This window comes from Hordeum vulgare, chromosome 2H (assembly GCF_904849725.1).
Source record: "Hordeum vulgare subsp. vulgare chromosome 2H, MorexV3_pseudomolecules_assembly, whole genome shotgun sequence".
Lineage (NCBI taxonomy): Eukaryota > Viridiplantae > Streptophyta > Magnoliopsida > Poales > Poaceae > Hordeum > Hordeum vulgare.
The window spans coordinates 18,441,285-18,513,373 of NC_058519.1; the positions used below are offsets into that span (position 1 = coordinate 18,441,285).

General features: G+C 42.5%; 1 protein-coding gene and 1 long non-coding RNA gene across 3 annotated transcripts; both read left to right on the forward strand.

Moving 5' to 3' along the window:
• The first annotated feature begins 14,464 nt into the window (after positions 1–14,464).
• On the forward strand, positions 14,465–17,847 carry LOC123424518. Of its 2 annotated transcripts, XR_006621695.1 has the most exons (5): positions 14,465–14,755; positions 14,827–14,900; positions 14,978–16,916; positions 17,066–17,114; positions 17,582–17,847. It is a non-coding gene; the product is annotated as an uncharacterized LOC123424518 (long non-coding RNA). The 2 variants fall into 2 exon arrangements; XR_006621694.1 differs by having other exon boundaries at positions 14,978–17,114.
• A 5,782-nt stretch (positions 17,848–23,629) lies between these two features.
• On the forward strand, positions 23,630–25,141 carry LOC123424519 (ribulose bisphosphate carboxylase small subunit, chloroplastic 2). The gene is made up of 2 exons (XM_045108147.1): positions 23,630–23,848; positions 24,559–25,141. The coding sequence occupies exons 1-2, from the start codon at positions 23,702–23,704 to the stop codon at positions 24,937–24,939; spliced, it is 528 nt and encodes a 175-aa protein (XP_044964082.1). The 5' UTR covers positions 23,630–23,701; the 3' UTR covers positions 24,940–25,141.
• Positions 25,142–72,089: the final 46,948 nt, after the last annotated feature.

The window sequence follows — 72,089 nt, forward strand, 5'->3', positions numbered from 1 at the left end:
ATTTAGCTCCAAAATACCATAATAAGCTCAAAATGGCATAAGAACCTTGGTTAGCTCATGAATATTATATACTTAGCTTGTTTTCCTCTAAAATGACATAATTGGAATATTTAGCTCAAAAAAGACATAATTAGGTAATTTAGCTCCAACAAGAGGAGAAGAGGAGAAGAAATAGGCAAAATGAAAAGAAAGAAGAAGAAGAGATGATGAAGAAGAGAAGGAGGAGGAGGAGGAGAAGGAGGAGGAGGAGGAGAAGGCCGAGGACCTTCTATCCTTCTCCTCCTCCTCCTCCTCCTCCTCCTCCTCCTCCTTCTCCTCCTCCTCCTCCTTCTTCTTGATTTCTTCTTCTTCTCCTCCTCCTCCTCTTTCTTCTCCTCTTTCATATTATCCTTGCTTTAATTAACCCAACAATGACATAATTAGCCCATTTAGCTCCAAAATACCATAATAAGCTCAAAATGGCATAAGAACCTTGGTTAGCTCATGAATATTATATACTTAGCTTGTTTTCCTCTAAAATGACATAATTGGAATATTTAGCTCAAAAAAGACATAATTAGGTAATTTAGCTCCAACAAGAGGAGAAGAGGAGAAGAAATAGGCAAAATGAAAAGAAAGAAGAAGAAGAGATGAAGAAGAAGAGAAGGAGGAGGAGGAGGAGGAGGAGGAGAAGGCCCAGGACCTTCTATCCTTCTCCTCCTCGTCCTCCTCCTCCTCCTTCTCCTCCTCCGCCTCCTTCTTCTTGATTTCTTCTTCTTCTCCTCCTCCTCCTCTTTCTTCTCCTCTTTCATATTATCCTTGCTTTAATTAACCGAACAATGACATAATTAGCCCATTTAGCTCCAAAATACCATAATAAGCTCAAAATGGCATAAGAACCTTGGTTAGCTCATGAATATTATATACTTAGCTTGTTTTCCTCTAAAATGACATAATTGGAATATTTAGCTCAAAAAGAAGGAGAAGGAAGAATAAGAAGAAGAAGAGAAGAAGAATAGAAGGAGAAGGAGAAGAATAAGGAGGAGGAGGAGAAGAAGAAGAAGGAGGAGGAGAAGAAGAGAAGGAGGAGAAGGAGAAGGAGCCCTCCTTCTTCTCCTTCTTCTTCTCCCCTTCTTCTCCTCCTTCTTCTCCTTCTTCTTCTCTTCTTTTTTCTTCTTCTCCTTCTCCTTCTCCTTCCCCTTCCCCTCCTCCTCCTCCTCCTTGTTTTTCTTCTCCTTGTTCTCTTATTGCTTCTTCTCTTTCTTCTTCAATTTAGCTTATTTGTCATATATATGTTGTTGTTGTTCTTCTACTTACTTTCTTATTCCCATTTTGTAGATTGGATGTACTACATGCATGGAAGCTGGCGTTGGAGTGCTTTAGTTTCCGTTTTTATTTGAGTTGATGAACAATGTGTTGGTTCTTTGTATGTGTTGATGAACAATATATGTGCAACTATATGTATGTATATATGGATGAAACTTCGTATGTGTTGGTTCTTTTGATATATGGGATGTACGTTGATGAACAAATGGCATTGATGAGCTTTATATGTATATAATATATGTGTTGTGATCTATTTATGATATATGTGCTCTGAATTATATGTATATGTAATGTGAAATAGAAAAAATAAATAAAAAAGAGACAATATAGGCTCTTTGCCGTCTGCCAGCTGATGGCAAAGGCCTTTGCCGTCTGCCGGCAGATGGCAAAGGTGCCACGTGGCGCCCAGCTGTGCAACCTGGGCAGTAGCAGCTGGCCATATAGTCTCTTTGCCGTCTGCCTGATGGGTAGGCAGACGGCAAAGAAGAGGGCACAGAGGAGGGGGCAGAATACAAAAGTGGAGAGAGGGGGGACGGGAGGACACGGCGGACGGCAAAGGTTGCCGAGGAGGCTGATGGCAAAGGTTGCCGAGGAGGCTGACCGCAAAGGTTGCCGAGGAGGCAGACGGCAACGGTTGCCGAGGAGGCAGACGGCAAAGGTTGCCGAGGAGGCAGACGGCAACGGCTCCGTTAACCCCTAACGGAGGCAACGCCTCTCGACTGCCGTCCGAAACTCTTTGCCGACTGCTCCTCAGGAAAGCTGACGGCAAAGAGCTTTGCCGTCCGCTTTACGGGGGCAGACGGCAAAGAAGGTCCTATGCCGTCGTAGGCTGACGCAGAAAATTTGCCGGCCATGACAATCTTTGCCGTCTGTTGTACGGTCTTTGCCGTCCGGTTATTTGTCTTTGCCGTCCGTGATGGCAGACGGCAAAGAAGGTGATTCCTGTAGTGACTCCTCCAGAGTTATGGTATTGATAATATTGCTTTCAACATTTATGAGAGTACCTGAGATATAATGCTTGATTCTTTGCCCATTTACCACTCTCGGAAAATTACCTTCCGTATTGTTGATCTTGATGGCACCGGAACGATATACTTCCTCAAAAATGTAAGAACCTTCCCATTTAGAGAGAAGCTTGCCTACAAAAAATCTTAAACAAGAATTATATAGCAAGACATAATCACCTACATTGAACTCACGTTTTTGTATCCTTTTATCATGCCACCTCTTAACCTTTTATTTAAACAACTTAGCATTTTCATATGCATGAGCTCTCCATTCATCAAGCGAGCTAATATCAAATAACCTCTTCTCACCAGCAAGTTTGAAATCAAAGTTGAGCTCTTTGATTTCCCAATAAGCTTTATTCTCTAGCTCAAGAGGTAAATGACATGCTTTACCGTAAACCATTTTGTACGGAGACATGCCCATGGGATTCTTATAAGCAGTTCTATAAGCCCACAGTGCATCATCGAGCTTCTTAGACCAATTCTTTCTAGACCTATTAACAGTCTTTTGCAGAATTAGTTTAATCCCTCTATTACTTAGCTCTACTTAACTACTTGACTGAGGGTGATAGGGAGATGCAATTCTATGGTTGACATCATACTTAGCAAGCGTTTACGAAAAGCACCATGAATAAAATGTGAACCACCATTAGTTATTTGATATCTAGGGACTCCAAATTTAGGGAAAATAACTTCTTTAAGCATCCTGATAGAGGTGTTGTGATCAGCATTACTAGTTGGGATAGCTTCTACCCACTTAGTAACATAATCAACAACAACTAGGATATGAGTATACCCGTTGGATTTTGGAAAAGGTCCCATATAACCAAAGCCCAAACATCAAATGGTTTAATGACAAGTGAATAGTTCATAGGCATTTCCTGACGTTTACCGATATTACCTATTCTTTGACATTCGTCACAAGACAAGACAAACTTACGGGCGTCCTTGAAGAGAGTGGGCCAATAGAAAGCTGATTGCAATACCGTGTGTGCAGTTCTGTCTCCCGCATGGTGTCCTCCATAAGCATCGGAGTGACACTTCTGTAGGATCTGTCCCTGTTCATGTTCAGGTACACAACGTCTAATAACACCATCTACTCCTTCCTTATAAAGGTGAGGATCATCCCAAAAGTAATGTCTCAAATCAAAGAAGAATTTCTTCTTTTGCTGGTATGTGAAACTAGGTGGTATATATTTGGCAACGATATAATTTGCATAATCAGCATACCACGGTGCACTACGTGAAGTATTGATGACATTCAATTGCTCATCAGGAAAGCTATCATCAATAGGTTGTGGGTCATCAAGAACATTCTCCAACCTAGACAAGTTATCTGCTACGGGGTTCTCAACACCCTTCGTGTCGATAACATGCAAATCAAATTCTTGCAGCAAGAGAACCCATCTGATAAGTCTAGGTTTAGCGTCTTTCTTTTCCATGAGGTATTTAATAGCAGCGTGTTTAGTGTGAATAGTGCCTTTGGAATCAACTATGTAAGGTCTTAACTTTTCACAGGCAAACACGACTGCTAAAAATTCCTTTTCATTAGTAGCATAGTTCCTTTGGGAACTGTCTAGATTTTTACTAGCATAGTGAATAACATTCAATTTCTTATCAACTCTTTGTCCTAGGACAGCACCAACAGCATAATCACTAGCATCACACATGATTTCAAAAGGTAAGTTCCAATCAGGTGGTTGAACAATAGGCGCAGTTAGCAAGGCCTTTTAAAGTATTTCGAAGGCTTCCTCACAATCGTCATCAAAGCCAAAAGGAATATCCTTTTGCAAGAGATTGGTAAGAGGCCTAGAAATCGTAGAAAAGTCCTTAATGAACCTTCTATAGAAACCAGCATGACCAAGGAAACTTCTTATACCTTTGATATCTGTAGGGCATGGCATTTTTTCGATCGCATCAACCTTAGCCTTATCGACTTCAATACCTCTTTCAGAAATTTTATGTCCTAAGACGATGCCTTCATTAACCATAAAGTGGCACTTCTCCCAATTCAAGACAAGGTAGGTATCTTTACATCTCTGCAAGACTCGATCAAGGTTGCTGAGGCAATCATCAAAAGAAGACCCGTAAACGGAGAAGTCATCCATGAAAACCTCAACAATCTTTTCACAAAAGTCAAAGAATATAGCCATCATACATCTTTGAAAGGTAGCAGGTGCATTACATAAGCCAAAAGGCATACGTCTATAAGCAAAGGTACCGAAAGGGCAGGTGAAAGTAGTTTTCTCCTGATCAGATTGTGCAACTGGTTATTGGGAGAAACCAGAATAAGCATCTAGAAAGCAGAAGTGTGTGTGTTTAGACAGTCTTTCTAGCATTTGGTCGATAAAAGGCAAAGGGTAATGATCTTCCCTAGTGGCCTTATTCAATTTCCTAAAATCAATCACCATCCTATAGCCAGTAATAATCCTCTGAGGGATCAATTCATCCTTATCATTAGGGACAACGGTAATACCTCCCTTCTTAGGGACGCAATGCACCGGACTCACCCAATCACTATGAGCAACATGATAGATAATACCTGCTTCCAGCAGCTTTAGTACTTCTTTTCTCACCACCTCTTTCATCTTAGGATTAAATCTCCGTTGATGATCGGCAACTAGTTTGGGATCAGGATCGGTTTTAATTATGTGCTGGCATAGAGTGGGACTAATGCCCTTAAGATCATCAAGAGTATATCCAATAGCAGCACAGTGCTTCCTCAGAGTTTTTAGTAACTTATTTTCTTCATGTTGTGAGAGGTTAGCACTAATAATAACATGATATATCTCTTTTTCATCAAGATAAGCATACTTAAGAGTATCAGGTAACTTCTTAAGCTCAAACACAGGATCACCCTTTGGTGGGGGTGGATCTCCAAGCAGTTCAACACATAAATTATTTTTAAGGATAGGATGTTGTTCAAAGATAACTCTATCTATCTCATTCCTTTCATCCGTATGCATATCATTTTCATGCTCAAGCAAGTATTGCTCTAAAGGATCAGTAGGAGGCAGAGCAATAGAAGCCAGGGCAATAATTTCATCCTTACTAGGCAACTCTTTTTCATGAGGTTGTCTACCAAACTTGGAGAAATTGAACTCATGTGACACACCTTCAAAACCAAAAGTGACAGTTTGCTTCTCACAGTCAATATGAGCATTGACAGTATTGAGGAAGGGTCTGCCAAATATGATGGGACAAAAGCTATCTTGTGTGGTAGCAAGAACAAGAAAATCAACAGGAAACTTCGTTTTACCAGACAAGACTTCAACATCTCTAACAATTCACAAAGGGCAGATAGTATCTCTATTGGCAAGCTGAATAGTGACATCAATAGGTTCCATCTCAACGCGTGCAATCTCGTCTTTAATTTCATCATATAAGGATTGAGGTATTGCACTAACACTAGCACCCACGTCACATAAACCATGATAACAATGATCTCCTATCTTAACAGAAACAACAGGCGTGCCAACAAGAGGCCTATGTTTGTCTCTAGCATGTGGTTTAGCAATTCTAGCAGCATCTTCACAGAAGTGAATATCATGGCCATCAACATTGTCGGACAGGAGATCTTTGATAATAGCAATGCTAGGTTCAACTCTAATTTGCTCAGGGGGTGTAGGTGTTCTAATGTAGCCCCTACGTATCACAGTTGACACTTTAGAATGATCCTTTATCCTAACAGCAAAAGGTGGTTTCTCAATGTAAGCACTAGGAACAATAGGATCATTATAAGCAATGACTTTCTCTTCAGCTGGATTGGGTTTAACTTCTCTTTAGGGAGATCAATATGAGCAGCAAATGATTCATACAATCAAGCTACTATCTCAGAGTCAAGTCCAAATTTAGCGCTAAAATCACAAAAAGTATTTGTTTCAACAAAGGATTTAACGCAATCAAACTTGAGATTCATACCTGACTTCTTACCTTCATCAAACTCAGAATCTTTAGAGTTGCATTTAATTCTTTCCAATAAATTTCATTTGAAGTCAATATCTCTCTTCATAAAAGAACCGGTACAAGAAGTGTCAAGCATTGTGCGATTATCATGAGAAAGCCGAGCATAGAAGTTATGAATGATAATTTCTCTCGAGAGCTCATGGTTGGGGCATGAATATAACATTTATTTAAGCTTCCCCCAAGCTTGAGCTATAATTTCTCTATCACGAGGCCAAAAATTATTAATATAATTCCGATCACGATGTACCAAATGCATAGGATAAAACCTTTGATGAAATTCCAATTTCAATCAGTTGTAGTTCCATGATCTAGTATCATCACATAGCCTATACCATGTCAATGCTTTATCCCTCAAAGATAAGGGAAAGACCTTCTTCTTGACCTCATCCTCGGGAAAACCTGCAAGCTTAAATAAACCACAAACTTCATCTACATAGATTAGATGCAAGTCGGGATGTAATGTTCCATCTCCCATAAAAGGATTAGCCAGCAGTTTCTCAAGCATACCCAAAGGAAATTCATAGAAAATATTTTCAGTAGGTGCAGCAGGTTGAGGAGAAACTCCTTGTGCTTCCGTTCGAGGTGAATATACCCCGAACAAGCTCCTCAAAGGATTAGTTTCCATAGTAACAAGTGACAATAAATTTCAGCACACTATATAAATGTTTCCCTACCAAATTCCACTCACCAAAGGCGCTTCACTCCCCGGCAACGGCGCAAGAGAAGAGTCTTGAAGACCCACAAGTGTAGGGGAACTATCGTAGTCCTTTCGATAAGTAAGAGTGTCGAACACAATGAGGAGCAGAAAGATCTGACAAGTGGTTTTCAGCAAGGTATTCTCTGCAAGCACTGAAATTATCGGTAACAGAAAGTTGTGTGATAAGATGATTTGTAGTAAGTAGCAAGTAACAATAGTCACAACGATGCAGCAAAGTGGCCCAATCCGTTTTGTAGCAAGGGACAAGCCTGGACAAACTCTTATAGGATGTAAAGTGCTCCCGAGGACACATGGGAATTTTTGTCAAGCTAGTTTTCATCATGTTCATATGATTCACGTTCGCTACTTTGATGATTTGATATGTGGGTGGACCGGTGCTTGGGTGCTTCCCTTACTTGGACAAACATCCCACTTATGATTAACCCCTCTAGAAAGCATCCGCAACTACGAAAGAAGAATTAAGACAAATTCTAACCATAGCATTAAACTAGTGGATCCAAATCAGTCCGTTACAAAGCAACGCATAAACTAGGGTTTAAGCTTCTGTCACTCTAGCAACCCATCATCTACTTACTACTTCCAAATGCCTTCCTATAGGCCCAGATAATGGTGAAGTGTTATGTAGTCGACGTTCACATAACACCACTAGAGGAGAGACAACATACAACACATCAAAATATCGAACGAATACCAAATTCACATGACTACTTATAACAAGACTTATCCCATGTCCTCAGGAACAAAAATGACCACTCAGAAAGCATAATAATATTCATGACCAGATAGGTTTTTAATAGCATCAAGGATCTGAACATATAATCTTCCACCGAGTAATCCAACTATCATCAACTACAAAGAGTAATTAACACTACTAGCAACCTTACAAGTACCAATCGGAGTCGCGAGACGGAGATTGGTTACAAGAGATGAACTAGGGTTTGGAGATGAGATGGCGCTGATGAAGATGTTGATGGTGATGAGTCCCCTCCGATGAGAGGAGTGTTGGTGATGACGATGGCGATGATTTCCCCCTCCGGGAGGGAAGTTTCCCCGGCAGGATCATCCTGCCGGAGCTCTAGATTGGTTCTGCTCAAGTTCCCCCTCGTGGCGGCGACGATTCCTCCCGAAAGCCTCATCTTGATTTTTTCTGGAACGAAACCCTCCTTTTAGCAAAAGAGGGGAGCCAGAGGGCCAATAGGGAGCCCACAAGCCCCCTAGGCGCGGCCATGGGGGTAGGCGGCGCCTAGGAGGCTTGTGGTCTCCTGGTGGCTCCCCTGTGGTACTTCTTTCGCCCAAAACAATTCCTCGTTGATTTTCAGAGCTTTTGGAGTTCCGCGGAATAGGTATCTCAAACTTGCTTCCTTTTCAGGCTAGAATTCCAGCTGCCGACATTCTCCCTCTTCGTGTAAACCTTGCAAAATAAGAGAGAAAAGGCATAAGTATTGTACCAAGAAGTGTAATAACAGCCCATAAAGCATTAAATATCAACATAAAAGCATGATGCAAAATGGACGTATCAAACTCCATCGTCACCGACACAACACCATAATCTCCATCATCATGATCTCCATTATCATGTTGCCATCAAGGTTGTCGCGCCAACGATGCTTGTACTAGTATTGCTACCGTTCAACGATAAAGTAAAGCATTACATAGCGCTTAATGATTGACACGGAGGTCATACAATAATTAAAGACAACCCTATGGCTCCTGTCGGTTTCCTTACCATCGACATGCAAGTTGATATTAATTATTACAACATGATCTTCTCATACATCAAATATATATCATCATGTCGGTGGCCATATCATATCACATCATACCATGCAAAAACAAGTTAGACGTCCTCTAATTTGTTGTTGTATGTTGTACATGGCTGCTATGGGTATCTAGCAAGAACGCTTCTTACCTACACAAAACCACAAGGTGATATGGAAGTTGCTATTTAACCTTCTATAAGGACCACCTCTGTCAAATCTCATTCAACTAAAGTGGGAGAGACACACACCCGCCAGCCATCTTTATGCAACAAGTTGCATGTCAGTCGATGGAACCTGTCTCTCATACGTGGACGAGTAAGGTTGGTCTGGGCCGCTTCATCCCACAATACCGCTGAATCAAGAAAATACTAAAGAGGGAACCAATCTGAATATGAGCGCCCACAAACTCCTTGGTGTTCTACTCGAGATGCCATCTACGCATAGACCTAGCTCATGATGCCACTGTTGGGGAACATTGCATGGGAAACAAAAAATTTCCTACACACATACAATATCTATCCATGGTGATGAGCATCTACGAGAGGAGAGATCGGATCCACATACCCTTGTAGATCGCTAAGAGGGAAGCGTTAACAAATGCGGTTGATGTAGTTGAACGTCTCCGCGATCCAAATTGCAACCCGTCCCGCTATGCAATCACAATCTAGGGCCCAACGGACGCCACCTCCTCGTTCAACACACGTACAGATCGATGACGATATCCACCTCCTTGATCCAGCAAGCGAGGGCGAAGATGTAGTTGAGTTCTCCGGCAACACAACGACGTGGTGGCGGCGGTGGTGAACTAATGCGGCAGGGCTTCGCTTAGCTGTGCCGAACTAATCTAGAGGAGGAAGACGATCTAGAGAGGAGAGTGTTGTTGGGTAACGTAGCATAAATTCAAAAAATTTCCTATGCATGTTCAGATCTTCCTATGGAGAGACCAGCAACAAGAGAGGGGTAAGAGCATCTTCGTACCTTTGAAGATCGCTAAGCGGAAGCGTTGCTAGAACGCGGTTGACGGAGTCGTACTCGCAGCGATTCCGATCTAGTGCCGAACAACGGCACCTCCGTGTTCAACACACGTGCAGCCCGGTGACGTCTCCTGCACCTTGATCCAGCAAGGAGGAGGGAGAGGTTGAGGAAGAAGTCCAGCAACACGACGGCGTGGTGTCGGTGGAGAGACGAGGTCTCCCGGCAGGGCTTCGCCAAGCGCCGGCAAAGAGGAGGAGGGAGAGGAGCAGGGCTGCGCCGAGAGAGAGAGATAAAACCGTGTCTCAGACAGCCCCGAATCCTCAACTATATATAGGGGGAGAGGGAGGGGGCGCAGCCCCAGATGGGAGAGGGGGCGGCGGCCAGGGCAGGGAGGAGGGGTGGGGCACCCCTCTGGTGGGCCTTAGGCCCACCTATGCTAGGGTTTCCCCCTTCTCCCTTCTTCCTACGCCATGGGCTAAGTGGGGGGGGGCGCACCAGCCCACCTAGGGGCTGGTTCCCTTCCCCACTTGGCCCATCTAGCCTCCCGGGGTCGTTGCCCCCCTTCGGTGGTCCCCCGGGACCACCTCTGGTGGTCCCGGTACGTTACCGGTGACGCCCGAAACACTTCCGGTGTCCAAAACCATCCGTCCTATATATCAATCTTTACCTCCGGACCATTCCGGAGCTCCTCGTGACGTCCGGGATCTCATTCGGGACTCCGAACAACTTTCGGTAACCTCGTACAACAATTCCCGATAACCCTAGCGTCATCGAACCTTAAGTGTGTAGACCCTACGGGTTCGGGAGACAGGCAGACATGACCGAGACACCTCTGTGGCCAATAACCATCAGCGGGGTCTGGATACCCATGGTGGCTCCCACTAGCTCCACGATGATCTCATCGGATGAACCACGATGTCAAGGATTCAATCAATCCCGTATACGATTTCCTTTGTCTGTCGGTATAGAACTTGCCCGAGATTCGATCGTCGGTATACCTATACCTTGTTCAATCTCGTTACCGGTAAGTCTCTTTACTCGTTCCGTAGCACGTCATCGTGCGACTAACTCCTTAGTCACATTGAGCTCATGATGATGTTCTACCGAGTGGGCCCAGAGATACCTCTCCGTCACACGGAGTGACAAATCCCGATCTCGATTCGTACCAACCCAACAGACACTTTCGGAGGTACCCGTAGTGCACCTTTATAGTCACCCAGTTACGTTGTGACGTTTGATACACCCAAAGCACTCCTATGGTATCCGGGAGTTGCACAATCTCACGGTCGAAGGAAAAGATACTTGACATTAGAAAAGCTTTAGCATACGAACAATACGATCTAGTGCTAGGCTTAGGATTGGGTCTTGTCCATCACATCATTCTCCCAATGATGTGATCCCGTTATCAATGACATATAATGCCCATGATCAGGAAACCATGATCATCTATTGACTAACGAGCTAGCCAACTAGAGGCTTGCTAGGGACACATTGTGATCTATTTATTCACACATGTATTAGTGTTTCCTGTGAATATAATTATAGCATGAACAATAGACGATTATCATGAACAGGGAAATATGATAATAACTATTTTATTATTGCCTCTAGGGCATATTTCCAACAAGTGCAACACGTGGATTTTTCAGGTTTGGCTGCCCTCTCTCCCCTCTAGTATATGTAGGGGGGGTGGAGGCGCCCACCCCTAGGGTTTCCCCTTTGGGGCGGTGACCAAGGGAGGAGGCACCCTAGAGGTGGCGCCACCCTTAGGGTTGGCCCTCACACAAGCCCGACCACATGACCCTGGGTGGGGAGGTGTGCCCAGCCCACCAGGGGCTGGTGCGCATCCCTCATAGCCCATTTGTCCCCTTTCATTGGACCCCTGGAACCCTTCCGGCATTCCCGGTACGCTACCGGTGACGTCCGAACTTGTTTCGGTGACCAACACAAAACTTTCCATATATCTATCTTTACCTCCGGACCATTCCATAGCTCCTCGTGATGTCCATGATCTAATACGGGACTCCGAACAACCTTCAGTCACCAACATACATAAGTCAATAATACCAAAAGGTCACCGAACCTTAAGTGTGCACACCCTGCGGGTTCGAGAACTTTGTAGACATGACCGAGACACTCTTTGGTCAATAACCAATAGCGGGACCTGGATGCCTGACGTCAGCTGTGCTTCCCCAGCAATAGTGCCAGAAAAGTGCTGATCCTGCAATCTCTAGTGTTAGCTAGACGAATGCTGATGACAACGAACCTTCTCCTGTAACGGCGTCAGAAGGATGCTGATAGCACTCACCGGTAATGAAACTGGAAGAATGTTGTTGATGGCCCACCAGCGCGTGGGTTCGCAGCAGTTTTCGAGGCTAGAGTATTCAACCCAAATTTGTTGATTCGCACGACGGGAGGTGAGAGAATACTCTCAAGTATTAGCAGCTGAATGTGTCAGATTCAACCACACCTGAAAGATTAGTATCTGCAAGCACAGTAGTAATAGCAAAGTAACGAGTAACGGCAGTGTAACGAGCAATAGGAGTGGCAAGGAACAGCAGTAGTGACAGCAGCAGCAAGTAGCAACAGTAGCAAGCGACAGTAGTAGCAACAGTAGTAGTAGCAGCAGCAGAACAAGACAAGTAACAGCAGTAACAACAGTAGTAGCAGCAGCAGAGCAAGACAAGTAACAGCAGTAGCAACAGTAGTAGCAGCAGCAGAGCAAGACAAGTAACAGCAGTAGGACAAACTCGTAGGCAATGGGTCAGTGATTTGTTTGGATGATATTCATAATGCAACAGCTATAACACGGAGGGATATGTGGCTAGCCCCCGTTCGTCAATGTGATGTAGGCATGCAGTCCGTCTGTCGTCATACGTGCTTAGGGAAAAGAACTTGCATGACATCTATTGTCCATCCCTCCCGTGGCAGCGAGGTCCAAAAGGAAACTACGGGATATTAAGGTTCTCCTTTTAATAAAGAACCGGACCAATGCATTAGCACTTGGTGAACACATGAACTCCTCAAACTATGATCATCACCGGGAGTGGTTCCGGCTATTGTCACTCCGGGGTTGTCGGATCATAACACATAGTAGGTAACTACAACTTGCAAGATCGGATCTAAAACACACATATATTGGTGACAACATAATAATTTCAGATCTGAAATCATGGCACTCGGGCCCTAGTGACAAGCATTAAACATGGCAAAATAGTAGCAACATCAAATCTCAGAACATAGTGGATACTAGGGATCAATCCCCATCAAAACGAACTCGACTACATGATAGATCTCATCCTACTCATCACCGCCAAGCGATTCTACGAATAGATTACTCACGAACGACGAAGAGCTTCATGGAATTGGAGAGGGAAGAAGGTTGATGATGACGATGGCGATGATTTCCCCTCTTCGGAGCCCGAGACGGACTCCAGATCTGCCATCCAGATGAAGAACATGAGGTGGCGGCGCCTCCGTATCGAAAATGCGATGAAAACTTCTCTTTTTATTTTTTCTCAGACGAAAGACAACTTATAGAGCTGGAGTTGGGAGCGGCAGGTGCCTGTGGGTCCCACAAGCCTGCCCACGGCCACCAGGGGGGTGGCGGAGCAGGGGCTTGTGGCCCACTGGCCCACCCCCTGACACTACAAGAAAAACATTCATTTATGACAAAAAATAGTGACGGGTCTTTAATTGGTCATTGATCCATGACCAAAATGCACAAATTGGTCGTGAAGAGTGTGGATGGCTACAAGCCCTATAATGTTATGACTATTCAGGGCTAAAAGGTCATTATTCAATTGCATAGAATGGTCATAAAGACGTGAATGATGCATACTACCTTATTTTAAGTTCACCATGACAAAATTATATCATCACAGAAATTAGACGAGGATGACTAGATGACAACTCATCAACTTTGTCTACATGTGTGCCTAGTTGTCAATGTTAACTAGCCACGTGTCGTGACAAGTGGGTTGATGGCGTGGGGGGACATAAATTAAAACTGATAAAAATAGGGTGCACCATGTTTCAAACCAAAGACCATTCACTTTATGCAACAACCACCTACCGGTTGACATACATCGTTTACATTGTTCTATACTGGTTAGACATCGTTTAAATTATATGCATTGTGAAGTGAGCCTTCTTTGGGTTAAAACTAGACGGTAAAATCACACGAATCACCTGGCCCAAGCCCCTTTTATCTCAAAAAAAAAAAAAACTGGGACAAGTCTTGACATGTAGAGATGAAAATCCCCAATCGTGTCCACATCTGGCAGCGGCACGGCTGACCATCACCTGCGTCGGGCGGACAGTGCCCCAGCCGACCATAACCTACGCCGGGAGCAACATCCCTCCCTTCTCTCATCTCCTTCCATCGTGCTACCCATTGATCCGAGCCCGACGACGCCAGATCATTTTTGGCACTCCAAAAATAAAAAAATGACTTCTTTTCTTTCTTTTTGAAAAGTGTCTTATTGGAAGTTCGTTATTATTTGTGAAAACTAGGTCACATTTGGTGATACAATGAGAAGTATTTTTTGGATTTGTTTTAAATTTCCCAGGTTACAAAATAGCTAACATGATTTAACACTTTATTTTTAATACATTAAGACTAATTTAGATGGTCATAAGGTTGTACACATGTGTTGTATTCTAATTGGTTCATAGGCATGTCACGCGGATCGTGGATTAAACAGCGTCGGATGTTCCCGGATCCAACAGCCGCCCTCGCCCTCCTCACCCTCTCACCCAACCCACAGGCCACAGCCCCACACTCCTCCCTCGCCTGGTCGTCCCCCATCTCTTTCCCGCACGACTCTCCTCGTCGCCGCCACCAACGGCGCTCGATCCAGGCGACCTACCGGTGGGAATCGACGGTGCCAAGAAAACCGAAGGGATCCCCTCGCTCCGCTACTCCCTCCTATCAGGGGAGATCCAGCATGCGCGTCCTCCAACGCTACCCGCGACTTTCTCTTGTTGCTAGGGTTTCGGCCGGCGTGGCTCCGGCGACTCAGGTGCGTCCCTCCAGTCCATCTTATCCTCCTCACAACTTCCTTAACTCAAGTTCTCTCCATCCCAAATCTAGGACGCCATCCTTGCTGAAGCATCAGGACGCCATGGACGGGAAGGCATCTCCCCCCCTGCCCCGAAGTCATGGAGGTCCGCCCCTCCCCTCTCCTACCTCTCCTCCATCTCTCAGTTTCACTTTCTCAATCTCTCTCTCTATCTTTCTGCAGACGCCGCCGGCTTCGAGGGTGGAGCCCGGAGCATCCACTGGAGCGCAAAACAGACGTGCAGGAGGTGGAGATCCGCATGGATCACGACGCGGTCGTCGTAGTGGCCTGGATCATTGAGCTCGAGGATGGACGGCCTCAGTGGCAGAGGCGCACATGAGTTCCTGCGATGGACCGATCCACAGGGGCGCTGGATCTGGCCTCGCGGTCGCCTGATCTAGCCACTCTGTCGCCAGATCTCCTCCCTTCTCAGTTTCTCTCTGGCACTTCCTTTCTTTCTATCTACAAGAAGCCTCATAGGAGCTTGCACGGAACTGATGGGAAGTGGTGCCCAGATCGTATTCAATTTGTGGATACAATTCACCAAATATGGACGTACTTCTGTATACCAATATTTTATCTCCTTTTTGCAGATCCTTAGTTATGTCATCAAATTTCCAATACATGCATCTCCCAGAAAGGAATTTCCTGACCCGTGCAGATTATTGTTTTATGAGTTTTACTACAATGTAACTTATGTATTTGGCTATGTTCAGTTATTAGGAAACTTCTAGGATCTGCACATTAATTAACAGAAACATGTACAGATAATGAAGATAAACTTTTAGATCAGTGCTACTTATTCTAAGTCTAAAGGATTTCCAGTTAACTTAGTATTTTTAACAAATGTGGTTCATCAGCAAGCTATATTAAATAACAATCCAGATTTATATACATAACTATTATACAGTGCCAAGACTTCCATTGTGTGTATGAATGTGCACATATCCAGATTTTTCTGAATATCAGTATACATATATTTTTTATAGATGTTTAAAACATGGAATTGCTGCCACATGTGTTTGATACAATATATGTAGTATATGTCATACCTGATGCAGTATAATACAAATAAATATATAGGTAATATATGCACTTTATAGAAAATAAATATATGTTATATACTACTACCGAATGATTTTATCCAAATGTTGTTGGTTCATGCATACCTAAATGTCATGTTTTCTTACGCCACCCATCTTATTTGAGTTATTACATTTACATTATTGGATTTTGGAGAAAATTTGTTGCATCAAAATGCTTAGCTTACTCCCAGTCTCTCCTCACAACGAGGTTGAAGTATTAGGTAATACTATTGTTTAGCACATAACTTATTACTTTCATGTAAATCCAAACTATTATAGTTACTGAAATTAATTTGACATTTATTTAAGCCATTTAACAAAGCGGAGCTCCATTTGCTAGGGTTCGTCGGTCATGAGATGAGGTAAACTAACTTGTAAGGCGTTCACAAAAGCTTGTACAGAATTATGTGTAGTGGTTGGGTTCGAATATATAGGTTGAGATTTTTTTTTCTTGCAGAATGATGATATCGTCGGTCATGGGTTTTTTTTTTCTATCTCTCCCTTCTTCACATAGCTGCAGCCTGCAGCACGTCCACAACACATGTTTTGTCCCATGCACGTATCATACGTTGTTAGCCTTTGGACTAGATGTTCATGTTCTAGTACCCCCTCCGTTCCTAAATATTGTCTTTTTAGATGTTCACGTTCTAGTACTCCCTCTGTTTATATTTCTTGATGTCATTTCTAGTATGCAATCATATGACATGTTTCATGTAAATTAATATGGGATGCTATCAATTTTTTAATCTGCAATTGATCTAGTGTTTTTTACATGGTAGCTTAATATCTTCATTCCTTTTCTAATATGCAAACTTCTAATATGTGAGGTGCAGAAGTGCATGAGCTTCGGTTCGCCTTAGGCTCCTCCCGCTCGTCGGCGGTCTGGTCCAGCGTCACTTAACCGCTGTGACCTGGTCGGTTTGGTTCAGCTTTGAGCTGCCCACTGCAGAGTGGGAGGACGGCATGCTCATGAACATCGAGGCTGGATCAAGTATTGTGGTGCACCGCGGCATGCGGCGATCTATTTTTTTGTAGTGGTACTGTATATGGTCTCATCCAACACTGAGTATCCATTTGTTGTTTTAATACTGATGATGATATTGTAGCATAAAGTAGACACCATATCTGGTTTGTCTTGATGTTTTAACTATGGTGGTTCTTGTCTGATGCACATTGTTCTTTGCAGGGTTATGATGATATTTCCAAAGATATATATTGACCCTGATGTGGCAAAGGTGCCCATTTTCCCTTTGTTAAACATTTTCACTCTGCTTTATGTTCTTTGCATAGTTCCAGTTTCACACTGCTGGTGTTTCATGCCATATTCATCGCATCCAATTCACATGCTTTATGATCGAGTAACTTGATTAGTATTTCTCCCACTATCCATCTCAGTAAACTGTTTTCTTTTTTAGTAGCTTAAAAAGAAAGTAAATCTAGAATTTCAGAGCCTCACAGAAGTTACGCTGTATCCTACTTTAGATTGCAAACCTGATGCTCTGTTGGCTATTCTCATTTCTAAAGTTTGAAATGTTTCATACTCCTGTGTGCCACCATCCTCGACTACATCTATATGCACCTAAGTAATAAATACATTTGTCTTGTGAATATCATTGGGAAGTATATCCGCCTCCATATGTTCTTGCCAGAATTAAATGTTGTTAGTTGTTACTCACATTCTCACTACACAATGTCCATCCAGCACATTCCTTAGAAATGTCGGCCTTGAGTCAACTCTAAGAAGAAATTCAACAGATCTGCAACTGCTTTGGATGCTCATGTACAAGATACTAAATTATTGTTTCTGTTATTTTGGTTGGTACTATCTTATAAACATGTGGTGTAATGATATTGGTGGGACAAAGTTCATGAAAAACTGTGTTGTTTGTTCATTCTGCTATATTATTTTGAGATCATGTGGTGTAATGATATGGTTGTGTTATTTTAAGAATTATATTATTATCATTATATTCTCATGTGCTTTTGGTCGACTACCAAATTTTCTGATGAAATGTTGTTGATATCCCTTGAATAAGGGCTGGACAAAATCAACTAAATTATGCGAGTGGGCTGGTTCAATTAATGATGGAATGAATAGTTGGGTTGTTAATTTCCTCTACTAAGAAAGAACATTAAGTTTGGCTCATGGTTTTGGCCCAAAAGTAAATCTAAAATTGACAGAATTAATGGGCTCGACCTATAGTTGTGGCCTAAAAGTAAATCTAATAATGGGCTAATTATTGGGCTTGTCTCATTAAAACAGCTGATTTTAACCGATCCTACATGGCGTCCATGTCATCATTTTTGCCATGTCACTTCATGTGCCACATGGACATTGCCACATAAGATCCAACGTGTTTCAGGCTCATTAGTAATGACCATAATTTTGGTCGTAGATTTTACGACCAATATTTTGGTCAAGGGCGGCCATGACCAAATTTTTAGAAAAGGTCAAGTTTGTTCGTTCTTGACGACCAACTGTTGACCTTTTGAATTTGGTCAAAAAAAGTCAATAAACGACAACTATGACTAATCAACGACCAAAATGGAGAGTCATAATCGACCATATTTCTTGTAGTGTGAGGTGGAACTTGGCGTAGCTATTTTTTATATTTTCTAAAAATACTCCTCATAAATTTTCAGGACGTTTGGAGAACTTTGATTTCTGCACAAAAATAACACCAAGGCAATTCTGCTGAAAACAGCGTAAGTTCATGTTAGTTCCATTTAAATCATGCAAATTATAATCCAAAACAAGAGCAAAAGAGTTTGGAAAAGTAGATACGTTGGAGACGTATCAATGCCCATATTGGTTTCTACATATTCTACAAAGATCTTTATCGATTGAACCTCTATGTCAAGGATTTAGTTAATCCTGTATGTCGTTTCCTTTGTCCATCGGTATGTTACTTGGTCAGGATTGATTGTCAGTATCTGCATACCTAGTTCAATCTCGTTACCGGCAAGTCTCTTTACTCGTTCCGTAATACAAGATCATGTGGCTAACTCTTTAGTCACATTGCTTGCAAGCTTGTTGTGATGTTGTATTACCGAGTTGGCCCTGAGATACCTCTCCATCAGACGGAGTTACAAATCCTTGTCTTGATCCATGCCAACCCAACAAACACCTTCGGAGACACCAGTAGAGCATCTTTATAGTCACCCAGTTATGTTGCGACGTTTGATACACACAAGGTATTCCTCCGGTTTCATTGAGTTGCATGATCTCATGGTCATAGGAACAAATACTTGACATGCAGGAAATAATAGCAATAAACTCACATGATCATATGCTACGTGTTGGAAATATGCCCTAGAGGCAATATACTAAATTAGTTATTATTATATTTCCTTGTTCATGATAATCGTTTATTATCCATGCTAGAATTGTATTGATTGGAAGCTCAAATACATGTGAGGATACGTAGACAACACACTATCCCTAGTGAGCCTCTAAGTACTAGCTTGTTGATCGAAGATGGTCAAGGTTTCCTGACCATAGACACGAGTTATCATTTGATAAGAGGATCACATCATTAGGAGAATGATGTGATGGACAAGACACAAACTATAAACGTAGCATATGATCGTGTCAGTTTATTGCTACTGTTTTCTACATGTCAACTATCTGTTTCTATGACCATGAGATCATGCAACTCTCGGGCACCGGAGGAATACCTTGTGTGTATCAAACGTCACAACGTAATTAGGTGACTATAAATGTGCTCTAATGGTATCTCCGAAGGTGTATGTTGGCTTGGCGTGAATTGAGACTTTGATTTGTCACTCCGTATGACGAAGAGGTATCTCTAGGGCCTACTCGGTAATACAAAATCACAATGATCTTGCAAGCAATGTGACTAAAGAGTTAGTCATGGGATCTTGTATTACAGAATGAGTAAAGACACTTGCCGGTAACGAGATTGAACTAGGTATGGAGATACCGACGATCGAATCTCGGGCAAGTAACATACCGATGGACAAAGGGAACAATATACGAGATTGATTGAATCCTTGACATCGTGGTTCGACCGATAAGGATCTTTGTACAATATGTAGGAGCCAATATGGGCATCCAGGTCCCGCTATTGGTTATTGACCAGAGAGTGTCTCAGGTCATGTGTGCATAGTTCTTGAACGTGCAGGACCTGCACACTTAAAGTTCGGCGACGTTTCAGTATAGTTGAGTTATGTATGTTGGTGACCGAAGGTTGTTCGGAGTCCCGGATGAGATCCCGAACGTCACAAGGAGCTTTTGAATGGTCCGGATGTAAATATTGATATATGGGAAGTTCTGTGTTGGTCACTAGAGAAAGTTCGAGCGTCACCGGTAGCGTACCGGGGTGCCGGAAGGTTTTCGGGGGTCCACCAGCCCAGAGGGCCCACACGGGCTGTGAGGGATGCACACCAGCCCCTGGTGGACTAGGCGCACATCCCCACCTAAGACCCATGTGGGTGGGCTGGTGGAGGGCCAACCCTAGAGGGGGGCGCCATCCTAACTTGGGGGGGGGGGCAAGCCACCCCTAGGGCAGACGCCCCTTCCTCCTTTGGCCGCTGCCCCTCCCTCCTTTGGCCGCCGCCCCCTAGGGTTGAATCCCTAGGGCGGAGCGCTTCTACCCTCCCCCCTATATATATAGGTGGGGAGAGAGAGGGCTCCAAGACACCAAGGCCACGACGCAGCCTTGTCTCTCCCACAGATCAATTTTCTCCTCTAGATTGGTTCCGGTATTGCTTGGCGAAGCCTTGTCGGAGCAGCTCCACCAACACCGCCACCATGCCGTCGTGCTGACGGAGAACTCATCTACCTCTCCACCCTATCTCTTCCAGGATCAAGGAGCTGGAGATCGTCATCGAGCTGTATGTGTGCTGAACGCGGAGGTGTCGTTTGTTCGGCACTAGATCTGGATGGATCGTGATGGGATTGCGGAACGGATCATGATGGGATTGTGGGACGGATCGTGATTGGATCGCGGGACGGATTGTGATTGGATCACAAAAACGTTCGGCTACATCAACCGCGTTATATATGCTTCCGCTTAGCGATCTACCAGGGTATGTAGATGCACTCCCCCTCTCGTAGATGATAGTCTGCATATATTGATCTTGGTGAGCGTAGGGAATTTTTTGTTTCCCATGCAATGTTCCCCAACACTACGTTCATAGTTTGGGTATTGTCCATTACATTATTCTCCTAATGGTGTGATCCCGTTATCAAATGACAACTCATGTCTATGGCCTGGAAACACGACATGACAAGTTAACACGATGAATATGTGTTATTCGATTCGGTCACCCTAAGAGTAGTGATTAAATGACAAGTTAACTGGTTAATCGGACGAATTCTTGAACAATGGCTGACGGAGAACTCATCTACCTCTTCACCCTCTCTCTTGCTGGATCAAGGAGCTGGAGATCATCATCGAGCTATACGTATGCTGAACGCGGAAGTGCCGTCCGTTCGGCACTAGATCAGGATGGATCGTGATGTGATAGCGGGACGGATTGTGATTGGATCGCGAGACAGATCGGGATGGACTCGCGGGGCGGATCATGATTGGACCGCGAAGACATTCGACTATTAGCGATCTATAAGGGTATGTAGATGCACTCCCCCTCCCGTAGATGATAGTCTGCATATACTGATCTTGGTGAGCGTAGGGAAAATTTTGTTTCCCATGCAATGTTCCCCAATACTACGTTTATAGTTTGGGTCTTGTCCATCGCATCATTCTCCTAATGATGTGATCCTGTTATCAAATGACAACTCATGTCTACGGCCAGGAAACCTTGACCATCTTTGATCAACGAGCTAGTCCTTTAGATGCTCACCAGGGACAGTGTGTTGTCTATGTATCCATACATGTATTTGAGTTTCCAATCAATACAATTCTAGTATGGATAATAATTGTTTATGATGAACAAGGAAATATAATAATAACCATTTTATTATTGCCTCTAGGGCATATTTCCAAGAGTTACTTGCAAACTAGCAGGTGATTGATGCTCTCATTTATGATTCTTGCTACCTACAAAAACTCAAACTAATCAATGCAATCTCCACTAATAAATTTTACCTATCAAATTTTAAATCTGTGGTTGGGAGTGATGCCTCAACTGCTTTATAAATATTCTCCCACTACCATCATGTCGAATATAAATTAGGGTTGCAATACTTCCCAATGAGGATAGTGTCGTGGGATGAATTCGACAATAAGAGAGAGGGGTAGAGATGGAGCTAGATCTAGCAGGGTGCAAGTGTGACATAAGGAGGTTTCATCTGGTCAGACCCCTCTCGAAAGAGCTAATGACCCGCTCTGGGAGCTTTTCTTTCTCTTTTTGTGATGGTGATTACAAAAGATGCGAACCCCTGTTACAAAAGTAGGGAGCGGCTTATATAGAGTGCACTATGTCCCATGACAATTGCCATTACAAGGGTTTAAAGATGTCTAATTATGAAATCCACTATAAAAGGTAACTGAAAGATGTCTAATTATTAGATCGACTACAAAAGGTAACTGATGCAATAAAGGTAGTAACACTAGTTCTATTAAAGTCCATGAGGCTCATGTGCATTTTCTACATCACGCCTCCGAGCAATTCATGTATTTGAACACTGATGAACTCCATCCAAATGACCTGGTGTACTTGACCCGTCCGGGTGTGTTGATATCGTCTGAGTGATTGTTCACGTCGACTGTGTTTGGCAGGTAATCATCTAGCTTTAGGATCCCCATGGATTGTAGTTTGTTCGGTGCTGATGAGCCTACCCTTAGTAGGTGATCTCATCAGACATCGGACTGTTATGATCCCCTATACTATCGGAGTGCGACCATTATGTGTAGCTCGGTGTTTCACCACATCTGTATCAATGTATTAGGAGCCAGGTGGATGGGCACATCATCAGATAGTGCGCGGTGATTCATGTGGCTAACCTTGCACGCTACTTATACTAGCTTAGGGTGCACCTCCTTCGTTCATTCGTCGCTCCGCCCCACATCCTTCTTCCCTCGCTAATTGCCACTGTTTCTAACACGGACAAAACACAATGTTATCCTCCCCACCACCCCACCTCATGGACAGAGACACAAACACAAAACTAGGAGGAGTAATATTTGGGAGCAGTAACCTTTTGGAAAGAGAATAAATCTAAATTAATGGGAGACTTTACAACCACACCTACTTTTTTTTTCCTGTTGTGCCTTGATAGGTGGGACCTGATTGTCATAGAGAGTATACTTTGCAAGTGAGCCTGTCCCATCATTGTATGTGAGCCTCACACCATGCTGGCATGCCTAGACATCAACATATACGCATCTGAACGTTGTTTAAACCATATTTGAACAAAGAGTGCCAAGTATTTGAATCAGTTCGATGTTTTTTTTTGTAAGTTCAGACACGAAAGTGAACATGGATGGCAAGTTCAAGCACCACTGGTGCAATTACCTCAATGCAAATATTTAAGTGGTAATTTTCGGGAGCAGTAACTTTCTGGAAATAAAATAAATAAAAACTAGTGGGAGGCTTAGATGAAAAACTACGGTAGATGAGGAGAGAGGCGCAGGTGGTAATCTAACGATGGATATATTTGCCCATGCAGCAGCATTCAGACGCAATGCATTGGAGGGCCACCCCTCTTCCGCTGATCCAGAGGGATAAGACACCCTGCAACAAGCAAACGACGACCACCCCTTCGCAATCTTGTTGGAAACGAGCGGCGCTGCGCATACGGTGATATATACTGGGACGGCATGAGGGGGCCTCAAGTCAAGTGTAGCCTGCCAAGCTAGCTATCGGCTCCCCACCTAGCAATTTACGTACCACCATGGCCCCAGCCGTGATGGCTTCGTCAGCCACCACCGTCGCCCCCTTCCAGGGGCTCAAGTCCACCGCGGGCCTCCCCGTCAGCCGCCGCTCCGGCAGCGCCGGCCTCAGCAGCGTCAGCAATGGCGGAAGGATCAGATGCATGCAGGTATGGAAACCAATTATTATTTTTGCGAAGGATGGTATGGTCAAGGTGCATCTTCGCACAATCATATATTTATAAATGTAGCGACTTTGTTTGTTTGGATGGTGGCTTTGAATTGGTCTTTGTATTTATTTTGTTGGATTTACTGAATAAACATAATAAAAATGATAATCTGCATTGCTTGATACAGATGCCGCCGGTTTTATCCTCCTTTTTGATTTTCTTTTTTAAAGGATGACAAACACTAAGCTAACATGAATGTTCTTGTCAGCACAATTGGTTAATTTATCGGGTATTTCCACTGCACATAGCCAAACCTATCCTTAGCATGTGTAACCCATATACCAGGCCAAAACTAAACCAAAATAGTGCACCACAATGTATGTAGTCCGTAAGCACGTTCACAAGTGTAAGAATACTTAACTCATAAACTTTTTGAACAGATTTTTTTTTTCAATGCGTACTAGATCCCTTCGTCTCAAAATAAATGTCTTAATCAATAACTAAACTAGTATAAATTTTATACTAAGTCAGTGACATTTATTTTGAAACGGAGGGAGTACCATTTTAATTCCCGTACACTACCCATAAGCAAGAGCTGCCCTTGAGCTTTCTTGCTTGCGGACATACCATAAGGAGTAATTTTTGCCTTATGGCTATTTCTTTCTTTAAGCACTAAGTGTTGATCAGTTGTGTTCATTCCAATCATTCAGGTGTGGCCGATTGAGGGCATCAAGAAGTTCGAGACCCTGTCTTACTTGCCACCCCTCTCCACTGAGGCCCTCCTGAAGCAGGTCGACTACCTGATCCGCTCCAAGTGGGTGCCCTGCCTGGAGTTCAGCAAGGTTGGCTTCGTCTTCCGTGAGCACAACAGCTCCCCCGGGTACTACGACGGCCGATACTGGACAATGTGGAAGCTGCCTATGTTCGGGTGCACCGACGCCACACAGGTGCTCAATGAGGTGGAGGAGGTCAAAAAGGAGTACCCTGACGCCTACGTCCGTATCATCGGCTTCGACAACCTGCGGCAGGTGCAGTGCGTCAGCTTCATCGCCTTCAGGCCACCGGGTTGCGAGGAGTCCGGCAAGGCATAAAGTGCAAGTTGAAGTAACCGATATACATGCCATGTTAGTTCACATTGGTCGGTCGGTAGCTCTGCTTTCTCAATTTTACTTCTTGTTCCAATCATATGTGAATATACGAGCATATGTATGTAAGCACCTACCAACGTAGGTCGAGGAAGATGCATATGAGAATCATAGTACCGGCTATACATACTTTGTTTGCAGCTGGAAATGCCTATGTCTTGTATTGTTTTCTTCTCATGCATTTTTTGCTCAATCATATGTTGTGTATTATCTAATGCAAAAATTGTTATGGAATACCAAAGTACTTCAAAATACTATGGAGAAACACATAACAAGTGGTGAGATCCCCTTGAAAACTACTCCCTTCGTTCCTAAATATAAGTCTTTTAAGATATTTCACTAGGAGTCTACATACGAAGCAAATGAATGAATCCACACTCTAAAGTATGTCTATATACATCCGTATGTAGTCCATTAATGAAACCTCTTTAAAGACTTATATTTAGAAACGGAGGGAGTACTGGCAAAACAGTAGGGAATTGACGAGAAACATACAATAACAAAAAACTAAAAACCAAATTAGAAAACTAGAAAAAAGTACAAACAAAGGTTTCAAAACAAGACAAGGACAAACCTACCGTACCGCACTTGTCATGTGAGCCGTATTCCTGCATCGATGCATCAATAACATGCCACTTTTTCTAACCATTTTACACCACAATTAGATATTCTTTTTATAGTATTACAGAAGGATGAACTATATGCACCTCTTCTGGTGATGATTCAGTCCGGTCCATGATCGTTACATCAGTGCGTATGTCGAAACCCATCACTTTCTATCTCTGATGAAATATAAATATATTTTATATCGCATCATATAAAATTTACAGAAGACATAATAAAAGTGAAACTAAAACAACTATTTTATTTTGTAAAAACAAAAAACATTTTTTTTTCATATTATTGAAAAACGTGTTGCATTTATATTGGAGCAAACAACCAAATATAATGTTTATATTTAAATAAGCAGTATTCTCAAATTTCTTAAATCATTTTAATATATTTATATAGCCTAAGAAAAATTGTCCGAGAAAAGTTAAAAACATGCACGCGATCCAACATAAACCAAGTATATTCAGTTTTTTGTTTCAAAATTGTGAATTTTTATGATACTCTGAATATATCAAATAAGTATAAAAAATATTTATATGTATGATCCATGTTTTATTAATATATACTTTAATATATATATATATATATATGTGTGTGTTTTAAGACAACTTTTAATATATATGTTTCTTCGCAGGGATTCTTTTTAGGCATTTTTCATGTGTGAAATGTTGGTGATTGAAGGCCCAAATTGGCTATTCGGGCACCGCCGAGCCAACACCCAATAAACCTCTAAAAAAATAAAAAAATAAATATCACCAACCCTACTTCACCGGACGACCCAACCAGCCCTGTCTCCATCACCCTCTCTCTCTCCGCTCCCTGTCTCACTCTCTCCACTCCTCGTCTCACTCCCTTGCACAGAAAATCCTATATGTGGAAGACTGACCCACTCCACTCCCTCTGCTCTCGCCCCACAGCCAGCGACCTCGTCTTCCACCACACATCCACCTCTCATCCCTTTCCCTTCAACCATCCACCGGCGACCAGTTGCGCGCACACACTATAAGAAATATGTCAACTTTTGACCTTTCATATTGGTCAATGAATGGTCGTTGTTTTCCATTTATGACCTTTTTATGACCGAAAACAATTGGTAAAAAGAGGACCGTCTCTAGTGAACTATAACAACCTTTCTTCTGGAATGGTCGTAGCAGGCAATGATCAAAACGAAAAGGTCGTTGGTTCTACGACCAATTGTTTTGGTCACTGGTTGTGTGCCCAGGCCACGTCAAATCCAACGTGGCAAGCTGGCGTGGAAAAATTACGTCCAATTCGGTGTCCATATGGGCCGAGCCCAACAATTCAGCCCATTTAATTATCATTTTTTGTTGTCATTCTGGTCGGCTACATGGGTCTCACCCGATATTTCAGCCTTTTTTTGGTCGTGGCCTTTCTGGCTCAATGGTTCCAGTTTTTTTTCTTCAGAAGATGGGTCCAATAGACAAATGGGTTCCGATTGTCAGCTTCTAGTATGAGGATTCATGTTTTCAATTCACCAACAAATAAATAACCAATATTTAATTCAAAACAGACAAAAAGAACACATAATACTTCAAATAACAGCCACAATAAGTCTATTACAACATATAACTTAGATACAATGGTGATCACAACCACAAGCTCTACAAGTGTAAACACAACCACAAGCTCTACAAATGTAATCACAGCCGCAAGCTCTATAAGTGCCCTTTGATAGCTTCGAGTGGACCTTTCAAGGGTCTTCTCCATAGTGCCGACCAAGATCTCACCCTTCATGGGCATCAGAGCAATGCAACTAAACGTGGCAGGGAAAAGGACTACCTGCCAAAAGCCAAATCTATACAAGATATCAGCCTTTCAGTGGTGTAGAATATCATAGATAGAGACGTGCTTCAGCATTACATGGCATGGAAACGTAGAATGCATTTTTTACAAAGGGCATACAATTGCAAATTTACTATCCACAAAACAAATTAGAAAAAACAAATAAAACAGTGAAGTGTAAAAAATATAAGCCATAGTGTTTCTACTTCCCACAAATGACTGACACCATGGTGTTTCAACTACATGGCAATCTAGTCACTCAAGATGCGTCACCAATCTAGTCACTCAAGATGCATCTTGTAGAACACTATTCTATAATAGTATATATCGAGCATGATACAACAGAAGCTTGAATTTATGGTTTTTATAATTCGACATTATACATCCCCGGTTATATAGACATGTTTATCACATACTGTACACGACAATAGAAGAAAAATTCTAATAAATTCGTTAGAGGCTTTCCAATAAAAATGATAAGTTACCTGCATACCAGGAAACATAAACTTGAGAGGTTCAGATCAAGGCCAATGGAGCAATGCATCATAATTAACAGTTTTAAATACTATAGGACCAGGAAGTAGGTGTCGCTTCAAATTTAAAAACTCAACCATTCATCATTAAGAGTAGCAATTTAATCTAATAGTAAAACAATGCTCCTAAAATAGTTTTCACACTGGAACTATGAGGCAGCTAAATTACAAGATATGGTTTGCCCTTTTTTCACAACATCGATGAGCTAAAGGGTTCTGCAGGGTTAGGCAGCTCATCTAAAACTATGTATTTACTCTATGCCATCATGTATTCACAAAGTGGTCGATCATTCTCACATATTTTAATATAAAGAAGGGATCCTAGACAGCTACTTGTGTAGTATACATGGCAATCTAGTCACTCAAGATGCGTCACTGCTATCCGCTAGAGCACACAACATACAAACCACCACTAAAATTGACGCGGGGCGCAAGGGTAGGGCGAAATATCACACCTTTCAGTTTGGACGGAGTGTAGAACTCGACGACATCGAGCAGCCTCACCTCCAGCTCCACGTGCGATTGCTCCTGGACCTGCCATATAAGGAAAAGACATCAGGCCACGAGACCACGAGACCTGCAATACGAGGATTTTATTAGCTCACTGGATGGTGTGTACTTCACATCATAACCAATTTGAATACTATGGTTTCTGAAAAAACTTTGGTACTAAATACTTTGAGATGTTTGGTTTAAAAAATTATTGTGGTTTAAGATATTGCGATATCTCTCATACTGCAGTTTTTCTATATTACTTAAAAAAGTGCCCCCCATCATTTTTAAACAGAAACATCCTATTGATTCTCTTTGCACTTGAAGCCACTACAAGAAAACCCATGACTGAAATCATAACACCACCACTAAGATCCCCGGTTGTAACAAGGATCACACGGGTAGGATACACTATGCTTTGCTGGACAAGAAAGACAACAGTTTGCAGAAGGGGTGGAGAAGGGGCATGGGGACGAACCAGTTCTAGAGGCCAATGCGGAAGAAGTTGGACTTGCGGTAGGTGTAGCAGGGGAGCGCATCAATGCGCCATTGTGTGAGCCACAACGCCGCCTCGACCGAGGACCCCACGACATCGCATCGATCATGGCCCCCCACGCCGCCGCCGCCGCCACCACCTCATCGACGCAGCCCAGCAGCCCCAGCGCCCCCTTCCGCAGGCTCCCTGTGACCGCTCCTCATGAACTGCCGCGATCCCGCGCGCGCACGACCAAACCCCAAACGCCAACCACTCAGCACGACGACGACGTGGACATGGATAGATCGCTGCGACGGATGACTCACGGTCACAGCGGTATGCAGGAGGTGTGCGCGCAGCCAAAGCGTCGCAGAGGGCTGTCCGTCCCGGTTATTGGCGAGCGGCGCGCGCGTAAGAGCATCTCTAGCAGAACCCTCAAACCCTTAAATCTAAAACCAGTTTTAAGGGTTGAGAATTGGCCATTTTTGACACTTTTAAGGGTTGAAAAACAAGGGCAAAGACTAGAACCCTCAAACCCAACCCTTATAACGGAATAACCCTCAAACCCAACCCTTATAACGGAATATTCCGTTATAAGGGTTGGGTTTGAGGGTTCTAGTCTTTGTCCCAACCCCAACCCTTAAAACTGTCATTTCATATATCACACGTTTCATCACATTTCATCATATGACATATCACAAATTCAATCACATTTGACATAAAACAATAATCATTCTAGTTATTATTACACCACCGAATAAAACAATAATCATTCAAATTATTACAACAATGTTTGAGCAAATTAAAACAATAATACATCATAATTCATGAGTAAACATTTGACAATGGAGATAAAATGTAAAGTGAAATAATAGCAACTTTGGAAGATCATGATAATCTGAAGCAAAATACAAGGTAAGCATATCATGAAAATTTGAAACCAAATTATTACATGCTAACTTATTTCTTAGCAGCAATCTGAAGAAAAATACAAGGTAAGCATATCATGCAAAATCTATTTACTAGCCTGTATTTGTAACTGATTTCTTAGCAGCAAAATCTGCCATGAAATCGGTATCAATTGCACAGGGCAAAACCTGAAACAACTAATTGCACAGGGCATGTATCAATTGCACACGGCAAAATCTGTCATGAAACCTGAAACCATGAAACCTGAAGCAAAATCTGTTATGACTTGCCTGAAAAAAATTCAGTTGGCTAGAAACTCACATACACAGAGCATGTATCAATTGCCTCTGTGCCAATAATTTTGTTCTACTTATCTAGCAAAACCAGGAAGAGTATGTACACTAGAGCTCGCGAGGGCACCATGGTAGAAGTATGGAGGTGGAGAAGGATTGGAACAGGAGCTCATCGGGGCGTCGGGGAACTGCTGCAGCGGCGAGGTGGGCGGCTCAGGCCGGGGCTGGCGCAGGGGCGGGCGCGGGGCCGGCCGGGGCTGGCACGGCGGCCGACGGGGGCGCGGCGGCGGCGGGGGTCTCCATGGCGGCGAGGCGGGCGCGAGGAGGCGACGGCTGGAGACGGAAGCGGGATGAAAATCCCTCCCGCGCTGGAGAGGAAGTGGAGTGCGGGTTGGGAGGAGTTTCTCCTCCCAACCCTCACTTCTACAGGCTGCGATGGCGTTTGCGGGTTGGACCTTTAATTTTTTTTACGGGTTTAAGGGTTTAAGGGTTCTAGTCTACGCCGTTTTTTCGACGAAAACTGTAAAAAAACGGTTATTTTTAAGGATTTGAGGGTTTGAGGGTTCTACTAGACTTGCTCTAAGGAGGTGAGATGGGGTGGGCTGGGGTGGAGTGGTAGCCGGAGGTGGTGGTGGTAGGGAGGGGGAGGAAGGAGCCGATGGATCGATGGGATCTGAAGAGGCGGCTCGATGGGATCTGGAAACTAAGGAAGGGTGGGTGGGTGCGTGGGTGGTTAGGTTGTGCTTTCTTAGGAGAGGCTTCGCCATTGGATGGATTTTGATCGATGGCTCAGATCGCGTCCAACTGGGTGATCCGCTTGAAGGTAGTTTTCTCGCCTCTCATTGGCCAACTCGAAACACGATTTTTCTACCCAAATCGGTGGAAAAATTACAGAAAATATTAAATATTTTTTGCAAAATTGGACTACACCATTTTTAAAAAATTATACCACATTTTTAGTGTCGCGATGTTGACTAAGGAAGTTTTCATTTTCTTTGGATGAAATAATTCATTTTTCATTTTTTGAGTGCCCAAAATCAATTCTTTTTGTGAAGGACCTACCATATATTTGTTGTAAAATTGGACCAAATCAATTTTCAAAACTATTAGGCAATATTTAATGTATAATTGACCAAATGGTTGGGTGTCAAAAGATTTTATCCACCTCTCGCGAAAAAGACAAATTTCCGCCAATTCACATGGAAGCTTGTCAAATTTGAACTACAATTGCCTCATACTTTGTACTTTATTTTTTCAAAAAATTATTTCTATGTACAAAAGTATCTATTTAATCAGAAAAACACCAATTTTTTTCAAGATAGAACCCCTACCGATGAACGGTCATTCGTGTCGTTTTGACCGCCTATTGAAATGGGCATGAAATTTTTTAAAAAAATCACAAAATTGGAAAACCTTTGCATTGTGTCATTATATGTGACCATGTTATCAGAAAAAATAATAAACTTTTAATACGAAAATTATTTTAAAATGGTGTTCTCACACATGAGTTATCAGGTGTGAAGGTTCATGGCTTTCAAGCCAAATGATCAATCTTATGGCCATATTCATGGCATAGTTTGTTCAAATGATGTAATATTGCGTACAAGGGTGCATCTTGGAATTGCAAACATTGTTGTCTAAGGAAGTTTTTATTTTCTTTGGACGAAAAATTCATATCCCATTTTTCTGTTGGAAATATGCCCTAGAGGCAATAATAAGATAGTTATTATAATATTTCTTTGTTCACGATAATCGTTTATTATCCAAGCTATAATTGTATTGATTGGAAACACAGTGCATGTGTGGATACATAGACAAAACACTGTCCCTAGTAAGCCTCTAGTTGACTAGCTCGTTGATCAAAGATGGTCAAGGTTTCCTGACCATAAGCAAGTGTTGTCACTTGATAACGGGATCACATCATTAGGAGAATCATGTGATGGAATAGACCCAAATTAATAGACGTAGCATGTTGACCGTGTCATTTTGTTGTTACTGTTTTCTGCGTGTCATGTATTTGTTCCTATGACCATGAGATCATATAACTCACTGACACCGGAGGAATGCTTTGTGTGTATCAAACGTCGCAACGTAACTGGGTGACTATAAAGATGCTCTACAGGTATCTCCGAAGGTGTTCGTTGAGTTAGTATGGATCGAGACTGGGATTTGTCACTCCGTATGACGGAGAGGTATCTCGGGGCCCACTCGGTAATACAACATCAACACAAGCCTTGCAAGCAATGTGACTTAGTGTAAGTTGCGGGATCTTGTATTACGGAACGAGTAAAGAGACTTGCCGGTAAACGAGATTGAAATAGGTATTCGGATACTGACGATCGAATCTCGGGCAAGTAACATACCGAAGGACAAAGGGAATGACATACAGGATTATATGAATCCTTGGCACTGAGGTTCAAACGATAAGATCTTCGTAGAATATGTAGGATCCAATATGGGCATCCAAGTCCCGCTATTGGATATTGACCGAGGAGTGACTCGGGTCATGTCTACATAATTCTCGATCCCGTAGGGTGTGCACACTTAAGGTTCGACGTTGTTTTATGCATATTTGAGTTGTATGGTTGGTTACCAAATGTTGTTCAGAGTCCTAGATGAGATCACGGACGTCATGAGGGTTTCTGAAATGGTCCGGAAATGAAGATTGATATATATGATGACTTCATTTGGTTACAGGAGGGTTTTCGGGCATTACCGGTAATGTACCGGGAATGACGAATGGGTTCCGGATCTTCACCGGGAGGGGGGACCACCCACCCGGGAGGGCCCAAGGACCTTGGGGGTGGCGCACCAAGTAGGTGGGGTCAGCCCAAGGCTGTCTTGCGCAAGAGAGAAAGAAAAACCAAAAGAAGAGAAAAAAAAGTAAAGGTGGGAAAGAAGAGAAGGACTCCACCTTCCAATCCTAGTTGGACTAGGATTGGAGGAGGACTCCTCCTCCCCTTGGTGGCGCAGCCCTTGGGGCTCCTTGAAGGCAAGCCTCCCCTCCCCTCCTCCTATATATATGGAGCTATTAGGGCTGATTTGAGACAACTTTTTCAAGGCAGCCCGACCACATACCTCCACGGTTTTACCTCTAGATCGCGTTTCTGCGGAGCTCGGGCGGAGCCGTGCTGAGATTAGATGACCACCAACCTCCGAAGCACCGTCACGCTGCCGGAGAAATCATCTACCTATCCGTTTCTCCTGCTGGATCAAGAAGGCTGAGATCATCGTCGAGCTGTACGTGTGCTCAACGCGGAGGTGCCGTCCGTTCGGCACTAGATCGTGGGACGGATCGCGGGACGGTTCGTGGGACGGTTCGCGGGGCGGATCGAGGGACGTGAGGACGTTCCACTACATCAACCGCGTTCACTAACGCTTCTGTTGTGCGATCTACAAGGGTACGTAGATCGGAAATCCCCTCTCGTAGATGGACATCACCATCATAGGTCTTCGTGCGCGTAGGAAATTTTTTGTTTCCCATGCGACGTTCCCCAACAGTGGCATCATGAGCTAGGTTCATGCGTAGATGTCTTCTCGAGTAGAACACAAAAATTTTTGTGGGCGGTGATGTGCGTTTTGCTACCCTCCTTAGTCTTTTCTTGATTCCGCGGTATTGTTGGATCGAAGCGGCTCGGACCGACATTACTCGTACGCTTACGAGAGACTGGTTTCATCGCTACGAGTAACTTCGTTGCTCAAAGATGACCGGCGAGTGTTAGTTTCTCCAACTTTAGTTGAATCTGATTTGACCGAGGAGGTCCTTGGATGAGGTTAAATAGCAATTCATATATCTTCGTTGTGGTGTTTGCGTAAGTAAGATGCGATCCTACTAGATACCCATGGTCACCACGTAAAACATGCAACAACAATTAGAGGACATCTAACTTGTTTTTGGAGGGTATGCTTGTGATGTGTTATGGCCAACGATGTGATGTGATATATTGGATGTATGAGATGATCATGTTGTAATAGTTAATATCGACTTGCACGTCGATGGTACAACAACCGGCAGGAGCCATATGGTTGTCTTTAAACTAACGTTTGTGCTTGCAGATGCGTTTACTATATTGCTAAGACGTAGCTTTAGTAGTAATAGCATGAGTAGCACGACAACCCCGATGACAACACGTTGATGGAGATCATGATGATGGAGATCATGGTGTGACGCCGGTGACAAGAAGATCGTGCCGGTGCTTTGGTGATGGAGATCAAGAAGCACATGATGATGGCCATATCATGTCACTTATGAATTGCATGTGATGTTAATCCTTTATGCACCTTATGATGCTTAGAACGACGGTAGCATTATGAGGTGATCTCTCACTAAAATTTCAAGACGAAATTGTGTTCTCCCCGACTGTGCACCGTTGCGACAGTTCTTCGTTTTGAGACACCATGTGATGATCGGGTGTGATAGACTCAATGTTCACATACAACGGGTGCAAAAAAGTTGCACACGCGGAACACTCGGGTTAAGCTTGACGAGCCTAGCATGTGCAGACATGGCCTCGGAACACATGAGACCGAAAGGTCGAGCATGAATCGTATAGTTGATATGATTAGCATAGAGATGCTTACCACTGCAACTATTCTCGACTCACGTGATGATCGGACTTGAGATAGTGGATTTGGATCATGTACCACTCAAATGACTAGAGAGATGTACTTTTTGAGTGGGAGTTCTTAAGTAATATGATTAAATTGAACAAATTGTCATGAATATAGTCCAATGGTCTTTGCGAATTACGATGTAGCTTGCGCTATAGCTCTACTGTTTTTATATGTTCCTAGAGAAAATTTAGTTGAAAGTTGATAGTAGCAAACTTTACAGACTGAGTCTGTAAAGACGAGGATTGTCCTCGTTGCTGCGCAGAAGGCTTATGTCCTTAATGCACCACTCGGTGTGCTCCACCCCGAGCGACGTCTGTAGATTTTGTGAACATCCGACATACACGTTTCTGATGACTACACGATAGTTCAGTACAAAATACTTAATGTCTTAGAAGCAAGGCACCGAAGACGTTTTGAAGCGTCACGGAACATAAGAGATGTTCTAAAGAGATGAAATTGTGATTTCATGCTTGTGCCCTTGTTAAGAGGTATGAGACCTCCAACAAGATTTTTGTCCACGAAGTAGAGGAGAAAAGCTCAATCATTGAGCGTGTGCTCAGATTATTTGAGTACGACAATCGCTTGAATCAAGTGGGAGTTGATCTTCCAGATAAGATAGTGATGGTTCTCCAAAGTCACTGCCACCAAGCTGTGAGAGCTTCGTGATTAACTATAACATATCAAGGATAGATATAATGATCCTTGAGCGATTCGCGATGTTTGACACTGCGAAAGTATAAATCAAGAAGGAGCATCAATAGTTGATGGTTAGTAAAACCACTAAGTTTCAATAAAGGCAAGGGCTAGAAGGGATACTTCGTGAAACGGCAAAGCAGTTGCCGCACTAATGAAGAGACCCCAGATTAAACCCAAGCCCGGGACTAAGTGCTTGTGTTATGAGGGGAACGGTCACTGAGGCGGAGCAACTCTAGATACTTGGTAGATAAGAAGGCTGGCAAAAGTCGAAAGAAGTATATTTGATATACATGATGTTGATGTGTACTTTACTAGTACTCCTAGTAGCACGAGGGTATTGGATACCGGTTCGGTTGCTAAGTGATTAGTAACACGAAATGAAAGCTACGGCATAAACGCAGACTAGCTAAAGGCAAGGTGACGATACGTGTTGGAAGTGTTTCCAAGGTAGATATGATCAAACGTCGCACACTCCCTCTACCATCGGGATTGGTGTTAAACCTAAATAATTGTTATTTGGTGCTTGCGTTAAGCATGAACATGATTGGATCGTGTTTATTGCAATACGATTATTCATTTAAAGAGAATAATGGTTACTCTATTTGCTTGAATAATCACCTTCAATGGTTTATTGAATCTCGATCGTAGTGTTACACATGTTCATGATATTGGTGCCAAAAGATACGAGGTAATGATGATAGTACCACTTACTTGTGGCACTGCCGCTTGAGTCATGTTGGTATAAATTGCATGAAGAGGCTCCATGCTGATGGATCTTTATACTCACTTGATTTTGAATCACTAGTGACATGCAAATCATACCACATGAGCAAGGCATTGTTTTCATTGAGATGAAACAAGATAGTAACTTGTTGGAAGTGATACATTTTGATGTATGCAATCCAATGGATGCGGAGGCACACAGTGGATATCATTATATTCTTACTTCAATGACGATTTGAGCAGATACAAGAGTATTTACTTAATGAATCGCAAGTCTGAAATATTGAAAGGTTCAATTCTGTTTCAAGAGTGAAGTTCGTCGTAACAAGAGGATAAACTGTCTACGATATGATCATAGAAATGAATATCTGAGTTATGAGTTTTGGTACGCAGTTAAGACAATGTGGAAATTGTTTCGCAGTTCATGCCACCTGGAACATCATAGTGTGATGATGTGTTTGAACGTCATAGCCACGTACTATTTGGTATGGTGCATGCTATGATGTCTCTTATCGAATTACTACTATCGTTTATGGGTTATGCATTAGAGACAACCGCATTCACTTTAAATAGGGCACCGCGTATTTCCGTTGAGATGACACAGTATAGATTGAGGTTTAGAGAAATCTAAACTGTCGTTTCTTGAAAGTTTGGGGCTTCGACATTTATGTGAAAAAGTTTCAGTCTGATAAGCTCGAACCGAAAGAGGATAAATGCATCTTCATAGGATATCCAAAACAGTTGGGTACATCTCCTATCTCAGATCCGAAAGCAAAGTGTTTATTTCTAGAAACAGATCCTTTCTCGAGGAAAGGTTTCTCACAAAATAATTGAGTGGGAGGGTGGTAGAACTTGATGAGGTTATTGAACCATCACTTCAACCAGTGTGTAGGAGGGCGCAGGAAGTTGTTCCTGTGGCGCCTACACCAATTGAAGTGAAAGATGATGATGGTGATCATCGAGCATCGGATCAAGTTACTACAAGCCTCGTAGGTTGACAAGGTCGCGTACTACTGCAGGTGGTACGGTAACCCTGTCTTGGAGGTCATGTTGTTGAGCAACAGTGAACCTACGAGTTATGGAGAAAGCAATGGTGGGCCCGGATTCCGACAAATGGCTGGAAGCCATGAAATCCGAGAGAGGATCCATGTATGAAAACAAAGTGTAGACTTTGGAAGAACTACTTGATGGTCATAGGACTGTTGAGTAAAGATGGATCTTTAAAAGGAAGACAGACGATGATGGTGATAAGTCACTATTAAGAAAAGCTCGACTTGTCGCAAAGATGTTTCCGACAAGATCAAACAGTTGACTATGATGAGACTTTCTCACTCTTAGCGATGCTAAAACTCTGTTAGAATTATGTTAGTAGTTGCTGCATTATTTATGAAATATTGCACATAGGATGTCAAAACATTGTTTCCTCGACGGTTTCCTTGAGCAAACATTGTATGTGATACAACCAGGAGGTTTTGTCGATCCTAAAGATACTAGCAAGTATGGAAGCTCCAGCGATCCTTCAATGGACTGGTGCAAGCATCTCGGAGTTGGAATATACACTTTGATGAGATGATCAAAGATTTTGGGTTTGTACAAGGTTTGTGAGAAACTTGTATTTCCAAAGAAGTGAGTGGGAGCACTATAGAATTTCTGATAAGTATATGTGGTTGACATATTGTGGATCAAAAGTAATGTAGAATTTCTGTAAAGCATACAAGTTTGTTTGAAAGGAGTTTTCAAAGGAGTACCTGGATTGCGCTACTTGAACGTTGAGCATCAAAGATCTATGGAGATAGATCGAAAGCGCTTAATAGAAGTTTCAACAAGATGCATGCCTTGACAAGTTTTTGAAGGAGTTCAAAATAGATCAGCAAAGAAGGAGTTCTTGGTTGCGTTCTGAGGTGTGAATTTTAGTAAGACTCAAAACCCGACCCCGGCAGAATAAAGAGAATAGACGAAGGTCGTCTTCTATGCCTTGGCCGTAGAATCTGAAGTATGCCATGCTGGGTACCGCACCTGATGTGTGCCTTGACTCAAAGTCTGTTGAGAGGTACAGAGAGTGATCCATGATTGAATCACTAGCAGCGGTCAAAATTTATCCTTAGTAACTGATGGACTAAAGAATTTTTCTCGATTATGGAGGTGGTTAAAGAGTTCGTCGTAAAGGGTTACGTCGATGCAAGCTTTGACACTAATACGAATAACTATGAGTAGTGAAACGGATTCGTATAGTAGAGTAGATATATGGAGTATTTCCGAATAGCACATAGTAGCAGCATCTATAAGATGACATAAAGATTTGTAAAGAACACACGGATCTGAAAGTTTGAGAACCGTTGACTAAAACCTCTCTCACGAGCAAGACGTGATCAGACCCCATAACTATATGGGTGTTGGATTCGTTGGAATCACATGGTGATGTGAACTAGATTATTGACTCTAGTGCAAGTGGGAGACTGTTGGAAATATGCCCAAGAGGCAATAATAAATTAGTTATTATTATATTTCTTTGTTCATGATAATCGTTTATTATCCATGCTTTAATTGTATTGATTGGAAACACACTGCATGTGAGGATACATAAACAAAACACTGTCCCTAGTAAGCCTCTAGTTGACTAGCTCGTTGATCAAAGATGGTCAAGGTTTCCTGACCATAGGCAAGTGTTGTCACTTGATAACGGGATCACATCATTAGGAGAATCATGTGATGGACTAGACCCAAACTAATAGACGTAGCATGTTGATCGTGTCATTTTGTTGCTACTATTTTTTGCGTGTCAAGTATTTGTTCCTATGACCATGAGGTCATATAACTCACTGACACCGGAGAAATGCTTTGTATGTATCAAACGTCGCAACGTAATTGGGTGACTATAAAGATGCTCTACAGGTATCTCCGAAGGTGTTCGTTGAGTTAGTATGGATCGAGAGTGGGATTGGTCACTCCGTATGACAGAGAGGTATCTCGGGGCCCACTCGGTAATAAAACATCACACACAAGCCTTGCAAGCAATGTGACTTAGTGTAAGTTGCGGGATCTTGTATTACGGAACGAGTAAAGAGATTGAAATAGGTATGCGGATACTGACGATCGAATCTCGGGCAAGTAACATACCGAAGGACAAAGGGAATGACATACGGGATTATATTAATCCTTGGCACTCAGGTTCAAACGATAAGATCTTCGTAGAATATGTACGATCCAATATGGGCATCCAGGTCCAGCTATTGGATATTGACCGAGGAGTCACTCGGGTCATGTCTACATAGTTCTCGAGCCCGCAGGGTCTGCACACTTAAGGTTCAACGTTGTTTTATGCGTATTTGAGTTGTATGGTTGGTTACCGAATGTTGTTCGGAGTCCCGGATGAGATCACGGACGTCACGAGGGTTTCCGGAATGGTGCGGAAATGAAGATTGATATATAGGATGACTTCATTTGGTTACCGGAAGGTTTTTGGGCATTACCGGTAATGTACGGGGAATGACGAATGAGTTCCGGATCTTCACCGGGAGGGGTGACCACCCACCCGGGAGGGCCCAAGGACCTTGGGGGTGGCGCACCAAGTAGGTGGGGTCAGCCCAAGTAGGTGGAGCTCGGGCGGAGCCCTGCCGAGATTAGATCACCACCAACTTTCGGAGCGCCGTCACGCTGCCGGAGAACTCATCTACCCCTCCGTCTCTCTTGCTGGATCAAGAAGGCCGAGATCATCGTCGAGCTGTACGTGTGCTGAACGCGGTGGTGCCGTCCGTTCGGCACTAGATCGTGGGACGGATCGCGGGACGGTTCGCGGGGCAGATCGAGGGATGTGAGGACGTTCCACTACATCAACCGCGTTCACTAACGCTTCTGCTGTGTGATCTACAAGGGTACGTAGATCGGAAATCCCCTCTCATAGATGGACATCACCTTGATAGGTCTTCGTGCGCGTAGGAAATTTTTTGTTTCCCATGTGACGTTCCCCAACATTTTCAACTACCCAAAATGAGTTTTTTATGAAGGCCTACCATATATTTGTATCAAAATTGGACAAAAATCAATTTTATAAAATACTAGGCCATATTTAGTGTATAATTGACTAAATGGTTGAGTGTCAAAAGCTTTTATCCACCTCTCGTGAAAAAGACAAATTTCCGACAATTCACGTGGAAGCGTGTCAAATTTGAACTCCATGTGCCTTATAGTTTTTTGTTTTTTTTTTGGCAAAAATCATTTTGAGGTACATAAGTATCTATTTAATCACAGAAACACCAAAAGTTTTCCAAGATTCAAACACTAGCTAAGAACGGTCATACCCGTTATTTTGACCCCATTTTCAAATGGGCATGAGGAATTAAAAAAATCAAAAAAAAAAGGAAAACCTTTACACCGTGTCATTATATGTGACCAGGTTACCATAAAAATATTAAACTTGTAATACGACAATTATTTTAAAGAAGTGTTCTCACAAATAAGGTATCATGTGTGAAGGTTCATGGCTTTCAAGCCAAATGAACAATTTTATAACCACATTCATGGCATATTTTGTACAAATGATATAATATTGTACACAACAGTGCATCTTGTAATGGCAAGCTATGTTGTCTAAGGAAGTTTTCATTTTCTTTGGATAAAAAAATTATTTTCCATTTTCCGAGTGTCCAAAATGATTTTTTTGTGAATGACCTACCATATATTTGTTGCAAAATTGGACCAAATAATTTTTTGAAAATACTAGGCCATATTTAATGTACAATTGACCAAATGTTTGGGTGTTAAAATATTTTATCCACCTCTCGTGAAAAAACAAATTTCTGCCGATTCAATTACAAGGGGGTTAAATTTGAACTCCAGCTGCATTATAGTTTGCTCTTTATTTTTCCAAAAAATTATTTATAGGTACATAAGTATCTATTTAATAGGAAATACATGGTGTGGTGGCGAGACGTCGAGGTTTGGATGGTTGGCGTGGGCCCCAACTCGAGAGAGCGTAAACTGGCATGCCATCCGCGTGGTCACCGCGTGACCGTGGCATTGCCACGCGTTGTGGGTGGATTAGGTATGTCTGGTGCGTTGTACACTGTGTCGGTAGGTGTTAGGAAGAAGAATACAATATAAGAATCTCACGAGGAGACTGAATTAAGCTTAAACATGAATTAGCAGCCAAGTGTTTGATTAGCGGTAGGGGAAATGAACATGGACAATGGGCCTAAATTTTGGCTGAGGATGATCATCTACTAAGGAGACTCTGTTGGTAATTTTTTTAGCTCAAATGGATGATCCTAGGTGGTACTTTCGTTGCAAAGTACCATACTAGGCAGAAATATGGATGTTGAAGCTGGGCTCAAATAAATGAATGGATTGAGCTGAAATTTGGTGGACGATGTTCATTTGGGCATAGGAAAGCACTGTAGAAAATTTATATCATTTGGACATGCCAAAGTGACACTTCCTTCACAATGTGCTAATCTAGAGAAAAAATGGTAACTCAAACTGGGCTCACAAATGTGATTGGATTGAGCTTTAATTTGGAGGATGATTATAATTTGGGCACATTAAGGCACTGTAAAAATTTCATAAAATTTCTATAAATAAAAATTATACTTCCTTCACAATGGTCTCCATTTAACAGAACATTGGGAAAATATTGAGGGAAATTGGCTAAATTAAATGAGCTAAAATTTGGTGGAGGGAGGTTCTATGGTCAGTTTCACGTCATGGTAAATTTTCATCAACTATAAAGCAATATAAAAAGTAGTTGCTTCACAAACTAAAAATATTACCAGAAAAAAAGATTGGATGGTCAGCTCACATGGATTGTTAGATGGGGCTCAAATTTTGTGGAGAGCTATGTTTTGAGAATGTAGAAGATGTGGTAAAAATTTAACTCATGAGGATATTCCTAGCTAGTACTTCCTTCACAAAGCTTCTAGGTGAACACAAACTTTGGAAATTTGCTGAGAAAGATTTACTAGGCAAATGGAGATGATTTTTTTCACGAGGTAATGATTTGGATAGGCATGACTGCCCAAAAGTTTTGAGGGCAATCAAAAAAAATATAAATAGCACTTCCTTCACAAAGTGCTATTTTAAAAAAATACGAAAATGAATATTGTTGAATTATTTTCGAACTAGCGAAGGAAGGGTTTTGACATATTTGAGGAATATATGATCCAAAGAATTTATGATAATTTTTGAAGAATTTTGGGAATGATAGAATAGTAGGTTGCTACACAAACTAGGGGAAAAATTGACACATGGACATGACACAGAGGCAAAAATGATGATGTGGCGCCTAATCATAGCTATGACCATCTATATTGGTCATAATTAGCTAGAAATTAGGTAGCGGACTAGGGCTATCTGCTTTACGACCATTTCTCATAAGGAAACTACGACCTTTTTTGACCAAATTGGTCATTATGGTTTGAGGTTGGAGCCTCCTGAACAATTTATGACCAATTGGTCTCAACTGGTCGTAGATCTACGACCATTTCAGCGAGGGTCATTGCCATAAGGTCACAAGTTGACATATCTCTTCTAGTGACAAGCGCCCCCTCGACTCCCCTCCCCTCCAGTCCTCTCGCCCACGGTGGTGTCGATAGTGATGGAGATGCCTCTATGATTTCCCTCCTCCACCTTCTTCTCTTCTGGTGGATCACGGTCGATTTCACGATAGCGAGAAGCAGAGCCGAGTCATGGGGCTGCGGGCGGACGTGCGCGTCAGCATGGAGAGCGAGACGGTGATGCGTGGAGGCTGGAGCCTGCTGCTAGCAGAGGGGGCAGTGGGGTCCAGCCGCGCCATGGAGCGCGTCGCCACTGCAAAGAAGATCGTCGAGAACGACTACCGCGAGTGCATGAAGAACCTCGTGTAACACAACAAGTAGTATCACCGGTCTTCCATCCCCGTCCTGAAACCCCGATTTTTTTGTTCTGCCGTGTGCGGGTGCACCTCGATCTCGGGCGGCTGGGATGATTGAGGGGTTGGGGATAAACTAAAGACCACAACTTTTATCTTTGGCACGAACAGGTTCAATATTGCTGACTTTAATGAAGCTCCATTGTGTTCTTTCTGTACTCTCTTTAGTTTATTGGGTATTACATTTACATCATTTATTAGCTGGTGCTTGATTTGTAAAAAACATATTGTTTTAATTTTTACAAGGCAATTCGAGCTTTCATTTCAAAAATGATACATTAAGCACCAATCAGTTACTATGTTGTACATATGTAAATATCTTATACTCGTATTACTGTTAAGTATAAACTATACTTAAGACTGTTTGAAAATACTTCACTACTCTTTTTGTTGTGCAATTGCAGGGTCTATTTTTTTGCTTGATGCTGCACTTATTTAATCTATTTCCCAAGCATAGTTAGTGGCGAACAAGAGTTGGCTACTCAAGTAACTTGGAGCCATCACACGTACTTTTGGTTCGCTTGGAAATGATTTTCAACAAAACACACATCGCAACCATTATGCATTTATGCCCCTGTCTGCTATAGCTACATCCTGGATGAAATTCCTCCTTTGCATGTAAATTATTATGCTATGGAGGAAACATGGGATCCACATGCACAAGTGGTGGTGCTAATTCAGTTTCACTCACTTAGTAGAATGTAACACCGTATAAGAAACATACTTTGGGGGAACATGTTCAAGGAAGCAGAAAATAGAAGTTAGAGAAGAGAACATCTATTTGCACATCTGCAAGGCATCTCCCTTTTATTTGGTTTAAATTCAACTTATGCAAAATAGAGTACTGCTCACCTAACTATTCAATGTCCTTTTGGTGCTGGAAGTTCACTTCACACACGAGAGCTTCTGAACTTTCCCTTAGTACAAACAATGGAAATTACATGAACAGGGCAATGACGAGGGAGGCTGACCTTTGCCTCCTTCCCCGATGGAAACGAAGCGTATGTGCCCAGGGATCGCCGCTACGCCAAGTACATGAACAGGGCGGCTGCTCTCTGTCTACTCCTACGGTGGAAAGAAGCGTCTCCCAGGGATCACCGTTAAACCAGGAGACGGGGAGAACCATGACTCGCCGCCTTGCCCAGGTGAAATATTTGTTGAACAACAAATATGAAAAGATAGAACTGATATGGGAACTTTGACAAAAGAAGGCGCCCAGGAGAAAGTATTGATAGCTAATGGATTGATGATGATGGTTGATTAGTGTTGCATATGGACAATTTTGATCTAGACTGTTTTGGAAAGACACCACTCATATGGAAATAGGCCCCCAAGCGAAAGTTTTGGTAGCTGATGGATTGATGATTATTATTGCCATAGTTTAGGTAGCTGATATCAAAATTGGTGTTGTATATGGATACTTTTGATCTAGACGTTGGATGATTTGTGATATCCATAAATAGAAGGAAAGTGTTGATTTGGCACGGTTCCATTAGAAAAATCACATGGAAGATGGGGGAGGCTGGCTCGTTAAAAAAAACCACCGGGGAAAGAAAATCCGTGGTGATGGGGAAGCTACCGATAGAGGGGGAGGGTTGGTACAAACGAACGACGTACCAACTGCTCCTTTAGGAGTAGAGATTGTTACGTGAAGGGTAAGGTATTATAATCTTCCCCCCATGAAAATTTAGGGCTACATTATATATTGATCATGGGGATTCCAATCAGCAACATGTCATCCATATATAATATTACAAATGCTATAGAGATTCCTGATACGTCTCCGTCGTATCTACTTTTCCAAACTCTTTTGACCTTGTTTTGGACTCTAATTTGCATGATTTGAATGGAACTAACCCGGACTAACGCTGTTTTCAGCAGAATTGCCATGGTGTTATTTTTGCACAGAAATAAAAGTTTTCGGAATGACGTGGAAATTTACGAGGATTTTTTGTGGAATATATAAAAAGTACTGGCGCAAGAATCAACTGGAGGGGTGGAGCGAGGAGCCCACAAGCCCACCAGGCGTGGCTCCCCTAGCCGCGCCTAGCAGGCTCGTGGGGCCCTCAGAGCTCCACCGCCTCCAAATCCAGCTCTATTTAGTCCCTTTCGTACGGAAAAAAAATCAAGGAGAAGAGTTCATCGCGTTTTACGATACGGAGGCGCCACCACCACCTGTTCTTCCTCTGGAGGGCAGATCTGGAGTCCGTTCTGGGCTTCGGAGAGGGGAGATCGTCGCCATCGTCATCACCAACCTTCCTTCATCGCCAATTCCATGATGCTCTTCACCGTTCGTGAGTAATCTGATCGTAGGCTTGCTGGACTGTGATGGGTTGGATGAGATATATCATGTAATCGAGTTAGTTTTGAAGGGGATTGATCCCTAGTATCCACTATGTTCTGAGATTGATGTTGCTACTACTTTTCCATGCTTAATGCTTGTCACTAGGGCCCGAGTGCCATGATTTCAGATCTGAACCTATTATTTTCTCGCCAATATATGTGTGTTCTTGATCCTATCTTGCAAGTTGTAGTTACCTACTATGTGTTATGACCCAGCAACCCCGGAGTGACAATAGCCGGAACCACTCCCGGAGATGACCATAGTATGAGGAGTTCATGTATTCACTAAGTGCTAATGCTTTGTTCCGGTTCTCTATTAAAAGGAGAACCTTAATATCCCGTAGTTTCCATTAGGACCCCGCTGCCACGGGAGGGATGGACAATAGATGTCATGCAAGTTCTTTTCCTTAAGCACGTATGACTACATACGGAATACATGCCTACATTACATTGACGAACTGGAGCTAGTTACATATCTCCCCGTGTTATAACTGTTGCATGATGAATATCATCCGGCAAAATTATCCATCACCGATCCAATGCCTATGAGTCTTTTCCTACTGGTCCTTGCTACGTTACTTTGCCGCTACTACTGTCGTTGCTGCTACTGTTACTGTGTCGCTACTGCTGTCACTGCTGCTACTGTTACTCTGTCGCTATTGATGTCGCTACTGCTACTGTTACCGTTGCTACTGTTGCTATCACACTACTTTGCTACTGATACTTTGCTGCAGATACTAAGTCTTTCAGGTGTGGTTGAATTGACAACTCAACTGCTAATACTCGAGAATATTCTTTGGCTTCCCCTTGTGTCGAATCAACAAATTTGGGTTGAATACTCTACCCTCGAAAACTGTTGTGATCCCCTATACTTATGGTTTATCACTTCCACTCACTTTCTAGTAAATACAAGCTTCTCCATAAACATGTATAAACCCAAATGCCTTGGTCACCTCATCAAAGAGTTGATTCCAACTTCGAGATGCTTGCACGAGTCAATAAATGGATCGCTGGAGTTTGCATACTTTGTCAGCATTGTATGGATAACCAAAAGAGAGTCTCACACAAGCTTGGGGTAGGCTCGTCCAGCTACTGAATGCTTTGCCCGATCACCCTCTTGAGAAGAATGAAATACTTGATATCTACTATAATGGACTAACCGATGCTTCTAAGGACCACCTAGATAGTTGTGTTGGTTGTGTTCTCACGGAACGAACCGTAGAACAAGCTGAGATCCTATTGAATAATATCTTGTGCAATGAGAATGATTGGACTATTCCAGAACCACCTCCAAAGCCAACTCCCAAGAAAAGAGGTATCCTATTCCTCAGTCCTGAAGATATGCAAGAAGCCAAGAAATCTATGAAAGAGAAAGGCATTAAATCTGAAGATGTCAAAAATCTACCACCTATCGAAGAGATCCATGGTCTTGATAACTCGATACAGGTAGTAGAGGTAAATTCTCTTCGTAGATTCAATGAGAGTGATATTCCTTTTGATAAACCTGCTAGCTTATGCCTGGATGAATTTGATAACTTTGTTGCCAAACAACGAAGTTTCAATGATTATGTTAGCAGACAATTGGAACATAATGCTCGTATGCTTAGTAATTTAAGTGCTTGTGTGGACAGAAATGTCAATGATCTTAAGCTTTTGAGTAAACATGCCTCTATGGTTACTACTCAAGTAGAACAAGTACTTAAGGCTCAAAATGACTTGCTCAATGAGTTGAATGACAATTCTGTCAGAGTCGTCACTAGAGGCGGTAGAATGACCCAGGAACCTTTGTATCCTGAGGGTCATCCTAAGAGAATTGAACAAGATTCTCAAGGAGTTAGCACTGATGCACCTAGTCATCCTAGGAAGAAGAAGAAAGATGATAGGAACTTGCGCGCTAGCAACCCTGTTGCTGTTACACCCGAGAATCCAAACGATGTCTCTGTTTCTGATGCCGAAACGCAATCTGGTGATGAACATGAGCCTAATGATAATATCGATAGTGATGTTCATGATGATGCTCAACCTAGCAATGATAAGGATGTGAAGATTGAACCTGTTGATCTTAATAACCCACAGCCTAAGAATAAGAGATACGATAAGAACGACTTCATTGCTAGGAAGCATGGTAAAGAAAGGGAACCATGGGCTCAGAAACCCATGCCCTTTCCTCCCAAACCATCCAAGAAAAAGGATGATGAGGATTTTGAGCGATTTGTTGAAATGATTAGACCTGTCTTTCTGCAAAGGCGTTTGACAGATATGCTCAAAATGTCTCCGTATGCTAAGTACATGAAGGATATTGTGACTAATAAGAGGAGGATACCTGAGGTTGAGATTTCCACCATGCTCGCTAATTATACCTTCAAGGGTGAAACTCGTAAGAAACTAGGTGATCCCGGAGTGCCCACTATACCTTGCTCCATTAAAGGAAACTACGTTAGAACTGCTTTATGCGACCTTGGAGCTGGTGTTAGTGTTATGCCTCTCTCTCTTTATCGTAGGCTTGAACTAGATAAGTTGACACCCACTGAAATCTCTCTGCAAATGACCGACAAATCAACTGCTTTCCCTATCGGCATTTGCGAGGATGTGCCTGTTGTGGTTGAGAACGTTACTATCTTAACAGACTTTGTTATTCTGGATATTCCCGAGGACGATGCCATGGCGGTCATCCTTGGAAGACCCTTTCTAAACACATCAAAGGGCTGTTATTGATTGCAACAAAGGCAATGCCACTTTCCATGTCAATGGCAATGAGCATATGGTGCACTTTCTAAAGAAACAATATCGGGTACATTGCATCAATGCTATTGAAAAAACTTCATCGATTCTTATTGGGAGCTTTGAATGCCCTATACCTACTGTTAAGATGAAATATGATTTTCTTGTTGGGGATATGCACATCCCCATTGAGGTAACCTAGTGACTATTCGAAAATTCTCTGTTTTGTACGCGATTCGAAAAAAGTTTGTCAAGGAGACTTGATCAACCTCATTGACGGATTTCTTTTGATGACCATGATGGATGAATCTGAGAGTCACAACCCTCTGTTCCAAACCTTTACCTTTGGTTGCTTAGAAGAAAAATGATAGATTTAGCTTTAGTGTCTCCTATTTTCTGTTTTTACGTCCCATAGAAAAGTGTCCCGAAAATAAAAGTTCTCCGAATGCCGTGAAAATCAAGTATGATTTTTTCTGGAATTTTTGAAAAATTCTGAGATAGAGAGCTAGTCAGGGGGATGCACCAGTGGGCCACAAGCCCTGGAGGCGCGGGCCCCCCTGGCCGCGCCTACCAGGCTTGTGGGGCCCACGTGTCCCCCTACACTTATTCCAGCTCCCATCTCCTTCTTCTGCCTCCAGAAAAATCGTTTCACAGCTCAAACCCGTGTTCGTGCTCTTCTTGCTGCGATTTTCTATCTCCTTGTGCAAAGCCCCATTCACCAAACTGTTTTGGGGAAATTGCTCCTTGGTATGTGACTCCTCCATTGGTCCAATTAGTTTTTGCTCTAGTACCTTATTCGTTGCATATTTTTGCTTCCTTGGTGACCCTGTTCTTGAGCTTTGCATGCTAATTTTAGCTGGTACCAAGTAGTTTTGATGCGTGATATGGCCTCTAGGCACTTGTTGGAGTAGTTGCTATGAGTTTCGTTGAGCCTTGTTCACTTTTCCTTTGAGTCACTAAAAATTTCAGAATTTTTCAGAGATTGAAAAAGGAAAAGATGAGGAGGTTCTTAAGAGGCTCTTCAAGTTGTGACCCCAAGGATGATGAACATGAGAAGAAGAAACCCAAGTATCCGGTCCCCCGAGTTGCAGAAGTTCGAGCGCGCGAGCGGCCAAGCGATGTGTTCTTACGCGCCGCCGGACTTTATGAGGACTTCTACTACTTGGTGGAGAATGCAGGCCTTACCGCCTTCGTTGAAGATAAGTGTCCGCAATACCTCCTCCTCACTAATATTTTCGTGCAAAACTCTAATTTATATCCAAGGAAGAGTCCTCCTATGGTTGAATTCAAATTATATGATATCCCCCAGCGCATGTCACTTCAGGATTTTTGCAATGTTTGCAAATTACCTTATGTTGGGGATATTCATGAACCTCGTCCACAGGACTTGGAGGCTTTCATAGATACTATTGCTGTAGGAGAGGAGAAAGGAGTGTCTTGCGCTAGAGCTGCTAGCATACATTCTCCCGTGCTTCGGTACTTCTCATTATTCGTGGGAAAATGTTTGATTGGCCGTGGGAAAGCTGGGGCCCTTAGCTCCCCAGATCTTGCAGTTTTGCGCGTAGCCCTTTATAATGATAAAACTTATAGCTTGGGTGCTATAGTAGCTCAACGGTTGAACACGAACCATTCTAAAGGCGTTGTTTATGGAGGTATCTATGCTACCCGTCTTGCCAGACATTTTGAGACACCTATTAGACTACACGAGGAAGAAGAGATTCTTCTTCCTGAGAGATATCTAGATTATGATAGCATGGTTCGCCATGACTTTCTTGATAAAGATATAAATAAGAGGATGATTTATAACCTGGTATTCAGTCAGGGTACTCGTGAGACTATTACTTTGCCTGCTCCTTCTTTGCTCAATCTTCATCTAGGCATGTACATTATTATGTCCTCGGACATCTACGCATATTGGGGCATAACACCACCACAGGCGCCCGTGCCCAAGCTACCAGTCGAGTACCAGACGCCAGTTTATCAGTGGGAGCCAAAGGAGCTCACCCAGCAGTGGCACCCTCAGTCCACCCCGGAGTACCCCGGAGACGATTATTTCCCTCCTTGGGAGTAGACCAACTTAGGCCAAAAGGCTAAGCTTGGGGGAGTACGTGTTTCTCACCGACTTTATATTCTTGCTCACGCTTTCACTTTGTTAGTCGGTGTTCACACCTTGCCACTGTATCATCCATGCTAGTTTATTTCTTTTTCTCGTTTTCTTCTCGCGTGTTTGTCTAGTTTGAGAAAAACCAAAAAGATTTCTCGTTCTTCTTTTGCTTGTTGGGAGCTTTCCCGTGTAAATAGTTTTCTTTTTCTTTGGGTCAAGGTAGAAGACCATGGTTACAATGTTTAGTGGCTCTCGCATGCATATCTGTTTATCTGTGAAAGAGCTATATTACTTTGTCTTCTCCTTTCTGTTTGCTTGCAGATTCCAGCGTAGTCCAATGCACGAGCACTCTTATTATTGTTCACATCATTCGGTCGTGCAAGTGAAAGGCAATAATGACGATATATGATGAAGTGACTGAGCCTGGAAAAGCTCGTATGAACTCGATCTATTTTGTTTTTGTAAATATGACTAGCTCATCGTTCTAGATTCAACTCTGTTGTGGGAGAAGCATGTTTGCAATGACAACTTAGAGATCATAGTTTCTGATGCCATGCTTAATTACCTAGGAGCTTATAATGGTTTGTCTTGGATGCCAACATGAATCTTGAGATGATTATGATGTAGTATGATAGGATGGTATCCTCCTTTGAATGATTCAAGTGGCTTGACTTGGCGCATGTTTATGCATGTAGTTGAAACAAAATCAACATAGACTCTATGATATTCATGTTCATGGTGATTTATGTCCTACTCATGCTTGCACTCAATGTTGGTTAATTTCAATGCATTTTGATGACTGTTGTCGCTCTCTAGTTGGTCGCTTCCCAGTCTTTTGCTAGCCTTCACTTGTACTAAGCGGGAATACTGCTTGTGCATTCACTTCCATAAACCCAAAGTTGTTCCATATGAGTCCACCATACCTACCTATATGCGGTATCTACCCGTCGTTCCAAGTAAATTTGCATGTGCCACTCTCTAAACCTTCAAGAAATAATCTGTTTTGCATGCCCGAACCGCCCATGTGGTGACAAGGGGCGATCAGTATCTTCCATGCTAGGCGTGTTGTCCTCGATACGTGTTTATTCACTATCACTCACGAGAAAGGGGCCGGTAATTGGAATGCCCAGTTCCATGCTCAAATCGAAAAGATAATTGCAAACAAAACTCCCCATGGATTGTTGTTGGTATGGACGGAACCCGAGTATTCGGCTAGTCGTGGAGTGTGATTGATCGGTGGTGGGGGAGTCAAAACTTTACTTTTCTGTTTGGAAACCGCTTATAGTATGTGTAGCATGGAAGATGGTGAAAACTCTTGGTCATTGCGTTGACAATGAAAGCATGCCACCCAAAATTATTTATCTCTGTCTTCAAAGCTTGAGCTCTGGCACCTGTGCAAATCAATATTTCCCTCTGCGAAGGGCCTATCTATTTATGTTTCTGTTGAGTCATTGATGACCCACAAGTATAGGGGATCAATCGTAGTCCTTTCGATAAGTAAGAGTGTCGAACCCAACGAGGAGCAGAAGGATCTGACAAGTGGTTTTCAGCAAGGAAATATCTGCAAGGACTAAAATTGTCGGTAACAAGTGATTGTGTGGTGAGATGATTCGTAGCAAGCAACAAGTAACAAAAGTAGCAATGGTGCAGCAAAGTGGCCCAATCCCTTTTGTAGCAAGGGACAAGCCTGAACAAAGTCTTATAGGAGGAAAAACGCTCCGGAGGACACACGGGAATTTCTGTCATGCTAGTTTCATCATGTTCATATGATTCGCGTTCGTTACTTCGATAGTTTGATATGTGGGTGGACCGGCGCTTGGGTACTGCCCTTACTTGGACAATCATCCCACTTATGATTAACCCCTCTCGCAAGCATCCGCAACTACGAAAGAAGAATGAAGACAAAGTCTAACCATAGCATTAAACTAGTGGATCCAAATCAGCCCCTTACAAAGTAACACATAAACTAGGGTTTAAGCTTCTGTCACTCTAGCAACCCATCATCTACTTACTACTTCCCAATGCCTTCCTCTAGGCCCAAATAATGGTGAAGTGTTATGTAGTCAACGTTCGCATAACACCACTAGAGGAAAAACAACATACAACATATCAAAATACCGAACGAATACCAAATTCACATGACTATTATTAGCATGACTTATCACATGTCCTCAGGAACAAAAGTAACTACTCACAAAGCATAATCATAATCATGATCAGAGGTGTAATGAGTAGCATCAAGGATCTGAACATAAACTCTTCCACCAAGTAATCCAACTAGCATCAACTACAAAGAGTAGTCAACACTACTAGCAACCTTACAAGTACCAATCGGAGTCGCGAGATGGAGATTGGTTACAAGAGATGAACTAGGGTTTGGAGATGAGATGGTGGTGATGAAGATGTTGATGGAGATGAGTCCCCTCCGATGAGAGGAATGTTGGTGATGACGATGACGACGATTTCCCCCTCCGGGAGGGAAGTTTCCCCGGCAGGATCGTCCTGCCGGAGCTCTTGATTGGTTCTGCTCAAGTTCCGCCTCGTGGCGGCGGCGAAACCATGATAAAGCTCCCTTCTGATTTTTTCCTGGACGAAATCCTCCATATAGAAAAATAGGGGGGCAAGTGGGCCAGTAGGGTGACCACAAGCCCCCATGGCGCGGCCTGGGGGGGGGGGGTGGCCACGCCGTGCAGGCTTGTGGCCACCCCCTGGCCCTCCTCCAGTACTTCTTCGGCCGAGTATTTTTTATATATTGGAAAAAAATCTCCGTTGATTTTCATGGCACTTGGAATTACGCAGAATAGGTATGTCAACTTTGCTCCACTTTCAGGCCAGAATTCTAGTTGCCGGTATTCTCCCTCTTCATGTAAACCTTGCAAAATAAGAGAGAAAAGGCATAAGAATAGTACCGTGAAGTGAAATAATAGCCAAAGAAGAGATAAATATCAACATGAAAACATGATGCAAAATGGACGTATCAACTCCCCCAAGCTTAGACCTCGCTTGTCCTCAAGCGAAAGCCGAGCTCAATAAATATGTCCACATGTTTAGGGAGAGAGGTGTCGACCAAACAAGATACGAACATGCATGCATCATGATCATGATCAGAACAGCAATACCAACATATAATCTTTCATGCTAAAGTGATAATTCCTTCACAAAGTAAAGCATGGATCAAGAACCTTACCGAGAAGTAACAACCGATAGCCTTTAGTCATTGAAGCAATTGCAATTTATCACAACATCAGAAAGAGTCAAATAAGAGCTTGTAAAGCAAATCCACATACTCAATCATTCTTTCGTTCTCTACAATTGCTACAACCCACGTGGTACTCATGAGATCAAAGTTTCAGCTGGATACAGAGAAAGATAGGGTCTTATAGTTTTGCCTCCCAACTGCTTACCTCAAGAGTAATGTCAACAATAATAATTCATGAATACTTACCTCCAAGTTGACATATGAATATAGATCTTTCCCAAGCATGTGACGGTAGCCAAGACAAAGGCAAAATAAGGAATTGGTGAAGATCACCATGACTCTTTCGAGGGCAAAAAGTAAAGGTACAACATAGGCCCTTCGTAGAGGGAAGCACAGGTTTTCATGCGCTTTTGAGGTTTGGATGCGTGTCTTCTTAGTGCGGAGGAACGTCACTTTATATTTCCCCCTGTGATAAATAAATTTATTATGCAGTCTGTCGCTTTTGTATCTTCCTCATCACAGGTTCGTATAAAGATTATTTTCCACACACTAATATATCATACATATTAGAGAGCAATTTTTATTGCTTGCACCGATGACAACTTACTTGAGGGATCTTATTCAATCCATAGGTAGGTATGGGGGACACTCATGGCAAAACTGGTTTGAAGGTTTATGGATGCACAAGTAGTATCTCTACTTAGTGCGGGAGGTTTGGCTAATATGAGGTGGAAGCAATCGTCACATGCTAAGGGATCTCTAATCATATAGCATTGTTTAGAGCCAAGCAAACACAATCCATTACGTTGTCTTCCTTGTCCAACATCTACTTCTAGGCATGCAATAGTTTAGTGAGTGTTCACAATCATAGGTGGTGTCAGAGATGATATATTTATATGTGAACCTCTCCTTCTTTATCGCTTCCTATTAATTGCAACAATGACCAAGGTCTACGTTTTCCTACCTTCAACAAGTTTCAATCATCATTCTTTTTAAATGTGAAGCCATCACTTCCCATAAGATCACTACATGATCTTTCATGCTTTTGTTGTATTCTCACCCTTTTGATCATGGCAAGAGGCAAAGCCCTTCAACTAAGACACTCTTTATTATATTACTCACGAGCAAGAATACATCGGGGGTGACACAAAGCAAAACTCAAGACTAAAACACTAAGACTTTTACTCTACTAGAAAAAGAGAAAACTGAAAAGGAAAACTTAAAACAAAGGTAAATGCAAAAGCTGTGATGGTGATATGATACCGGGGCAACTCCCCCAAGCTTGGCAAAAGCCAAGGGGATTGCCCATACCAATGCTCAATTGTCTTCCTTTGGTGGTGATGGTGGAGTTGTTGCAACCTTTGATTCCAAGAGGGCCATCAGTCTTCGATTTATACTTTGGAGATCTGTGATAAGTTTCTCCAGCAAAACAACTTCATGAGTGAGACAAGTATTGCGAGCACGAGTTGTTTCACAAAACCTGAAGAGTTCAATCAAAGATGGAGATAGTAGGTGGAGGTAGGGTTGGAGGAAATCCACTTCTTCAACTTCTTCCTTGTTGAGCATAGATTGCACTTCGTCCCATGCCTAATCCTTCTCCTTAGCCTTGCCCTTGGTTTCTTTAGGTAGCCTCTCCTTAGCCTCCATGACCTCCATCCTTTTGAGATCAGCATGAACTTCTCCATAGATTTGACGGAGGTTGTTCTCCCCCACAGACTCTTGAGAAGACATCTTGACCTAGATCTGCGGCAGAAAACAGGCTCGAAACGAAAAACAGAGGAAATCTGCATGATGCGGGGTCAGACCAAACGAAAGTATATATAATGATTTTTCCCAGACCAGAAGGAGTCCCCTACATGAAAACGGAGTCTGGCAGGCACACGAGGTGGCCACAAGCCCTCACGGCACGACCAGGGGTGGGCCCGCGGCGTGCAGGCTTGTCGCCTCCTTGCGCACTTTACGGACTACTTCCAAATTTTGTATTTTTTAAATATTCCAAAACGGATAAAATTTCCTATTGGAAAAGTTTTGGACTCTGTTTTCTTACCGAATCTCATACCTCTTCGTTTTCGAAGTCTGAAACAGGCTGATAAATGTCCCTTAGGTATTCTTCCGGAGTTATGGTATTGATGATATTGCTTTCAACATTTATGGGAGTACCTGAGATATAATGCTTGATTCTGTGCCCATTTACCACTATCGGACAATTACCTTCCGTGTTGTTGATCTTGATAGCACCCGTACGATATAGTTCCTCAACAACATAGGGACCTTCCCATTTAGAGAGAAGCTTGCCTGCAAAGAATCTTAAACGAGAGTTATATAGAAAGACATAATCACCTACATTGAACTCACGCTTTTGTATCCTCTTATCATGCCACCTCTTAACCTTCTCTTTGAACAGTTTGGCATTCTCATATGCCTGAGTTCTCCACTCATCAAGCGAGCTAATATCAAATAACCTCTTCTCACCGACAAGTTTGAAATCAAAGTTGAGCTCTTTGATTGCCCAATAAGCTTTATGCTCTAGCTCAAGAGGTAAATGACATGCTTTACCGTACACCATTTTGTACGGAGACATGCCCATGGGATTCTTATAGGCAGTTCTATAAGCCCACAATGCATCATCGAGCTTCTTAGACCAATTCTTTCTAGATCTGTTGATAGTCTTTTGCAGAATCATTTTAATCTCTCTATTACTTAGCTCTACTTGACCACTGGACTGAGGGTGATAGGGAGACGCAATTCTATGGTTGCAATCGTACTTAGCAAGCATTTTACGGAAAGCTCCATGAATGAAGTGTGAACCACCAACGGTCATTAGATATCTAGGGACTCGAAATCTAGGGAAGATAACTTCTTTAAGCATCCTGATAGAGGTGTTGTGATCAACACTACTAGTGGGGATAGCTTCTACCCACTTAGTGGCGTAATCAACAACAACTAGGATATGAGTGTACTAGTTGGATTTCGGAAAAGGTCCCATATAATCAAAGCCCCAAACATCAAATGGTTCAATGACATATGAATAGTTCATAGACATTTCCTAACGTTTGCTAATATTGCCTATTCTTTGACATTCGTCACAAGACAAGACAAACTTACGGGCATCCTTGTAGAGAGTGGGCCAATAGAAACCTGATTGAAATACCTTGTGTGCAGTTCTATCTCCCGCATGGTGTCCTCCGTAGGCCTCGGAGTGGCACTTCTGTAGGATCTGTCCCTGTTCATGTTCAGGTACACAACGTCTAATTAGACCATCTACTCCTTCCTTATAAAGGTGAGGATCATCCCAAAAGTAGTGTCTCAAGTCAAAGAAGAATGTCTTCTTTTGCTGGTACGTGAAACTAGGTGGTATGTATTTGGCAACGATATAGTTTACATAATCAGCATACCACGGTGCACTACGTGAAGCATTGATGACATCCAGTTGCTCATCGGGAAAGCTATCATCAATAGGTTGTGGGTCATCAAGAATGTTCTCCAACCTAGACAAGTTATCTGCTACTGGGTTATTAGCACCCTTTCTGTCAACAACGTGCAGGTCAAATTCTTGTAGCAAGAGAACCCATCTGATAAGTCTAGGTTTAGCGTCCTTCTTCTCCATGAGGTACTTAATAGCAGCGTGATCAGAGTGAATAATGACTTTGGAATCAACTATGTAAGACCTGAACTTTTCACATGCAAACACGACTGCTAAAAATTCCTTCTCCGTAGTAGCATAGTTTCTCTGGGCACTGTCTAGAGTTTTACTAGCGTAGTGAATAACATTCAACTTCTTATCAACTCTTTTCCCTAGAACATCACCAACAGCATAATCACTAGCGTTACACATGATCTCAAAAGGCAAGTTCCAATCAGGTGGTTGAACAATAGATGCAGTTATCAAAGCCCTCTTAAGTATTTCGATGGCTTCCTCACAATCATCGTCAAAAACAAAAGGAATATCCTTTTGCAAGAGATTGGTAAGAGGCCTAGAAATCTTAGAGAAGTCCTTAATGAACCTTCTATAGAAACCAGCATGACCAAGGAAACTTCTTATTCCTCTGATATCTGTGGGGTATGGCATTTTCTCGATTGCATCAACCTTAGCCTTATCGACTTCAATACCTCTTTCAGAAATTTTATGTCCTAAGATGATGCCTTCATTAACCATAAAGTGGCACTTCTCCCAATTCAAGACAAGATTGGTGTCTTTACATCTCTGCAAGACTCGATCAAGGTTGCTGAGGCAATCATCAAAGGAAGACCCGTAAACGGAAATGTCATCCATGAAAACCTCGACAATCTTTTCACAAAAGTCAGAGAATATAGCCATCATACATCTTTGAAAGGTAGCAGGTGCATTACATAAGCCAAAAGGCATACGTCTATAAGCAAAGGTACTGAAAGGGCAGGTGAAAGTGGTTTTCTCCTGATCAGATTGTGCAACTGGTATTTGGGAGAAACCAGAATAACCGTCTAGAAAGCAGAAGTGTGTGTGTTTGGATAGTCTTTCTAGCATTTCGTCGATAAAAGGTAGAGGGTAATGATCTTTCCTAGTGGCCTTATTCAACTTCCTAAAATCAATCACCATCCTATAGCCAGTAATAATCCTCTTTGGGATCAACTCATCCTTATCATTTGGGACAACGGTGATGCCTCCCTTCTTAGGAACGCAATGCACCGGACTCACCCAATCGCTATGAGCAACAGGATAGATAATACCCGCTTCCAGGAGATTTATTATTTCTTTTCTCACTACTTCTTTCATCTTAGGATTCAATCTCCTTTGATGATCAGCAACTGGTTTGAATTCAGGATCAGTTTTGATCTTGTGCTGGCATAGAGTGGGACTAATGCCCTTAAGATCATCAAGAGTATATCCTATAGCAGCACGTTCCTTCCTCAGAGTTTTTAGTAACTTCTTTTCTTCCTGCTCTGAGAGGCTAGCACTAATAATAACATGATATATCTCCTTTTCATCAAGATAGGCATACTTAAGAGTATCAGGCAACTGATTAAGCTCGAACACAGGATCACCCTTTGGTGGGGGTGGATCCCCAAGCAGTTCAACAGGTAGATTATTCTTAAGGATAGGATATTGTTCTAAGACAACTCTATCTATCTCATTCCTTTCATCCATATGCATATCATTTTCATGCTCATGCAAGTATTGCTCTAAGGGATCAGTAGGAGGTACGGCAATAGAAGCTAAGGCAATAGTTTCATCCCTACTAGGCAACTCCTTTTCATGAGGTTGTCTACCAAACTTAGAGAAATTGAACTCATGTGACACTCCTTCAAAGCCAACAGTGACAGTTTGCCTCTCACAATCAATATGAGCATTGACAGTGTTGAGAAAAGGTCTACCAAATATGATGGGACAAAAGCTATCCTGTGCGGTAGCAAGAACGAGGAAATCAGCAGGATACTTCGTTTTACCACACAATACTTCAACATCCCTAACAATTCCCACAGGGCAGATAGTATATCTATTGGCAAGCTGAATAGTGACATCTATAGGTTCTATCTCAACAGGTGCAATCTCATCTTTGACTTCATCGTATAAGGATTGAGGTATTGCACTAACACTAGCACCCAAGTCACATAAACCATGATAACAATGATCTCCTATCTTAACAGAAACCACACGCATGCCAACAATAGGCCTATATTTGTCTCTAACGTGAGGTTTAGCAATTATAGTAGCATCTTCACAAAAGTGAATATTATGTCCCTCAACTTCTTCAGACAGAAGATCTTTGATAATAGCAATGATAGGTTCAACTCTAATTTGCTCAGGGGGTGTAGGTGTTCTAATATAGTCTCTACGTATCAGAGTTGAAGCTTTAGAATGATCCTTTATCCTAACAAGGAAAGGTGGTTTCTCAATGTAAGCACTGGGTACCACAGGATCATTATAGGAAATGAATTTCTCTTCAACTAGAGTGGGTTTGACTACATTGACTTCTAAAGGAGGATGAAATTTAAACCACTTCTCTTTGGGGAGATCAATATGAGTAGCAAAAGATTCACACAGTGAAGCTACTATCTCAGTGTCAAGTCCATACTTAGCGCTAAAATCACAAAAAGTATTTGTCTCAACAAAGGATTTAACGCAATCAAAAGTGAAATTCATACCTGACTCCTTACCTTCTTCAAGCTCCCAATATTCAGAGTTGCGTTTAATTCTCTCCAATAAATTCCACTTGAAGTCAATATCTCTCTTGATAAAAGAACCGGTACACGAAGTGTCAAGCATGGTGCAATCATCATGAGAAAGCCGAGCATAGAAGTTCTGAATGATAATTTCTCTCGAGAGCTCATGATTGGAGCCTGAATATAGCATTGATTTAAGCCTCCCCCAAGTTTGAGCTATGCTTTCCCTGTCACGAGGCCAAAAATTGTAAATATAATTTCGATCACGATGTACTAAATGCATAGGATAAATCTTTTGATGAAATTCCAATTTTAACCGATTGTAGTCCCATGATCGAGTATCATCATATAGCCTATACCATGTCAACGCCTTATCCTTCAAAGATAAAGGAAAGACCTTCTTCTTGACCTCATCCTCGGGCACACCCGGAAGATTAAATAAACCACAAACTTCATCTACATATATTAGATGCAAGTCTGGATGTGATGTTCCATCTCCTGTAAAAGGATTAGCCAACAGTTTCTCAAGCATACCCGAAGGAAATTCAAAGCAAATATTTTCAGTAGGTGCAGCAACTTGAGGAGCAACTCTTTGTGCTTCTGTTCGAGGTGAAGATACCCCGAACAAGCCCCTCAAAGGATTAGTATCCATTGTGACAAGTGACAATAAATTTCAGCACACTATATGAATGTTTCCTTACCAAGTTCCACTTACCAAAGGCGCTTCACTCCCCGGCAACGGCGCTAGAAAAGAGTCTTGATGACCCAAAAGTATAGGGGATCAATCGTAGTCCTTTCGATAAGTAAGAGTGTCGAACCAAACGAGGAGCAGAAGGATCTGACAAGTAGTTTTTAGCAAGGAAATATCTGCAAGCACTCAAATTGTCGGTAAAAAGTGATTGTGTGGTGAGATGATTCGTAGCAAGCAACAAGTAACAAAAGTAGCAACGGTGCAGAAAAGTGGCCCAATCCCTTTTGTAGCAAGGGACAAGCCTGAACAAAGTCTTATAGGAGGAAAAACGCTCCCGAGGACACACGGGAATTTCTGTCATGCTAGTTTCATCATGTTCATATGATTCGCGTTCGTTACTTTGATAGTTTGATATGTGGGTGGACCGGCGCTTGGGTACTGCCCTTACTTGGACAAGAATCCCACTTATGATTAACCCCTCTCGCAAGCATCCGTAACTACGAAAGAAGAATTATGACAAAGTCAAACCATAGCATTAAACTAGTGGATCCAAATCAGCCCCTTACGAAGTAACACATAAACTAGCGTTTAAGCTTCTGTCACTCTAGCAACCCATCATCTACTTACTACTTCCCAATGCCTTCCTCGAGGCCCAAATAATGGTGAAGTGTTATGTAGTCGACGTTCACATAACACCACTAGAGGAAAAACAACATACAACATATCAAAATACCGAACGAATACCAAATTCACATGACTATTATTAGCATGACTTATCCCATGTCCTCAGGAACAAAAGTAACTACTCAAAAAGCATAATCATAATCATGATCAGAGGTGTAATGAGTAGCATCAAGGATCTGAACATAAACTCTTCCACCAGGTAACCCAACTAGCATCAACTACAAAGAGTAATCAACACTACTAGCAACCGTACATGTACCAATCGGAATCGCGAGACGGAGATTGGTTACAAGAGATGAACTAGGGTTTGGAGATGAGATGGTGCTGATGAAGATGTTGATGGAGACGAGTCCCCTCCGATGAGAGGAGTGTCGATGATGACGATGACAACGATTCCCCCCCCCCCCCGGGAGCGAAGTTTCCCCGGCAGGATCATCCTGCCGGAGCTCTAGATTGGTTCTGCTCAAGTTCCGCCTCGTGGCGGCGGCGAAACCATGAAAAAGCTCACTTCTGATTTTTTTCCTGGACGAAACCCTCCATATAGCAAAAGAGGGGGGCAAGTGGGCCAGCAGGGTGCCCACAAGCCCCCATGACGCAGCCTGGGGGGGGGGGGTGGTCGCGCCGTGCAGGCTTGTGGCCACCCCCTATCCCTCCTCCGGTACTTCTTCGGCCCAGTATTTTTTATATATTGGGGAAAAAATCTCTGTTGATTTTCACGGCGCTTGGAGTTGCGTAGAATAGTTATCTCAACTTTACTCCACTTTCAGGCCAGAATTCCAGTTGCCGTTATTCTCCCTCTTCATGTAAACCTTGCAAAATAAGAGAGAAAAGGCATAAGAATAGTACAGTGAAGTGAAATAACAACCAAAGAATAGATAAATATCAACGTGAAAACATGATGCAAAATGGACGTATCACTCATCCTCTTCTTCCAAAAAGCACCAATTGGAGAGCACCTCTGTCATGTCTAAGCTTTGCTTTTAATTGTTATTGTGTATGACTGTGACTGGATCTTGTTTGCCATGAATTACAATGTTCAGTCAGCCCTTGGTCTTTGAAGGTGCTCTGCATTTATATTTTGCGGTCTCAGAAAGAGCTAGCGAGATCCCATGTGTTCATACTGCTTCATGATTGTTTTGATTGAAGTGTTGACGTTTGAAACTTATCATTATTGCTCGCTAGTTGATTATGCCATTGATATGAGTTCCTCATGAGACCTAAATGTCATTGCTTATGTGGTTAGCTTATGATCTTGCTGAAAATCTGAATATGAGTTAGACATAATTGCAACAATAAGATCAAACAGAGTTCGTAAAAGTTTTTCTTTTGTATCTTTCAGTTTGTCAACTGAATTGCTTGAGGACAAGAAAGGCTTTAAGCTTGGGGGAGTTGATACGTCTCCGTCGTATCTACTTTTCCAAACTCTTTTGACCTTGCTTTGGACTCTAATTTGCATGATTTGAATGGAACTAACCCGGACTAACGCTGTTTTTAGCAGAATTACCATGGTGTTGTTTTTGCGCAGAAATAAAAGTTCTCGGAATGACTGGGAAATTTACGAGGATTTTTTGTGGAATATATAAAAAATTCTGGCGCAAGAATCAATTGGAGGGGTGGAGCGAGGAGCCCACAAGCCCACCAGGCACGGCCCCCCTGGCCGCGCCTAGCAGGCTTGTGGGGCCCTCAGAGCTCCACCGCCTCCAAATCCAGCTCTATTTCGTCCCTTTCGTCCGGAAAAAAAATAAAGGACAAGAGTTCATCGCTTTTTACGATACGGAGGCACCGCCACCACCTATTCTTCCTTTGGAGGGCAGATCTGGAGTCCGTTCTGGGCTCCGGAGAGGGGAGATCGTCGCCATCGTCATCACCAACCTTCCTTCATCGCCAATTCCATGATGCTCTTCACCGTTCGTGAGTAATCTCATCGTAGGCTTGCTAGACGGTGATGGGTTGGATGAGATCTATCATGTAATCGAGTTAGTTTTGACGGGGATTGATCCCTAGTATCCACTATGTTCTGAGATTGATGTTGCTACTACTTTGCCATGCTTAATGCTTGTCACTAGGGCCTGAGTGCCATGATTTCATATCTGAACCTATTATGTTCTCGCCAATATATGTGTGTTCTTGATCCTATATTGCAAGTTGTAGTCACCTACTATGTGTTATGACCCGGCAACCCTGGAGTGACAATAGCCGGAACCACTCCCGGAGATGACCATAGTATGAGGAGTTCATGTATTCACTAAGTGCTAATGCTTTGTTCCGGTTCTCTATTAAAAGAAGAACCTTAATATCCCGTAGTTTCCATTAGGACCCCGCTGCCACGGGAGGGATGGACAATAGATGTCATGCCTATTGTGAGTTCTTTTCCCTAAGCACGTATGACTACATACGGAATACATCCCTACATTACATTGGCGAACTGGAGCTAGTTACATATCTCTCCGTGTTATAACTGTTGCATGATGAATATCATCCAGCATAATTATCCATCACCGATCCAATGCCTACGAGTCTTTTCCTACTGGTCCTTGCTACGTTACTTTGCTGCTACTACTGTCGTTGTTGCTACTGTTACTCTATCGCTACTGCTGTCACTGCTTCTACTTTTACTCTCTCTCTATTGCTGTCGCTGCTGCTACTGTTACCCTTGCTATCACACTACTTTGCTACTGATACTTTGCTGCAGATACTAAGTCTTTCAGGTGTGGTTGAATTGACAACTCAACTGCTAATACTCGAGAATATTCTTTGGCTTCGCCTTGTGTCGAATCAACACATTTGGGTTGAATACTCTACCCTCGATAACTGTTGCGACCCCCTATACTTGTGTGTTATCACTTCCACTCACTTTCTAGTAAATACAAGTTTCTCCATAAACATGTATAAACCCAAATGCCTTGGTCACCTCATCAAAGAGTTGATTCCAACTCCTAGATGCTTGCACGAGTCAATAAATGGATCGCTGGAGTTTCCATACTTGGTCAGCATTCTCTAGATAACCAAAATCTTCCAATTGCATCATATACAACTCTTCCTTAAGAAATCTGTTAAGGAACACTGTTTTGACATTCATTTGCCAAATTTCATAATCAAAAAATGCAACTATAGCTAACATGATTCTGACGGACTTAAGCATCGCTACAGGTGAGAAAGTCTCATCGTAGTCAACTCCTTGAACTTGTGAAAAACCCTTTGCCACAAGTCGAGCTTTATAGACGGTGATATTACCGTCCGCGTCCGTCTTCTTCTTAAAGATACATTTATTCTGAATGGCCTTTCGCCCTTCAGGTAATACTTCCAAAGTCCATACATTATTTTCATACATGGATCCTATCTTGGATTTCATGGCCTCTAAACCATTTGTTGGAATCCGGGCCCACCATCGCTTCTCCATAGCTCGTAGGTTAATTGTTCTCCAACAACATGACTGTTAAGACAGGGTTACCGTACCACTGAGTAGCAGTGCGTGCCCTTGTCGACCTACGAGGTTCGATAGCAACTTGATCTGAATCTCCATGATCATCTTCATTAACTTCCTCTTCAACTGATGTAGGCTCCACATAAACATTGTGCTGCGCTACTTTCTGGTTGAATTAAAGGTTCAATAACCTCATCAAGTTCTATCTTCCTCCCACACAAATTTTTCAAGAGGAACTCTTTCTCAAGAAATGTTCCGTTCTTAGCGACCAACATTTTGTCTTCAGATCTGAGATAGAAGGTGTACCCAACTGTCTCTTTTGGGTATCCTATGAAGACGCATTTCTCCACTTTGGGTTCCAGCTTTTCTGGTTGAAGCTTTTTGACATAAGCAGCGCATACCCAAACTTTAATATACGACAACTTTGGTTTCTTGCCAAACCACAGATTATATGGCGTCGTCTCAACGGATTTTGATGGTGCCCTATTTAAAGTGAATGCAGCTGTCTCTAATGCATAACCCCAAAATGATAACGACAAATTGGCAAGAGACATCATAGAACGAACCATATCTAGTAAAGTACGATTACGACGTTCGGACACAACATTATACTATATATGGTGTTCTAGGCGGTGTCAATTGTGAAACAATTCCACATTGTCTTAAGTGAGTGCCAAACTCATAACTCAAATATTCTCCTCCTCGATCAAGTCATTGGAATTTAATCTTCTTGTTACGAAGATTGTCAACTTCACTCTGAAATTCACTGAACTTTTCAAACGTTTCAGACTTGTGTTTCATTAAGTAAATATACCAGTATCTACTTAAGTCATCAGTGAAGGTGAGAAAATAACAATATCCACAATACGTCTCAATGCTCATCGGACCGCACACATCAGTTTGTATGATTTCCATCAAGTCACTTGCCCGCTCCATTATTCCGGAAAATAGGGTCTTAGTCATGTTGCCCATGAGGCATGGTTCACATGTGTCAAGTGATTCAAAATCAAGTGACTCCTAAAGTCCATCAGCATGGAGCTTCTTCATGCATTTTACACCAATATGACCTAAGCAGCAGTGCCACAAGAAAGTGGTACTATTATTATTACTTTACATATTTTGGCATCAATTTTATGAACATGTGTGCTATCACTTTCAAGATTCTATAAGAATAAACCCCTCACATTGGGTGCATGCCCATAAAAGATATTACTCATATAAATAGAACAATCGTTATCCTATGATTTAAAAGAGTAACCGTCTCGCAATAAACAAGATCCAGATATGATGTTCATGCTCAACGCATGCACTAAATAACAATTATTCAGGTTTATCACTAATCCCGATGGTAATTATAGTGAGAGCATGCCAACGGCGATCACATCAACCTTGGAACCATTTCGCATGTGCATCGTCACTTCGTCCATCACCAACCTCCGTCTATTCCGTAGTTCCTACTTTGAGTTGCAAATGTGAGCAACTGAATCAGTATCAGATACCCAGGCACTACAACGAGAGTTGGTGAGGTACACATAAATAACATGTATATCATATATACCTTGTTTGATATTGGCCGCCTTCTTGTCGGCCAGATACTTGGGGTAGTTCCGCTGCCAGTGACCAGTCCCTTTGCAATGAAAGCACTCAGTCTCTGGCTTGGATCCAGCCTTGGGTTTCTTCACGGGAGGGGCAACTTCTTTTCCACTCTTCTTGGAGTTACTCTTCTTTCCCTTGCCATTTTTCTTAAAACTTGTGGTTTTATTGACCATCAACACTTGATGTTTCTTCCGAATTTCTGACTCAGTGACTTTCAGCATCGCAAGCAGCTCGGCAACTGATTTATTCATCCCTTGCATGTTATAGTTCAACACAAAGGCTTTGTAGCCAGGTGCCAGTGGTTGAAGTACTCTGTGAGTGATTGCCTCTAGAGGTAGAACAGTTCCTAACTCAGCCAGACGGTTGGAATACCCAGACAGTTTGAGTATGTGTTCACTAACAGACCTGTTCTCGTCCATATTGCAAGCATAAAACTTATCGGAGGTCTCATACCTCTCGATCCGGGCATTCTTTTCAAATATAAACTTCAACTCTTGGAACATCTTATATGCTCCATGAAGATCAAAATGTCTTTGAAGTCCTGGTTCTAAGCCATACAAGATTGCACATTGACCTATTGAGAAGTCATCAGAACACGCATACAAGATGTTCAAAACGTCTTCAGTCTTCGGGAGGATAGGTGCATCACCAGGCGGTCCATCAAGGACATAAGCCTTCTGGGAAACCGTGAGGACAATCCTCAGATTTTTGGCTCAGTCTACAAAGTTACTCCCATTATCTTTCAACTTAGCTTTCTCTAGGAACGCATTAAAATTCAGAGGTGCTACTACGCGAACCATTGATCTACAACATAAATTTGCAAAGATTACTTACACTATTGTTCAAGATAATGATTTTAGTCAATCATATTATTAAAAAAATCCCACTCAAATTGACATCCCTCTAGTCATTCGAGTGATACATGATACAAATGCACCAGCCCAAGTCCGATCATCACGTGAGATGAGCTGGTTTCAGTGGTGAACATCTTCATGTTGATCATACCTACTATATGACTCATGTTCGACCTTTCGGTCTCTTGTGTTTTGAGGCCATGTTTGTACATGCCAGGCTTGTCAAGTTTAACCCGAGTGTTCAGCATGTGAAAAACTGCCTTGCACCCGTTGTATATGAACGTAGAGTCTATCACACCCGATCATGACGTGGTGTCTCGAAATGACGAACTTTTGCAACGGTGCACACACGGGGAGAACACAATTTTATCTTCAAATTTTAGTGAGGGATCACCTTATAATGCTATCGTCGTCTCAAGCAAAACAAGGTGCATAAAAGTATTAACATCACATGCAAATCATAAGTGACATGATATGGCCAAGATCTTGTGCTTTTGATCTCCATCTCCAAAGCACCAACATGAACTCCATCGTCACCGACACAACACCATGATCTCCATCATCATGATCTCCATTATCATGTTGCCATCAAGGTTGTCGCGCCAACGATGCTTGTACTAGTATTGCTACTGTTCAACGATAAAGTAAAGCATTACACATCGCTTAATAATTGACACGGAGGTCATACAATAATTAAAGACAACCCTATGGCTCCTGTCGGTTGTTGTACCATCGACTTGCCCGAGATTCGATCGTCGGTATACCTATACCTTGTTCAATCTCATTACCGGTAAGTCTCTTTACTCGTTCCGTAGCACGTCATCGTGTGACTAACTCCTTAGTCACATTGAGCTCATGATGATGTTCTACCGAGTGGGCCCAGATATACCTCTCCGTTACGCGGAGTGACAAATCCCGATCTCGATTCGTACCAACCCAACAGACACTTTCGGAGGTACCCGCAGTGCACCTTTATAGTCACCCAGTTACGTTGTGACGTTTGATACACCCAAAGCACTCCTACGGTATCCGGGAGTTGCACAATCTCACGGTCGAAGGAAAAGACACTTGACATTAGAAAAGCTTTAGCATACGAACAAAACGATCTAGTGCTATTCTTAGGATTGGGTCTTGTCCATCACATCATTCTCCCAATGATGTGATCCCCTTATCAATGACATTTAATGCCCATGACCAGGAAACCATGATCATCTATTGACTAACGAGGTAGCCAACTAGAGGCTTGCTAGGGACACATTGTGATCTATTTATTCACACATGTATTACTGTTTCGTGTTAATACAATTATAGCATGGACAATAGACGATTATCATGAACAAGGAAATATGATAATAACCATTTTATTATTGCCTCTAGGGCATATTTCCAACAGTCTCCCACTTGCACTATAGTCAATAATCTAGTTACATTGTGATGTATCGAACACCCATAGCATTATGGTGTTGATCATGTATTGCTCGTGGAAGAGGTTTAGTCAACGGGTCTGCAACATTCAGATCTGTATGTACTTTACAAATCTCTATTACTCCACTCTGGACATGGTCCTGGATGGAGTTGTAGCGGCGTTTGATGTGCTTCGTCTTCCGGTGAAACCTGGGCTCCTTGGCTATGGCAATGGCCCCAGTGTTATCACAGAAGAGTGTCATTGGACCCGATGCGCTTGGAACCACTCCAAGGTCGGTGATGAGTTCCTTCATCCAAATTCCTTCATGAGCTGCTTCTGAAGCAGCTATGTACTCCGCTTCACATGTAGATGCTGCCACGACTTCTTGCTTGCTGCTGCACCAGCTCACTGCCCCACCATTCAAAACATATACGTATCCGGACTGTGACTTAGAGTCATCCGGATCTGTGTCGAAGCTAGCGTCGACGTAACCCTTTATGACGAGCTCTTCGTCACCTCCATAAACGAGAAACATTTCCTTAGTCCTCTTCAGGTACTTAAGGATATTCTTGAACGGTGTCCAGTGTTCCATACCGGGATCACTTTGGTACCTCCCTACCAAACTTATGGCAAGGTTTACATCTGTCTGGTACACAGCATGGCATACATAAGAGAGCTTACGGCTGAAGCGTAGGGGACGGTACTCATCTTATCTCTATCTGCTGCCGTGGTCGGGGACCGAGTCTTACTCAATCTCATACCTTGCAAAACTGGTAAGAACCCTTTCTTTGAATTTTCCATATTGAACTTCTTCAATATCTTGTCAAGGTATGTACTTTGCCAAATTTCATAATCATAAAAGGCGGCAATTGCTAACATGATTCAGACTGATTTCAGCTTCGCTACGGGAGAAGAAGTCTCTTCGTAGTCAATTCCTTGAATTTTTCGAAAACCATTTGCGACATGTCGAGCTTTATAAACGGTTACATTACCATTTGCATCAGTCTTCTTCTTGAAGATCCATTAATTTTCTATGGCTCGCTGGTCATCGGGCAAGTCCACCAAAGTCCATACTTTGTTCTCATACATGGATCCTATCTCGGATTTCATAGCTTCAAGCCATTTGTTGGAATCCGGGCCCGCCATTGCTTCTTTATAGTTCGAAGGTTCACCATTGTCTAACAACATGATTTCCATCACAGGGTTGCCGTACCACTCTGGTGCGGAGCGTGCCCTTGTGGACCTTCGCGGTTTAGTAGTAACTTGATCCGAAGGTTCATGATCATTATCATCAACTTCCTCTTCAGCTGGTGCAGGCGCCATAGGAACAATTTCCCGCGCTGCGCTACTCTCCTGTTCGAGAGGGGGTGTAATTACCTCATCAAGTTCTACTTTCCTCCCACTTACTTCTTTTGAGAGAAACTCTTTCTCTAGAAAGGATCCGTTCTTGGCAACAAAGGTTTTACCTTTGGATCTAAGATAGAAGTTATACCCAATAGTTTCCTTAGGGTATCCTATGTATACGCATTTCTCCGCTTTGGGTTCGAGCTTCTCTGGTTGAAGTTTCTTCACATAAGCATCGCAGCCCCAAACTTTAAGAAACGACAACTTAGGTTTCTTGCCAAACCATAGTTCATACGGTGTCGTCTCAACGGATTTAGACGGTGCCCTATTTAAAGTGAATGCTGCAGTTTCTAATGCGTATCCCCAAAATGATAGCGGTAAGTCGGTAAGAGACATCATAGATCGTACCATATCTAATAAAGTGCGATTACGACGTTCAAACACTCCATTGCATTGCAGTGTGCCAGGCGGCGTCAGTTGTGAAACGATTCCACACTTCCTTAGGTGTGTGCCAAACTCGTGACTCAAATATTCTCCTCCACGATCAGATCGTAGACACTTAATTTTTCTGTCACGTTGATTCTCGACCTCACTCTGAAATTGCTTGAACTTTTCAAACGTATCAGATTTGTGCTTCATCAAGTAGAAATACCCATATCTACTAAAATCATCGGTTAGAGTGAGAACATAACGATAGCCACCGCGAGCTTCAGCATTCATTGGACCACACACATCAGTATGTATTATTTCCAATAAGTCGGTTGCTCTCTCCATTATTTTTGAGAATGGAGTCTTAATCATCTTGCCCATGAGGCACGGTTCGCACGTGTCAAATGATTCAAAGTCAAGAGACACTAATAGTCCATCAATATGGAGCTTCTTCATGCGCTTAACACCGATATGACCAAGGCGACAGTGCCACAAGTATGTGAGACTATCATTATCAACTTTACATCTTTTTTTTCTCTAGGAATGCGTTAAAATTGAGGCTGACGTTGGCCATCTACAATATTTATAAAGACAACTTTTAGACTAAGTTCATGACAATTAAGTTCATTTAATCAAATTAAGTATGAACTCCCACTTAAATCGACATCCCTCCAGTCATCTAAGTGATACATGATCCATGCTGAGTAACCTGTGTCTGATCATCACGTGAGACGGACTAGTCATCATGGTGAGCAAATTCATGCTGATCGTATTCAACCATACGACTCATGTTTGACCTTTCAGTCTCTTGTATTCGAGGTCATGTCTGTACATGCTAAGCTCGTCGAGTCAACCTAGGTGTTTCGCGTGTGTAATTCTGGCTTACACCCGTTGTATGCGAACGTTAGAATCTATCACACCCGATCATCACGTGGTGCTTTGAGACAACGATCCTTTGCAACGGTGCACACATAGGGGAATACGTTCTCGAAATTTTAAGAGGGATCATCTTATTATGCTACCGTCGTTCTAAGCAATAAGATGAAAAACATGATAAACATCACAATGCAATCATATAGTGACATGATATGGCCATTATCATCTTTGCTCTTTCGATCTCCATCTTCAGGCATCGCATGATCATCGTTGTCACTGGCGTGACACCATGATCTCCATAATCGTGTCTCCATGAAGTCGTCACGCCAACTACTACTATCACTACTACTATAGCTAACCGTTAGCAATGAAGTAAAAGTAGTAAGCACATAGTGTTGCATCTCATACAATAAATTAAGACAACTCCTATGGCTCCTGCCGGTTGTCATACTCATCGACATGCAAGTCGTGAAACCTATTACAATAACATGATCATCTCATACATCATACATGCAACATCACAACTTTGTCCATATCACATCACATGTCAAACCCTGCAAAAACAAGTTAGATGTCCTCTAATTGTTTTTTTGACCGGCTACTGTAGGGAAAACCCCCCACGGCCTTTTTTCTTTTATTCCCATATGCAAGAGTAATATGTACAAGAAGAGGTTAGAATGTACAAAGGGGATGGGTAGCTATGGATACAAAACTCAAGGAGGCAAAAAGGAAATCCATTTAAGGAGATCATCCCTGAAACTAGCCTTAATCCTATGAGCTAACAGGGAAATGGCATGGATGAAGCCAGATCTCCATTTTCTGAACCTTGGCTGCTCCTGGTGAAACACCTTGGCATTTCTGACAGTCCAGATGTTCCAACATGCAGTGAAGACCACCTCAGCAAAAAAGGGGTTGTGGAAGTCTCTCTTAGCAGCTAAAGCAGAGCTCCACATGGATTGACCCTGCCATGTGATCTGCAGGTAGGTCCAAACCCTGGTGCTGAAAAGACAGTTGAAAAATAAGTGATCTCTGTCTTCTTTAACTCCGGCATGGCATAGAACACAGAGATTATAGTCTGAAACATTCCAGTGACGCTGTTCAAGCATGTCTTGGGTGTTAAGCCTATCCATGATGAGCATCCAGGCAAACATCTTGATCTTCATTGTACAACAGCTCCTCCAGATCGAGTTTAGCAAGGGGTTTGGGGTAATAGTGCTGTGAATATGAATATAGT

Coding starts and splice junctions, on each gene's coding strand:
- LOC123424519 (XM_045108147.1), top strand. CDS start 23,702: ATGGCCCCAGCCGTGATGGCTTCGTCAGCCACCACCGTCGCCCCCTTC. Junction 23,849..24,558: donor GAAGGATCAGATGCATGCAG/GTATGGAAACCA, acceptor CCAATCATTCAG/GTGTGGCCGATTGAGGGCAT.